Source organism: Scyliorhinus canicula, chromosome 11 (assembly GCF_902713615.1).
Source record: "Scyliorhinus canicula chromosome 11, sScyCan1.1, whole genome shotgun sequence".
Lineage (NCBI taxonomy): Eukaryota > Metazoa > Chordata > Chondrichthyes > Carcharhiniformes > Scyliorhinidae > Scyliorhinus > Scyliorhinus canicula.
Window position 1 is genome coordinate 150,497,086 of NC_052156.1, and position 71,813 is coordinate 150,568,898.

A 71,813-nucleotide genomic window follows, 5' to 3' on the forward strand; every position below is an offset into this window, starting at 1 on the left:
TTTTAATGATTCTAACTCAAAGTGAAGCACCAAATCCAGGTGACTTTGAATTTGACATCCCTCAAATTAAATTGGAAAATGAGGATGTTCTTACAAATTGGGATACATTGTTGAGTTACCTTCCAGAGGAAAGTCAATCTGATCTGAAAGAGTTATTGATATCACATGGGCAAGTTTGTGGAGATACGTTGGAAAGCACTAAAATGGTTATACATGATGTCGATGTGGGAGATGCTGTTCCAATTAAACAACATCCATATAGACTTAACCCTTTAAAATTGGCACAGGTTAACAAGGAAATTGAAAGCATCCTTAAAAATTGTATAATTGAAGTGGGTTGCAGTCAATGGAGCTCACCCATAGTGATGGTACCATAACCAGATGGTACCCAACGGTTGTGTTTGTGCACTATAGAAAGGTTAATACAGTTACAAGAACGGACTGTTATCCTATCCCACGTTTGGAGGATTGCATTGAGAAAGTGGGACAATCAGCTTTTATTTCCAAACTGGATTTGCTTAAAGGTTACTGGCAGGTACCTTTATCCGGAATGGCGAAGGGAATTTCAGCTTTTGTGACTCCAGATGGTATATACCAATTCAAAGTTATGCCATTCAGCAGGAAGAACGGCACAGCCACATTTCACCGGTTAACTAATAAAGTTGTTTCTGGATTTCCCAATTGTGCAGTATACATTGACAATCTGGTAATTTTCAGTCAGACATGGAAAGAACATTTGAAGCATGTCATTTGAGAGTACCTTTAAGAAATGGATGTTTAAGCAATGTACCTTTAAGAAATGAAGTAGCTCATATTACTGAAGTGATGTCAGAGGGGGAGCTGAGCTGAGATTACTTCTGCTTTTAGTTTCAGTTTGAGAAAGCAGCTGAAAAGTGCCTGGCTGGTTTGCTGTGAGCTGTTTTGAAAGGAGAAAGCCAGTTTGGAGGAAAAGAGCTTGGGTGTGTCTATGTTTTGCAGGGAGCTGGATTTGCTGTGATCTCTGCCATGAAAGACTATCTCTGAATCATTTGAGTGATTTAAACTCATAATAGTAATATCTTTAACCTGATGTGTTTCTGTTTAAAGGTGTTAAGTCTTTTAGAGGTTTGAAGGAACATTTTGAGGGATTATTTAGTGTTGTATTATTTTCGGGGTTATCTTTGAAGTAAGGGGTGTTAAGGGATCTAATGTTTATTTAAGAACGTTAAGTTGAATTCATGGAATAAACATTGTTTTGTGTTTAAAAACCCACGTGTCCATAATTGTAATACCACACCTGGAGACCAAGCCGTGTGCTTCAAAAGCAACAATGCATTAAAGGGAGAGGTTGGTTGAACTCAATGATACATTTTGGGGTTCTGGAAACGCCACTCCCATAACTCTGATGGAGTTATTTGATCAACTTCAGGAGGCGGGTTTGGTGGTAAACCTAGCCAAGAATGAATTTGGAAAAGCCCAAGCCACTTTCCTTGGCCATACAATCGGACAGGGTCAAATGGTCCCACGGGATGTGAAAACAAAAGTTATTGGGGAGTTTCCAATACCCTCAACACGAAGAGAAATAATGCGATTTCTTGGCATGAGTGGATCGTGCTGAGGCCTTCTTGTCCAAAGAGACTATCAATCTAGAAGGATTCCAATTGGAGGAAGAAGAACTAAAATGGACTATGTTATTATAAATGTTTGCGTGTTTTGTTTTGTTAAACAACAAAAATATATTTACTATCAATGTTGCTTAAAAGAAAGTTAAAAGGAGAAAAATGAAACCATCTTGGAAGTTGATAGTTTATTTTTTTTCTTGGGGGGAGGTGTCAGGTAGATGTACCTTTAAGAAATACACATTTATCAAATAGCTGCAGTGATGTCAGTGTGTGGATGGAGCTGGGCTGTCTGTGGGTCCTTTTTACTTTCGTTTTGAGCTGGGAGCTGCAGTGTGTCTTAGTTTCGCTTTCAGTTGGAGAGCTACATTTGAACCAAGCAGATGTACTTTGGCCTCTCTCCCTTCATGAAAAAGAATGTCTCCAGATCACTTTATGATTTCAAAGTAATACCTCTTTCCGTAGAGAATTTAAACCTGCTGGCTTTGTAAAAAGGGTTTAACTTATGGATGTTGCTAGAAAAGGTTAAGGGTTACCGATAGAGTATTGTATCTATGGGGTTACGTGTGTTGGTGGTTGATAAGATGTTTACTGTGTGTTTATAAAATATTAACTGGGTTCAAAGAATAAACATTATTTTGTTTTAAAAATATTTTTAGTTTTCTGTTGCATCACACCTGTAAAGTGGGTCCTTGTGCTCACCATAACCTAACTCTATTCAAAGTTGTGGGTCAGGTGAACTCCATGATATACTTTGGTGTTCTCTAAACCCTGGCCCATAATAATCTATACTGCACTGCCTGGAAGGATGGTGGAAGCAGCTTGAGGTGTAATTTTCAAAAGACATTTGCATTGATACTTGAAAAAAGCAAAATTTACGGACTGGAGAGGTTACTAAGGAAAGTTGGTCGATTTGCGTTCCTCTTAAAGAGATGGAAAATGCATGATCGGTTGAATTACATTTCTTTGTGCTATTCTAATAAAACTCATACTTATCTATCCTGTTGGGGTTATACTGAAGATCAGCATGGGGTAGCACGGTAGCATTGTGGATAGCACAATCGCTTCACAGCTCCAGGGTCCCAGGTTCGATTCCGGCTTGGGTCACTGTCTGTGCGGAGTCTGCACATCCTCCACGTGTGTGCGTGGGTTTCCTCCGGGTGCTCCGGTTTCCTCCCACAGTCCAAAGATGTGCAGGTTAGGTAGATTGGCCATGATAAATTGCCCTTAATGTCCAAAATTGCCCTTAGTGTTGGGTGGGGTTACTGAGTTATGGGGGTAGGGTGGAGGTGTTGACCTTGGGTAGGGAGTAGGGTGCTCTTTCCAAGAGCCGGTGCAGACTCGATGGGCCGAATGGCCTCCTTCTGCACTGTAAATTCTATGTAATTCTATGTAATCATACTGTCTGAGGTGGACTGAGAAAGTGGAACATATATAGACAATTGGATTTTAAGGAACCTCATTATCTTCCACATTGTTCATTCCTGACTAAAGTAATTCAATAGCAAAGGCTATGTGGCCTGACAACATCCTGGCTGTAGTACTGAAGAACTGGCCACTACACTAGCCAAGCAGTTCCATTGCAGCTGTAACACTGTCATCTTCTTGACAATTGGTACGACATCCTGGGCTATGGCGCGGTCAATTACAGGCCCACCTGTCCTGGAGGCACAACACAAGTGAATTAACCAATAATTCTTGAAAATCACCCAAAGTCTTTGGCCCTTGGCTGCCCAATTACTGTTTATTTAAAATAAGAATTATAACGAAATATGCAGCAAATACAGCTGGATAATTATTATCTCATTCCTAGATTCCCAATTTAACTTGCACCCCACCCTCTACAACACACACACTAGACAGACAAACAGAGGAGTAAAAACCCAAAAGTAAAAGGGAAAAAGAGTCTTTGTTTCAGCTGGTGGTTTACAGTACCTTACTCTTCAAACTTTGCTTTCACTCCATGGCTTTACTGTAGATTCATCCAGGCCCCTGTAGTTTCAGAAATACAGCACTCACAAACTTATTGTAGAGGAGTGTCCTGGTCTTTGTTTGCAGCCTATAATGGTTTTTCTGTAGATTCATTCATTCAGGGTCTCTTGAGTTGTAGAAATACAGGACTCACAGACTTTCTGGAGAAAACAATGAGGAGAGAGAGTCCTTGTCACTCTGCTTCCAGGAGTCAGGATCCAGTGATTGGATATGATCCAATCGCGGCCTGTTACCAGGCAGAGTACGACCGTTTGAACCAATTCATCGGCTACCAGCCAATCAATCAAACCGAGTACCATCCTATCTCTCTGGTGCTGAAAAGTCTGACACTCCTTTTCAAACTCGCTGTGACTAACAGAGTGTTCTCTCCTGTAAATCTGACCATGGAGGCTAATTGGTCTGTCCCCATAGGTCTTGGTAGGGTTGTTCACTCCTCACTGAGATTGGGGATAGCCCCCAAGTTAGAGCAAGCTTGTGTCGATTTGCTTTGGGATTTTGTTTTTGGTTATTTGAATTTAGGAATCCATGCCTTTCTCCTTCGATGACCAGAACAGGTTTTGTATCCTGGGGAGGGCTGTGTTCCATTTAACTCTTCCTTGAGCTTCCGTTTCTACTTTGGTGTCTCTCTTTATTCCTCCTCGAAGATTTTTAAATGAGTAGATTTAGTAATGGCATTCCCTGAGATGAGGTTGGTTCATCTGTCTTGATCCTCCTTTGTTTTTTTTTCTCCTGTTTTTCCATATCTGGGTGAGCGGGATACTGTTTCTAATTCTGGGTGAGGTTCTCCTGGTTGTATCAGTGAGGAGGCAATGGGTCCTCCCTCCCAGGATGCCCAATTGTTGGGTATCTCAGCGGTTCTGCTTCTCCTCGGGATGGGGGTCTCCCTGGTTGGAGCTGGAGTAATTCCTTTTCCTTCTTCGTATAGGTGGGGATGGTGCATTGACCTGAATGTGGTTGGAGATGTGTAGGTTCGGCTGGGGTGCAGGTTTTGGGGTGTGCTGGAGGTCCTGGGGGTGTAATTTCCTGGATGCCATGATAAGCTGGGCTGGCCCAGGACTGGTGATGTGGCTGGGTATCCTGTTCCCCCTGGGGGCTTGGAATAAGTTCCAAGTGTAACTTTCAGCGGAAGAAAGTTAGCAGCTAATTCAGGTTGTTTTCATCCTCCTCTGCGTCATTTATGTTTGTTGAAGTGGCCTTTTCTTGATGCATGGGATTCAAGTGATAATTTCTGAAAAGCCTCAGGTGGAACTTCAAGTTTGCGTTTTTAACCTTTTCTGTGCTGAGAGCAATACTTAAAGCATTGTGCTAGAGGCGTCAAGATACCCTCACAATTAAAATCTGTACGTTCACAAATAACAAGAGAAAATGCAGAATTGTCCTCTGGATGTTTGCAACACCTTGTAAATCTGTGCTGATCATACAAGAATCTATTCAGCAGAATTAAACCAATTGTATCCTGTCAATGGGATGGCTGCAATTAATTCAATCATATGGACACTTTGCTAATGTGAGTAAACATAACCGGCAATTCACACTTTACACTGAACCTTATAGAAGTTTTAAAAGAAAACTTTTACCCAATGCAACACCCACCTATTAATTTTGTCCAACAGGTTCAGAGAGGTTTTCTATGAAGAGTCCAGGAGAGGTTAAAGGGATCAAAACAGAACAAGCTAATGCTGTTTGGACCTGCAACACCTTAGTTCACCTGGGCCTTGTTATTGTCCTTCATAGTTTGGTTGGAAAATAGAACATGCCAAGGGACCCCAGGAAGTTCTGCACAGCGCTTTGATATTCCAGAGGATGCTGCCGCAGGTGCCCGGCATGACGAGATATCTTCCAGCTTTTTCCAACTGCATGGATGCCTTTCATCGCCCAATTACGCAGCAGGGCCTCCACTTCCTTGTAGTCGCTCAGTGGGTCATTCTCGCTGTAGAATGTCAGAATGGGTGTACGGTATGGCCTTTCCTTGAACATCTCTGTGCTGGTTTGGTAGTGACTGACTGTGTAACGTTTGAAAAGCCAGAAGTAGAGAAGTAAGGCCCATTTGAATAATGGCTGGAGGAATCGGTGAGCCAGCACTTGTGCAGCACCTGGAATATATTGAAAATAGATATATTAGCACATATGGAATAGCTGAGGCGAATATGGAGTAGTTGGGTGAATATGGAGTAGTTGAGGCAATTATGGAGTAGTTGGGGTGACTATGGAGTAATTGAGATGAATATGGAGTAGTTGAGGTGAATATGGAGTAATTGAGCCGAATATGGAGTAGCTGAGGTGAATATGGATTAGTTGAAATGAATATGGATTTGTTTAGGTGAATATGAAGTAGGTGAGGTGAATATGGAGTAGCTAAGGTGAATATGGAGTAATTGAGCCGAATATGGAGTAGCTGAGGTGAATATGGAGTAATTGAGGTGAATATGGAGTAGCTGAGGTGAATATGGAGTAGCTGAGGTGAATATGGATTAGTTGAGGTGAATATGAAGTAGTTAAGGTGAATATGGAGTAGTTGAGGTGAATATGGAGTAATTGAGGTGAATATGAAGTAGTTGAGGTGAATATGGAGTAGCTGAGGTGAATATGGATTAGTTGAGGTAGACATGGAGTAGTTGAGGTGAATATGGAATAGTTGAGGTGAATATGGAGTAGTTGAGGTGAATATGGAATAGTTGAGGTGAATACGGAGTAGGTGAGGTAAATATGGAGTAATTGAGGCGAATATGGAGTAGTTGAGGTGAATATGGAGCAGTTGAGGTGGATATAGAGTAGCTGAGGTGAATATGGAGCAGTTGAGGTGAATATGGAGTAGTTGAGGTGGATATGAAATAGTTTCTTATAAATTATTTTTATTGGGTTTTTTAACAAAGTATATTTACAGTTATGTACTCAGAATAAAATATATATATATAGAAGAGAAAAAAAACACAAAACAAAAAAACTGGTATGATATTGTGCACTAGCTCAACAACAGCAACTCTGTACAGTTAGCAATAAGTAGGCACCTGTTTGTTGGGGGCAGGGGGGGTGGAATCTGGGGCGATACATATACATTTGGGTACCGGAGAAACAATTACATTAGTTATGTCCGATACAAAGAGGGCAATACGAAAATGGATCTGGTGTTAATGTTGTTACTTGCTTCTCCCGGGCAGTTTTCGCTGCCGTTGTTGGTGCGCATTTACCTCCGCTTCGGCCGTTCGTCTCGTCTTTCACCCGTATTTTCCTTGCTCTGAATATGGAATAGTTGAGGTGAATACGGAGTAGGTGTGGTGAATATGGATTAGTTGAGATAGATATGGAGGAGTTGAGGTGAATATGGAGTAGCTGAGGCAAATATGGAGTAGATGAGGTGAATATTAAGTAGTTGAGGTGAATATGGATTAGTTGAGGTGGATCAGGAGGAGTTGAAGCAATATGGAGTAGTTGAGGTGAATATGGAGTAGCTGAGGTGAATATGGAATAGTTGAGGTGAAAATAGATTAGTTGAGGTGAATATGGAGTAGTTGAGGCAATATGGGGCGCGATTCTCTGCAAATGCGGCGAGTCGTAAAGACTGCCGTGAAACTGCCCGTGTTTCACGGCAGCCTCCGCGCCCCCTCCCAGGACCCAATTCTCCCCCCCGGGCGGGGCTAGCAGCGCGGCCCCGTGAAGCACGGCATCCGTCACCACCGGCGCATGCGCGATGTGGGTTTCCCTTCCGCTTCCGCCATGGTGGAGGCCGTGGAAGAGAAATAGTGCCCCCAGGGCACTGGCCCGGAGTCTGAGCGGGGGGCCCCGATCGCGGGCCAGGCCACCGGGGTCCGATCGCCCCCCACCCCCTCCCCCCCAGGACCCCGGGTGCCCGCTCGCACCGCTTATTCCGCCGTTACAGAGGTGGTTCAAACTTCGGCGGCGGGAGAGGCCTCCCAGCGGCGGGACTTCGGCCCATCCGGGCCGGAGAATCACCGCAGGGGCCTCGCCGGTCGGAGTGGCGAGATTCCCGCCACCGCCACTTCCCGGGTGGTGGAGAATCTCTGCCACGGCGGGGGCCGGATTTTCGGCGGCCCCAGGCGATTCTCTGACCCTTCTGGGGGTCGGAGAATTTCGCCCATGTACACAGTATTAAATATATATATATATATATATGGAAGAGTAGAGAAAAAAAGACACAAATAAAAAAAAACTGGTATGATATTGTGCACTAGTTCAACAATAGCAACTCTGAACAGTTAGCAATATTATTTTTAACAAATAAGTAGGCATCTGTTTGTTGGGGGGGGGGGGGGGGGGGGGAAACTGGGGAGATACATATACATTTGGGTACCGGATAAATAATTACATTAGTTATGTCCGATAGTTATGTTAGGGGGAAAGTTTAAGGGAGATGTGCGTGGAAAGTTTTTTACGCAGAGGGTGTTGGGTGCCTGGAACGCTTTACCAGCGGAGGTGGTAGAGGCAGGCACGGTAGCATAATTTAAGAGGCATCTAGACAGGTATATGAACGGGCGGGAACAGAGGGAAGTAGACCTTGGAAAATAGGAGACAGGTTTAGATAAAGGATCTGGATCGGCGCAGGCTGGGAGGGCCGAAGGGCCTGTTCCTGTGCTGTAACTTTCTTTGTTCTTTTCTTTGATGCAAAGAGGGCAATACGAAAATGGATCTGGTGTTAGTGTTGTTACTTGCTTCTCCCGGGCAGTTTTCGCTGCCGTTGTCGGCTAGCATTAACCTCCGCTTCGGCCGTTCGTCCCGTCTTTTTCCCGTATTTTCCTTGCTCTGAATATAGAATAGTTGAGGTGAATATGGAGTAGGTGAGATGAATATGGGGGAATTGAGGTGAATATGGAGTAACATTGCAGTGTTAATGTAAGCCTACTTGTGACAATAAAGATTATTATTACTGTGGAATATGAGTGTGAATTGCTTACATCAATTAAGTTACTGTGAAAAGCCCCTAGTCGCCACATTCCGGCACCTGTCCGGGGAGGCTGGTACAGGAATCGAACCATGCTGCTGGCCTGCTTGGTCTGCTTTAAAAGCCAGCGATTTAGCCCAGTGAGCTAAACCAGCCTCTGATATGGAGGAGTTGAGCGAATATGGGGTTTTGAGGTGAATATGGATTAGATGAATGGATATGGAGGAGTTGAGGTGAATATGGAGTAGTTGAGGTGAATATGGATTATTTGAGGTGGATATGGAGAAGTTGAGATGAATATGGAGTAGTTGAGGTGAATATGTATTAGTTGAACGAATATGGATTAGTTGAGGTGAATGTGGAGTAGGTGAGATGAATATGGGGTAGTTGATGTGAATATGGATTAGTTGAGGTGACTGTGGAGTAGTTGGGGTGGATATGGAGTAGTTGAGGTGGATATGGGGTAGTTGAGATGTATTGTTGAGTTGAGATGCTTATGTAGTACATTGTATATATTGTGTTGCCCTATTATGTATTCTCATGTATTTTCTTGAATTCTGTTTAATTCCCTTTTCTTCCCATGTACTGAATGATCTGTTGAGCTGCTTGCAGAAAAATACTTTTCACTGTACCTCGGTACACGTGACAATAAACAAATCCAATCCAATCCAATATGGAGTAGTTGAGGTGAATATAGAGTTGTTGAGGTGGATATGGGGTAGTTGGGGTGGATATGGGGTAGTTGAGGTGAATGTGGAGTAGTTGGGGTGGATACGGAGTAGTTGAGGTGGATATGGGGTAGTTGAGGTGACTGTGGAGTAGTTGGGGTGGATATGGGGTAGTTGAGGTGGATATGGGGTAGTTGAGATGTATAGCATTGATACATTTAAAGGGTTGTCTGAAACGTTATGCTGGTAGGATTAATGATGGAGGGTGGGGGAGGTTCCTGTGGGAGATAACTATGAACAGGAATGGTGGGCACTTTCTGTGCTGAATTATTATGTCAGGTAGATTCCTCAGTGTGAAATTCCCTTTAATGTTCTCCCCAGCCAATTCTTCCACTAAAGCTCCTGGTCAGTCAGATTAAGAATTCTTAGAGGCCTGGAGCACCAAAATAATTTGGGAAATCTCTCTTTGCCATCTCAGTATTTATATCAAAACTAAACAAGGACAATTAAGCATGGGATCTGTCTTGAACAAATATCTGCTGCTTCTGTCTTGTTCCCTTCTGGCAGTATTTTGAAATTCTAGGATTTTTGATTTACTGGATGTATGTAGTTTTCCCCATGTAATCGGAATATTAATATTCATAACAGTAATATGAAAGCAGCCAATTTAGCTACTCAAGACTGTTAGTTTACCCATCTTGATTCCATGACCCTTAACACTTCAGTCAAACAAAAATCTATCAATCTTAGTTTTGAAATTTTCAATTGACGTCCAGCCTCAAAAGCATTTCTGCTAAAGAATTCCTGATTTCCTGATTGCCATCCATGCTTTCCTGACATCATCCTGAACGGTTGCGGATATGGTGAGTTTTACTGGAGCTGCCACTTTTGACTGGTGTTCCTGCCAACTGGGTCCCATAAATCCATCTGTTAACCTGCACTTGGCACCGGATCGAGCTGTCCTATTGAGTTGTGGGTTGCAGCTGCCACCTCGTACCTCAGCCAAATGACACTTCCAGTGGGCAGCATTCCTGACTTTGGGTCAGGTGATTGTGGGCTTTAGCCTGACTCCAGGGACACAAGCATATAGTCCAGGCGGAGGAGGAGATGGTTACCACATTGGCCAATGTAGCTTGACTCACTTCAAGGTTAATTTACTGGGTGGGGTTCTCCGTTGCTGAGGCTGGGGCAGGATTCGCGGAGTTCTACGACACCAAAACTGGTGCTGCACCTGCACCGATTCAGTGACTGTTGAGGGGCTAGCACTGGCACCACGTGGAACACAATCGATTCCAATGAGAAATGGTGCGGGATTTTCCCAATTGGCGATTGACACTCAGGAGGCTGACAAGCTGCAGACACATAGACACACTTCACTCTCCACCCACACCATCCCAGCCAACAAGATGGCAGCGAGGAAAGCATCATCCCATTTCACGGACGGCGAGATTGTGACACAGCAGCATGCTGTGGAGGAGAGGCGGGCCACCCTCTACCCCAGTCCAGGATAGAGGGTGCCAGCCACCGCCGTTCGCTGTACCTGGGTGCAGGTGGCAGAGGCGGTCAGTGCCAAGGGCGGCACCATCCAGACCGGCCAGCGATGCCAGAAGATACTGCACAACCTCCTCAGGGCGACCAGGGTGTGTAGGCAGCATTGGCCCCTGGCACAACCCCCGTCCCACACACCCGTAACCATACCCCCCACCCCCCACCCCCACCCGGAGGGCGGCTGAACCCACTACCCTGCACCAGAAAGTGGCCATCATTTGGCACAGATGTCGCACGGTCTCTCTGGCTAGCCAAAACCTCCAGTGACACGCTTGTTCTGGTAGGTGTCTGAAAGACGTGTGCCGACGGTATACACGCAGCCTGATGTGTCGCCTCCTTCGCATCTCCTCCTTAGCCTATTGGGCAGCCACCTCCCCAGCCTCATGGCTGGGCCCTGCTCCTCTGGGACAGGCTCCTGTGGTGCAGGTCCCTCCTCGAGAGGCTCCTGTGGTGCAGGATCCTCCTCGAGAGGCTCCTGTGGTTCAGGGTCCTCCTCGAGAGGCTCCTGTGGTGTAGGGTCCTCCTCGAGAGGCTCCTGTGGTGCAGGGTCCTCCTCGAGCAGCTCCTGTGGTGCAGGATCCTCCTCGAGAGGCTCCTGTGGTGTAGGGTCCTCCTCGAGAGGCTCCTGTGGTGCAGGTCCCTCCTCGAGAGGCTCCTGTGGTGCAGGATCCTCCTCGAGAGGCTCCTGTGGTTCAGGGTCCTCCTCGAGAGGCTCCTGTGGTGTAGGGTCCTCCTCAAGAGGCTCCTGTGGTGCAGGGTCCTCCTCGAGCAGCTCCTGTGGTGCAGGATCCTCCTCGAGAGGCTCCTGTGGTGTAGGGTCCTCCTCGAGAGGCTCCTGTGGTGCAGGTCCCTCCTCGAGCAGCTCCTGTGGTGCAGGGTCCTCCTCGAGCAGCTCCTGTGGTGCAGGGTCCCTCCTCGAGAGGCTCCTGTGGTGCAGGATCCTCCTCGAGCAGCCCCTGTGGTGCAGGGTCCCTCCTCGAGAGGCTCCTGTGGTGCAGGTCCCTCCTCAAGCAGCTCCTGTGGTGCAGGTCCCTCCTCGAGAGGCTCCTGTGGTGCAGGATCCTCCTCGAGAGGCTCCGGTGTTGCAGGGTCTTCCTCGAGCAGCTCCTGTGGTGCAGGGTCCTCCTCGAGCAGCTCCTGTGGTGCAGGTCCCTCCTCGAGAGGCTCCTGTGGTGCAGGTCCCTCCTCGAGAGGCTCCTGTGGTGCAGGATCCTCTTCGAGAGGCTCCTGTGGTGCAGGTCCCTCCTCGAGAGGCTCCTGTGGTGCAGGTCCCTCCTCGAGCAGCTCCTGTGGTGCAGGGTCCCTCCTCGAGAGGCTCCTGTGGTGCAGGTCCCTCCTCGAGAGGCTCCTGTGGTGCAGGTCCCTCCTCGAGAGGCTCCTGTGGTGCAGGATCCTCCTCGAGAGGCTCCGGTTGCAGGGTCTTCCTCGAGAGGTTCCTGTGCCTGCAGCCTCAGTGCATCCGCAAGGGCTGCTGTGGCCTGGCAAAAGGCAACCATTGCTGGCTGAATACCCAAGTCCATTCTCTGCAGGTGGAAAAGGACAGACATGTTAGCATGGCGAGTACTCCCATCTATCCAGGTCTAAGAGGCTACACGGTGGCCCTGGGTTGCACTGCAGCTCAAACCTCAGCATGACCCCCTCCCCCAATCTCACCTGTTGGCCATTCCCCCCGACACTTGGCCGACCACACCACACCCCCGGCACCGGAGAGCCTCTAACTCCGCTACCATCCCTATTGGCAGGGGTGACTGGCGCTACCCATGCCAACAATACACTCTTCCCCTGCTTTCCCTGCAGTGGGGCAACACTTCCGATCAGTGAACTGAGGGGTGGCAGCACCCAGTGGGCCGCTGGGTGCGCATGGCCACCCGTCACGTTGATACGTCAGCTGGGGCCTGCGGGTCCCCACCCAGGTTAGGGGGGGGGGGTTGGGGGGCAGCCATACACCTGGTGGCACTCTACACATTTACAGGACACAGTCGGCAGAGAACGTAGCCAGGTGTCGCCGTGGCAATGATAACCTGTGCTCAGCCACCCCGGTCCTGGGGGCAACACCCAGAACCCACCGCCCATCTCCAGGTCGCCCCCCCCCCCCCCCCCCCCCCAACTACTCCCCCTGGCCCTGACTGACAACTCCCAGCCTGTGGCACAACTATCAGCCCACTATTGCGATTTAGGAATCTTTTCCTCCGTCCTCTCTCTCGCCCTCTGCAGGCCCGGCACCCGGGTCCCGTTGTTAAACACCACAAGTGAACCGCGCCAGCGCCACTTCCACCTGGCAGGAACAGAGCATCGCAGTGACCTGGACAACACTGTGCCAAACCCGGTAATGATATGCTAACACATGCAAATGCAGGTTTTGCATGTCAATGCTGAGGCATGAAGTGGTCTCGCTGCCAGCGAGGCACCAGAGCATTGGCTGTAGGTTCGTCGCCCGGCACCAAACCCGACTATCAGCTGCTCCTGATTCCTCGCGTGGTGGCAATTCACGATTCCGGCGTGGCAGGGCGGAGAATACAGCCTGAAATCTTTCATCAACCAACCCAAATCAAGAAACATAATACAATGTAAACACTTTTTATAAGTATTCCTTGATACTGGGCTTGGCTCCGTAAGCTAAATTTCTCAGGTCCGGTAGGGAAGCTGAAGGCGGATCTGGGGAGATTGAATCCCTTTGTCATTGCTTGGCCGGGTGCAGGCAGTCAAAATGAATATTTTGCGACAGATTCAGTTCCTGTTCCAGTGCCTATCGGTCTTTTTGCCAAAGCCATTTTTTCGAGGGGTGGATAGGCTGGTCTCCTTGTTTGTATGGGCAGGGAAGGTGGCGAGGGTAACGAAGGTGGTTCTCCAAAGGGGGTGGTGCTTGGGGGGCTTGGCTCGGCCGAATCTGTTGCACTATTACTGGGCAGCGAATGCGGAGTAAGTGCGGGTCTGGAGGAAGGAGTCGGAAGCTTTGTGGGTGCAGATGAAGTCGGGGTCCTGTACGGAGTCGGGGTGGCGGGCGGTGGTAACTTCGCCCCAGAGAAGTATTCCGGGAATCCGGTAGTGGTGGCCACACTGAAGTGGCACAGTCGCACAGTGGTTAGCACTACTGCCTACAGTGCTGAGGTCCCAGGTTCAAACCCGGCCCCGGGTCACTGTCCATGTGGAGTTTGCACATTCTCCCCGTGTCTGCGTGGGTCTCACCACCACAACCCAAAACATGTGCAGGGTAGGTGGATTGACCACGCTAAATTGCCCCTTAACTGGAATAATAATGAATTGGATACTTTAAATTTATTTTAAATATTAAAAGAAAAGTCGTAACCACACTGATCTGTGGGCAATTTCGACACCACTCCAAGTTGAGGGCAGTGTTGACGGTGATGCCAATAAGAGGGAATCATGGGTTTGAGCCGGGGAGGATGGATGTGAAGTGCCGGGGATGGGAGGAGAAAGGTGTGAAGGAGATGAAGGATCTGTTTCTGGGGGGAAGATTCGCAAGTCTGCAGGAGTCGGGTGTGAAGTATGGGCTGCAGCATGAGGAGAGTTTTAGGTATGTGCAGGTGCGGAATTTCGCAAGACTTTCCCGATTTTCCCGGTGGCCGCCCTCCTCATTGCTGGCGGAGGTGCTGTTGGTGGGGAGGTTGGAGAGTGGGGTGGTCTCAGTGATTTATGGTCGGATCATGGAGGAGGATAAGGAGCCTATGGAAGGGATTAAGGCCAAGTGGGAGGAAGATCTGGTGATGGGGCTGGAAGAGGGGATTATGGTGCTAAGTGCTGTGAAGGGTCAATGCCTCGACCTTGTGAGCGAGGCTGGAGTTAGAACATAGAACAGTACAGCACAGAACAGGCCCTTCGGCCCTCAATGTTGTGCCGAGCCATGATCACCCTACTCAAACCCACATATCCACCCTATACCCGTAACCAAACAACCCCCCCCTTAACCTTACATTTATTAGGACACTACGGGCAATTTAGCATGGCCAATCCACCTAACCCGCACATCTTTGGACTGTGGGAGGAAACCGGAGCACCCGGAGGAAACCCACGCACACAGGGGGAGGACGTGCAGACTCCGCACAGACAGTGACCCAGCCGGGAATCGAACCTGGGACCCTGGAGCTGTGAAGCATTTATGCTAACCACCATGCTACCCTGCTGCCCCAGTTGACTCAGTTTAACGTGATGAGGATGAGCCTGCTGTTCGAGTGGGTGGAGGATAGTTGTGAGCAGTGTGGGAGGGGCCCAGCCAACCATGTCCAAATGTTTTGGTCCTGCCCAAAGTTGGAGAGATATTGGACTCATGTCCAAGGTTCTGCAGATGGAATTGAAGCGGTGTCCCCTAAAGGGTGTCGGACATGCTGGAGTTGCAGACGGGGGCAGGGGCAGATGTCTTCGCCTCATTGATCACTCGCAGGTGGGTCCCATTGGGGTGGAGGTCTCCCCCTCGTGCCTCGCCGTGGCTGGGGGAACTGTTGGAGATTTACGCCTTGGAAAAGGTGAAATTTGCCCTGAGAGGGGCAGATATGGGGTTCCACCAGAAATGCGGGTTGTTCACTTTGAATTTTGGAGATCTAGTTTCTAGGATAGTTTGGATTTGGATTTAGAATTGGATTTTGTTTATTGTCACGTGTACCGAGTACAGTGAAAAGTATTTTTCTGCGAGCAGCTCAACAGATCACTAAATACATGAAAAGAAAAAGAAATAAAAGAAAATACATAATAGGGAAACACAAGGTACACAATGTAACTACATAACACAGGCATCGGGTGAAGCATACAGGGGTGTAGTGTTAATGAGGTCAGTCCATAAAAGACTCATTTAGGAGTCTCGTAACAGTGGGGAAGAAGCTGTTTTTGAGTCTGTTTGTGCCTGTTCTCAGATTTTTGTATCTCCTGCCCGATGGAAGAAGTGAAGGGTTAATAATTACATCTCTGTGTAAATCAAACACCAGAGGGCTTTACTACTTCTCTTTATTTAAGACAGCCTCTCAGAGAATTCTGGGAATAGCATAAGGAGAAGCATGGTGAAAGCACAAGCAGAAGCTTAGAATAGATAGAGCTAGCACGAGGTTAGATCATAGTGTAGTTAGTGACCAGATAGATTATTGAGTACTGCAATACAGATTCAATATCATTTAATTATTATCTGTAGCTCAGTAGAGTGTTCGAACTTCATTCAATTAGTAGTGTAATAATAAATTAGTGTTGTTTCAATCTTTTGATTGGTATGTTCTTTTCAACACTACAACAGGTCATTTTGGAAGAAAGGACAAAGAATACAACATATTATCAATCATGGTAATATAGCAGTTTCATTTTCTCATATGAAAATATGTGCAGACGAGTGGCTGGAGGAATCTCACATTGCTGACCTGGGGCAGAGTCAGCTCTATGTGGGTGGGGCCTCATGTAGGTGCAATGAATCTTGAATGTTGAACCAGTGGAAAAATTGTGGAATTCAAACATGACAACTCATGATTTTTGGCAGTAACTCATCGAACCATAGAATCCCGACAGTGCAGAAGGAGGCCATTCAGCCAATTGAGTCTGCACTGACCCTCGGAAAGAGAACTCCACCTAGGCCCACTCCCCCCACTGTATCTTAAGACCACAAGATATAGGAGCAGAATTAGGCCATTCGGCCCATCGAGTCTGCTCCACCACTCAATCATGGCTGATATGTTTCTCATCCCCATTCTCCTGCTTCCTTCTCATAACCTTTGATCCCCTTATTAATGAAGAACCTATCTTAAAGACACTCAGTGATTTGGCCTATACAGCCTTCTGCAGCAAAGGGTTCCACAGATTCATCAAATATCTCCGTAACCCCACCTAATCTGAACACCGCTGGACTCTAAGTGGCAATTTAACATGGTCAATCCTTCCTAACCTGCACATATTTGGACTGTGAGAGGAAACCGGAGGAAACCCATGCGGACGTGGGGAGAAAGTGCAAACTCCACAGAGACAGTCACCCAAGGTCAGAATCGAACCCGGGTCCCTGGTGCTGTGCCATCATGCCACCATTTATGTTTAAAATTTAACACCATCATTGCTGTGCTGGCTTGACCGATTACTCCTGGATGATGCTGATATTTCTAGCATGAACAAGAGGAAACATGAGCCCTGTGAAAACTGATTTTTAAATGATGTGTTTGCCTCACCGTTCGCCATTAGTTCCATATTCCCTACGACAAGACTGTCAAAGATCTGACCCCGAATCCTCGCCTCGAAGCCCGCGTATCGTGGCGCATCTCTCAACGTGGCCTGAATCATCTGGGCAACGGTGAATCCTCCAATGGAGAATGCATGAATGACGAGGGGGGGGGAGGACAAGGGCTCACTCTGGAGAAGATCCAACACATTCGAGGCATAGGCCAGGCCGTACTGAGGCCACAGGAAGTGTAGAATGTTGCTTTCCACAGTCAGGATGTCAAAGCCATACGGGTAGTAAATCTGCCGGTAGCGCTCCACAACATGGGGCGTGGCTCCAAGCCAGGGAAAGAGTACGAGTAGTGGCCTAGGGGCATTGGCCACAGATTTGGTGCTGTTTCGGTAGAGTGTGATGGTGTTGGAGAACTTTTTCACCATCATGTTTCGAGGAGAAGATTGAGACAACGGGATCCAGTCAGCCATCTGATGGAGAGAGGCTTGGGTGTTGAGGAGGAGAGAACTGGAGAAAATAGAAAAAATGCATTTACTCGAGTATTTCCACAAGATACACTAATGTGACTCAAGGAGATCAACAGTCTAATTCATCAAAACAATAAAAATAGTTTTATTTCGCTCTTAAACACCATCTTAATAACAATGGGAATTAGGTAGAAGCCGCCTGAGTCAAAACAGTGACAGATTTTCCATTTTTACCAACAAATTCCCAAAGATTGGCTCAACCTTTGTGGTAAAAATGTTAGATTTATGGAGCAGAAATATTTGTGACGTCCAAGGTTTTGAGCTACACTTTGATCAAATTGTTTGTTTTCAACTTCCTTCTAATAAATGATTTTAATCGCATTGAAATTAATTTTAAATATCTTTTTTTTATTAATAGCCTCGATTCATTTCTTTCTCCAATTAAGGGGCAATTTAGCGTGGCCAATCCGCCTACCCTGCACATCTTTGGGTTGTGGGGGTGAAACCCACGCAGACACGGGGAGAATGTGCAAACTCCACACGGACAGTGACCCAGAGCCGGGATCGAACCTGGGTCCTCGTCGCTGTGAGATAGCAGTGCTAACCACTACGCTACCATGCCGCCCCATTCATTTTTAAATGTCTCATACTGGTGTCTATCTTTGATGAAAACTGGAGGGTAGTTGGATCATCACAAAGAGAATATTGCATTGATGCAATGTTATTTCAATATATATTCTATCAAATGATAAAACAATGCTAACGTCATTTACATCCAGAACAGGACAATTTTAAACTCAACCACACACACAAACACAATCACAAATACCGACAAACGCGCGCATACACATGTACGTAAACACATACCCACACACAAACATGCACACAAATGCACAGACACATACACACAAGCACAGACATACACACACATACACATGCACATTGATGCATACATAAACATACACAATCACGCACACAAACACATATGCACACACACGCATGTACACACACGCATTCACGCCTATGCACTCATAAACATGGGCACACGCACATGCACACAAATACACACATACATGCACATGCATACACACACATACACATGCACGCACACGATGTATGCACATGCACACTGACACACGCATGCACACACATGCATACACATGCTTGCAACCTGAATGTTCTGACTCACTGTAGTGTAATTCCAAAGCTTTTTAAAAAATTATTATTTTCCAATGAAGGGGTAATTTAGCATGTCCAATCCACCTACCCTGCACATCTTTGGATTGTGGGGGTGAGACCCACGCAGACACGGGGAGAATGTGCAAACTCCATACAGTGACCCGGAGCCGGGATCGAACCCGGGTCTCGGCGGCGTGAGGCAGCAGTGCTAACCACTGCGCCACCGTGCCGCCCCTAATTCCAAAGCTAACCAACTTCCCCTCTGTTCTATCATCCGAGGGGCCAATTTTTATATCTGTATCTATAAACATTGGGTGACATCTAGCAGGGTATTATTGCTTATTTGCAATTCCAAAGATTTCAGCTGCTGGATCGCAGCTATTTAAGTAATTCCCAAAGTGCCCAGTATTGAATTCACAAGTTCTTTCAAATTCTCAGTTACAATTCTTGCCCCTGCCTCTGCAACCTGTGCCAGTCTGTTCTACCCAATTCCTACTCTGGGCGCTCACTGATTCCAGAAAGAATTGCATTTATACAGCATCTTTCATGCCCATAGAACTTTACAGCCAATAAAGTACTTTTGAAGTGGAATCACTGCCCTAATGTCGGGAACGTGGAAGCTAATTTGTGCAAAGGATGATCGCAGAAATGGCGGTGTGGTAAATGACCAGAGCATCTGTTCTCGATTTTGGTCCTGGAATAAATATTACTCAGAAACCAGAGGAGAGCTCATCCACAATTTATCCAGTGCTGTGGTAGGATCTTTCCCATCTAGCAGAGGCCTCGATTTAACAGCTCTCAGAAAGCTGGCAGTTCGAGCGGCACGGTGGCGCAGTGGTTAGCACTGTTGCTTACGGCGCCGAGGACCTGGGTTCGATCCCGACCCTGAGTCACTGTGAGTGGAGTTTGCACATTCTCCCCATGTCTGTGTGTGTTTCATCCCCACAACCCAAAGATGTGCAGGGTAGGTCAAGCTAAATTGCCCCTTAATTAAAAAAAAATTGGATAATTGGGTACTGTAAAAAATTTTTAAAAGATGGCAACTCTAGCAGTGCAACACTCTTTAAGCGCCAAACTGAAGTTTCAGCCGAGATTTTCATGCTGAGGTCCTAGGAATGGGTCTTGAACCCCCCCCCCAACCTTCGAGGGCAGAGGTGAAAATATCGCTACTAAGTTAAGCTAACGCTTGAAAACGTAACTGATGTTTATTCTGTATCACTGCTCAGAAGAATTATCCATCTATTTAAATACTTGTATGGAGTGAGGAGGCCGTTACACATTGCTGTTTTACAGGGCAGAGACCTTCCATTTATCATAGAATTTACAATGCAGAAGGAGGCCATTCGGTCCATCAAGTCTGCACCAGCCCTTGGAAAGAGCACCCTACTTAAGCCCACACCTCCACCCTATCCCCATAACCCAGTAACCACACCTAACCTTTTTTGGACATTAAGGGCAATTTTGCATGACCAATCCACCTATTCTACACATCTTTGGACTGTGAGGGGAAACCGGAGCACCCAGAGGAAACCCAAGTAGATACGGGGAGAACGTGCAGACTCCACACAGAAAGGTCACCAGAATCAGGGTCCCTGGAGCTGTGAGATCATAAGATCATAAGAACTAGGAGCAGGAGTAGGCCATCTGGCCCCTCGAGCCTGCTCCGCCATTCAATTAGATCATGGCTGATCTTTTGTGGACTCAGCTCCACTTTCCGGCCCGAACACCATAACCCTTAATCCCTTTATTCTTCAAAAAACTATCCATCTTTACCTTAAAAACATGTAATGAAGGAGCCTCAACTGCTTCACTGGGCAAGGAATTCCATAGATTCACAACCCTTTGGGTGAAGAAGTTCCTCCTAAACTCAGTCCTAAATCTACTTCCCCTAATCACTGTGCCAGCGTGCCGCCCATGCCCTGCCAGTGGGTTCAATGACGGACGGGGGGTGGAACTTGACAGATCCAAAAATTGTTTTTACTTTGACGTGAATTTGTCGTGGGATCTTCTGCTGGTGCCCAACATGGTGGAGCAGAAATCCCGTTGGAGGCTGACATGAAACTGATTTGCAGCCGTGAATGGGATGCAGATAGAGGCCTGACCAGACTCTTCCTCCCATGCCCAATTCCATGCAACACCAATAGGAAAGCACGGCTGTCCAGAACATGTCTGGAACATTGTGATGTGCAAAAGTCAGGACTTACCTGCGGCGGCCTTCAGAATTTGGCTCCTAAATTTAACAACCAACTAATGATGTGACCACGGTCCCTAAATTCAGCAATATCAGTAAAGTTCTTGTTATTGATGTGTAATTTGATGATGGTCTCCTCAGAAATAAAAGAAACTATGATCACATTACACTTCAGTAAATGAAAAGATTTAATTTGGGAGATCAAAGACATACTCTACAATTTAAATATTTAACTACAGTGGGTAAGCCATTGTCCTCTTCATATTGTTCTGTTTAAATTGTCTTCCTGTTTAGAGTGTGTTTGTGTCAGCTGAAGGTGTCTGTTGGGGTATATGAAGGTCCTTCTCAATTTCGGAATACCAGCTGGGGGTAGAATCATCAGCTTTCACTAAATCCAAAGCCAGAGGAGGGTCAGAATGAGAGGGGATCAGGGATCATTGTTCAGTTGCTGATGCCGTCTCTCCTGCTGATGAAAACCACATTTATGCTTCTCTCCTTTCCTGAACAGCTTTATATAATCCACTGAAAACCCTGATTACGCACTTATTTGCAGCACAGGAGCAAACCCAACAAATCCAGTGCGTTATTGTTCCACGCCGATGGTAAGACCAGCTGTGGGTCGGTGTGGGACCCCCACGATGATCAATGACTGCAACAGGCACCGGCACTGAAAACAACACCCACTGCAGCTGTGTATGCGTGGCAGACTCTGCCCCGCACAGACTGGACTTTTCAGCAGAAGTGCACCTTAGGAATCTATTCCCTCCACAAAAGGATTTGCTGCTTGTCCGACGTGCATGTGCTATCTCACTTCCCTATCAACACATCTGTGTTATTCACCTCAACTACTCTGTTAATTGTTATATTATCACGACTGGTTATATGTTGTATTCTTTGTCTTTTCCTCCGGGATAGCCCAATGTAGTGTTGACAAAAAATATACCAATCAAAAGATTGAATCAAAACTAATTTATTATTACACTACTAGTTAAATGAAGTTCACACACTCTACTGTGTTATAGATAATAAACAAATGATATTGGATCTGTACTACAGTATTCAATATTCTATCTAACTACTTAACTACACTATGACTTGACCTCTTGCTATATATCTCTGATCAACTTTCACTCTGCTCTCTTCATGTTCTATTCAGCTTCTCCCAGAATTCCGAGAGAGTGTCGTATAAACAGAGAATTAGTAACGTCCTCTAGTGTTTGATTTACACATAGATGCAATTATTAACCCTTCACTGTCCTGACTATATACAAATCATTACATTAATGCATTTCACTCTCTAACCCCTCGCTGGGTAAAGGAGTTTCTCCTGAATTCCCGACATTAGTGACTATTTTATATTTATGGTTTCAAGAACCGGTCTCACCTGCAAGTGAAAATATCTTCTCTCTGTCCATCCTATCAAACCCTTTCCCAATCTGAAAGGCCTCTCTCAGGCCATCCTCAATCTTTCCTTATTTCCGTGGCTCTTATTCACCAAAGTATTATCCCTTTGTCTTTTTCTTTCCAGATAGGTCTGAATCCCGGTGACAGTTGTCAGGCTCTGTTCCCCAGCTCAGTTTCACATCTGGTTTTCTTTATGGAAATCTCACTTCCTGTTCCTGTAAAGTCTGCACCACTTCTCGAAGGGAAACAAAGTCAGGGTTGCCGAGAGTTGCTATAGCGACTTACTTCAAATAACTAAAAGGGGAACTGCCGATGCCAGGCAGTCCCAGATTTAATTTCTGGAGTGTTTTGAGTTGGCTCTGTCAAGATATGCAGACACACACATAATGATATACAGACAAGCAGCTAATGGACACAGAGAACAGGACATGGCCAATAAGCAGGCAGGACTCTCAGAGGTGGGATCTGACTATAAAAGACACAAGGCACTCACACTCCACCTCTTTCCACTGATGAACATCTAGAGAGTCAGTCAAGGGTGTTGTTACAATTTCACACCTCCACCACGTGGCTAAGAGCTAGTCTGGTTCAGTCAGGCAGAGTAACCACACTTAAGTTAGCAGAGAGTCGAACTCATAGAGAACTGTGCTAACTGTGCTATTAGTTCAATAAACCTGATTGAACTAACTTCAAGGTCTGGAGTATCTTTCTGATCTAAGCTGCATCCAGTTGCAGCCGGTGTTAGACCAGTGTACCTAACACAATAGGCTCAACCTCTCACTGTGTTGGCCGCAGAGCTCCTGGGCCTGGGAGTGGAGTTGTTGGGGAGGATGTGCTGGATCCCAGTGTAGTTCATGGGGATAAACACAGAGGTCAATGGGCTGCCGTCACTTACAAATGATGAGTTATCCCCCAGCAATCAAGAATCACGTGGCATTATTAATTAATTTTGAAATGGTCCCTCATGTTTACTAATATTTTGCTGTTTTACCCTGTGCTCACTGACCTACATTGCTTCCCATTTCAGCAACATCTCGATTCTGAAACTCTCATTGTTGTTTTGAACTCTGTCCATGGTCTTCACCACCACCAACCCCCCCCCCCCCCCCACCCCCCCATCCCCAGCCCCACAATCCTCTGAGATCTCAGCGTTCCTCCAATTCAGGACTCTTGTGTGTCCCTGATTTTCATTGATCCATCATTCAGCTGCCTTGGTCTTAATTTCTGTAATTCCCTGCCTCTATGTCTCCCTCTTTAAGACACTTCTCAAAATTTACATCTATGACCATGCTCTTGGTTATATATGTGTCTCGGTGCCAAATTGTGTTTGACAATTCCACTGTGAAGAGGCTTCATGGTTTTATTCTGTTAAAGATGCTATATAAATGCAAGTTGGTGTTGCTGATGTCCGCCAGAAGGTGAGCAATGTGACGTACTTGGCCAGACCTGGATTGGATTCCCCATTGAATGCCCGGGGTCGGGAGTTCGGCTGCCCGGGGTCGGAGTTCAGCTGCCCGGGTTCGGAGTTCGGCTGCCCGGGGTCGGAGTTCAGTCCGGTATCCCAGCAGACATTTATCCCCCAATCAGATATAAAAGCTCCAAAGGCCCGAGGAGGTAAATTCAAAGAAAATTTAATTCAACAACAAAAGCAAAGGTCGCAATGTGGCTTGCCATCCAAAGATCCGCACCAGGGCGACCAATCACACCATCCCAGCCTGGGCTGGCTTTCATAAGGCGATTAGCATGAACCACGATTGATGAGCCTTAGGTCACTAGCGGGGGAGAGTATATTCCATGAGTCCCACAGGGAGATCAGTTGGGCTGTCCCTGTGCGTCTCGTGAGTGTTATCACACCAGATTATTTAATAAATGATTTGGTCATGGTTCTCACTGCATGTATGGGAGCTGGCTGTGGGCAAAGGGGCTGCTTGGCCTTTCACATTATTACAGTAACTACAATTCATTGGTTGCAAAGTGCTTTAGGACAAACTGAGGTTTCGAAAGTTGCTTTTTAACTGCAAGTTTCTTCTGAGTGAGTAATTATCCACAATGGACCATTGGCATATCTCACTATTCGGCAAGATCACTGATTATGTACAGCTTGAGGGACACCACTCCACAAGCATGGAGCAAGGAGAGGAACTACCCAGCTGGTACGGTGATTAAACCCACACTGGTGACTGCATGTTGCGTCACACTCTGGCCAGATAGTGGGGCTGGGCTAACTAACTCCCAAGCTGCAAAGCAACACATTATAGATTCTATAATGTGTAGATTTTGCAGCTTGCCGGTTGGTTAATTCAGTTCGCTAGATGCCCACAATGTGACGCAGCATGCAGTTAACATTATGTTCCTGTTGTTTGTGGCTGTGTGCACGTCTAATGCAAAGGTGCTTGGCAGCATTGCATAATGGGGGACTGCGGAATAGCACCATCTCTGGTATGGGGTACAGAGTCACACGGTAATGGACTAGGAGAACTAGAAGGAAACTGCATGGGAGCAGCACCATGCATGACAGTAACTGGGATATGTACATTGTTAAGGATTACCAATAAATGATTCATGTTTAAAAGACAAGCCTCAATATCGCATCCATGAGACACATAGGAACACATAACACAACAATTCTGATTAGCATCTGCGAATCAGGTTGCTATGGGCAAATGCAGTGCTTTCCTGCAGGCTGGGGTGGGGTGGAGTTGTTAAATAAGGGGTTGTATGTCATTGCCTTAAACAAATACATGACAGTTCATGTTGGTGATCAAGGCCAGGTATCTGGATCAGGCTCCTTTTCTCAGCCAGGATAAGGAACACCGAATGGGCCACATCTAGGGCTAGTCACAGAGCAGGGAATGGGAGTGGTGGAAAATATCGGGTGCAGTGTCTAACTTGCCAGGAATAAGACTGGCCTATTCCTTAGAAGGGAGAACCCTGACCAGCATAAGCAAGGCAAGAAAGGGAAGGGAAAACTGCACCAGGAGCATTTAATCTCCAAACTTCCAACCAAACCAGGTGAAACAGTGATTAACATGTATTTTTTTCAATTTTGTATCCTCGATTCACTGCCCATAATGCAGTCACCTTAACACCAGTGAGATAAAATACAGACTGGTGTTTGCTTTCCTGAAAACTCCTATCCAATTCCCAAAGCATGACTCTGAGCTTCTGGTCACCTGTCATTTTCACTCCCTGCCTGACTGCTGTCCTCATGTCTCTGGTGTTGGCATCCTAAACTCTTCCAATGAAGCTCAAAGGAACTCGAGGAACAGCATATTGATTAAGCACTTTGAAAGCTTCCAGCTTCAACACAGAGTTCAATAATTTCAGTTTCTAACCCCTGTCCTCCTCATTTTGGACAGCAGCTTCTGCTGTTGCCATTTCCCCCTCCTCTGAGCCCGTCTTTTGTATTCTTCACTTGTCTCATTTCCATCTGCTTTTGCCTTTGAAATTACGACAACCTTTCACCCATTCCCTCTCGTTTATTGCCCCCCTCCCTGGCTTTTCCTGTTTCTCGACTCACTTAAAACCTGTTGGGGGGAATTTTCTGCTCCTGCCAGTGGAGGGAATTTACAAAAGTCAGTTTCCCTTGCTGGCGGGAAATCAGTTTGGAATTTTCATATTCCAACTTTGATGGTGGGTTAAAGGTGGGTCGACTTTCCCACTGTTCTATGCCGGGAACCACACTTGCATTCAGTTATATCTCATGAATACTCATTAAGAGGCAAATGCGCCGGAATTATGTTCTCCCTCCAAACTAATGCCCCACCAGTGGATAATTAGAACGGTCTGTTTCACGACTGTATATTAGTGACCTGCACCTGGTGAGCTTCGCTACATCAATGACTCTGAGGTACATTATCGCTGCTTTCACCTTTAACAGTGGTGCTGCGATATTTCAGTGCGTCTCTGATATTGCTCCAAGGCCGTAACGGTAATGGTCGAGAGAAGGGGGTAAAAGAAGTGGGCTAGGTGGTGGGAAGGGCGGGTGGAGGAAGACAAAGGCATTGCTAGGGGTAGGCGAGTGAATCATGGGAGTGAAGGGGAATGCAGAGGCATGACTGATGGGGGTGGGGAAAGGAACAGAGTGCAGGAATGGAAATGTGTCCTGGGGCAAGACTTATGAGACAGCCCAAGGAGAGTCAGAGGGCGCAATTCACCCAGCCCCGTGCCGGGCCGGAGAATAGTCCCAATGCGCGATGCCACCCCGACGCAGGCGTACGATTCTTCGAGGTGCGGAGAATCGGCGTCATTTGCGCCGGCGCGTTTGGCACAGTGACGGTTGCGGGCCGTTATCCACAGAGGGGCCACCAATTCTCCGGCCCGAATGGGCTGAACGGTCGCACGGAAAAGCAGAGACCCACCAGCACCGTTCACCCCGGTCGCTGCCGGTGAGAACTCTGCGCGAAGGGTCAAGGGGCGGCCAGAGGGGGTGGGGGGTGGGGGGCTCAGAACCCGGGGAGGGCCTCCGTTGGGATCTGACCCTTGATCGGGGCCCACCGATCAACGGGCTGGCCTCTCCGATCCCGGGGCTACTTTGTTGCGCAGCTGACCCCTGAACCCCCACGCCATGTTGCGTCAGGGCCGGCGCTCTGAAGAGTCCTCCACACACAAGTCCCCCCCGCGTGGGTTGGCGTGGTCCAACTGCGCAGGCGCGGGTTGGCGCAGCGCCCAGTTGGCGCCAGGAAGGGAGACTGGAGCGGCGTGAACCGCTCCAATGCCATGCAATGGCATTCACGTCGGCACGAACACTTAGTCGACATTTCAGAGAATCGTGCCCAGAGAGTTGGAGCAGACCGTCCCGGTGCTGACGCCTTGCTGCCCGGGGAGATGGAGCAGACTGTCCCGGTGCTGAGGCCTTGCTGCCCAGGGCGATGGAGCAGACTGTCCCGGTGCTGAGGCCTTGCTGCCCGGGGAGATGGAGCAGACTGTCCCGGTGCTGAGGCCTTGCTGCCCGGGGCGATGGAGCAGACTGTCCCGGTGCTGAGGCCTTGCTGCCCGGGGTGATGGAGCAGACTGTCCCGGTGCTGAGGCCTTGCTGCCCTGGGCGATGGAGCAGACTGTCCCGGTGCTGAGGCCTTGCTGCCCGGGGAGATGGAGCAGACTGTCCCGGTGCTGAGGCCTTGCTGCCCGGGGCGATGGAGCAGACTGTCCCGGTGCTGAGGCCACGCTGCCCTGGGTGATGGAGCAGACTGTCCCGGTGCTGAGGCCTTGCTGCCCGGGGCGATGGAGCAGACTGTCCCGGTGCTGAGGCCTTGCTGCCCGGGGCGATGGAGCAGACTGTCCCGGTGCTGAGGTTACGCTGCCCGGGGCGTTGGAGCAGACTGTCCCGGTGCTGAGGCCTTGCTGCCCGGGGCGATGGAGCAGACTGTCCGGGTGCTGAGGCCTTGCTGCCCGGGGCGATGGAGCAGTCTGTCCCGGTGCTGAGGCCTTGCTGCCCGGGGTGATGGAGCAGACTGTCCCGGTGCTGAGGCCTTCCTGCCCGGGGAGATGGAGCAGACTGTCCCGGTGCTGAGGCCTTGCTGCCCGGGGTGATGGAGCAGACTGTCCCGGTGCTGAGGCCTTGCTGCCCGGGGCGATGGAGCAGACTGTCCCGGTGCTGAGGCCTTGCTGCCCGGGGAGATGGAGCAGACTGTCCCGGTGCTGAGGCCTTGCTGCCCGGGGCGATGGAGCAGACTGTCCCGGTGCTGAGGCCTTGCTGCCCTGGGCGATGGAGCAGACTGTCCCGGTGCTGAGGTTACGCTGCCCGGGGTGATGGAGCAGACTGTCCCGGTGCTGAGGTTACGCTGCCCGGGGAGATGGAGCAGACTGTCCCGGTGCTGAGGCCTTGCTGCCCGGGGCGATGGAGCAGACTGTCCCGGTGCTGAGGTTACGCTGCCCGGGGCGATGGAGCAGACTGTCCCGGTGCTGTGGCCTTGCTGCCCGGGGCGATGGAGCAGACTGTCCCGGTGCTGAGGCCTTGCTGCCCGGGGAGTTGGAGCAGACTGTCCCGGTGCTGAGGCCTTGCTGCCCGGGGCGATGGAGCAGACTGTCCCGGTGCTGAGGCCTTGCTGCCCGGGGCGATGGAGCAGACTGTCCCGGTGCTGAGGTTACGCTGCCCGGGGCGTTGGAGCAGACTGTCCCGGTGCTGAGGCCTTGCTGCCCGGGGTGATGGAGCAGACTGTCCCGGTGCTGAGGCCTTGCTGCCCGGGGCGATGGAGCAGACTGTCCCGGTGCTGAGGCCTTGCTGCCCGGGGAGATGGAGCAGACTGTCCCGGTGCTGAGGTTACGCTGCCCGGGGCGATGGAGCAGACTGTCCCGGTGCTGAGGCCTTGCTGCCCGGGGAGATGGAGCAGACTGTCCCGGTGCTGAGGCTACGCTGCCCAGGGCGATGGAGCAGACTGTCCCGGTGCTGAGGCCTTGCTGCCCGGGGAGATGGAGCAGACTGTCCCGGTGCTGAGGCCTTGCTGCCGGGGGTGATGGAGCAGACTGTCCCGGTGCTGAGGCCTTGCTGCCCGGGGCGATGGAGCAGACCGTCCCGGTGCTGAGGTTACGCTGCCCGGGGCGATGGAGCAGACTGTCCCGGTGCTGAGGCCTGGCTGCCCGGGGCGATGGAGCAGACTGTCCCGGTGCTGAGGTTACGCTGCCCTGGGCGATGGAGCAGACTGTCCCGGTGCTGAGGCCTTGCTGCCCGGGGAGATGGAGCAGACTGTCCCGGAGCTGAGGCCTTGCTGCCCGGGGCGATGGAGCAGACTGTCCCGGTGCTGAGGCCTTGCTGCCCGGGGGAGATGGAGCAGACTGTCCCGGTGCTGAGGCCACGCTGCCCGGGGCGATGGAGCAGACTGTCCCGGTGCTGAGGCCTTGCTGCCCGGGGTGATGGAGCAGACTGTCCCGGTGCTGAGGCCTTGCTGCCCGGGGCGATGGAGCAGACTGTCCCGGTGCTGAGGTTACGCTGCCCGGGGAGATGGAGCAGACTGTCCCGGTGCTGAGGCCTTGCTGCCCGGGGCGATGGAGCAGACTGTCCCGGTGCTGAGGTTACGCTGCCCGGGGCAATGGAGCAGACTGTCCCGGTGCTGTGGCCTTGCTGCCCGGGGCGATGGAGCAGACTGTCCCGGTGCTGAGGCCTTGCTGCCCGGGGAGATGGAGCAGACTGTCCCGGTGCTGAGGCCTTGCTGCCCGGGGAGATGGAGCAGACTGTCCCGGTGCTGAGGCCTTGCTGCCCGGGGAGATGGAGCAGACTGTCCCGGTGCTGTGGCCTTGCTGCCCGGGGCGATGGAGCAGACTGTCCCGGTGCTGAGGTTACGCTGCCCGGGGCGATGGAGCAGACTGTCCCGGTGCTGAGGCCTTGCTGCCCGTGGCGATGGAGCAGACTGTCCCGGTGCTGAGGCCTTGCTGCCCGGGGAGATGGAGCAGACTGTCCCGGTGCTGAGGCCTTGCTGCCCGGGGTGATGGAGCAGACTGTCCCGGTGCTGAGGCCTTGCTGCCCGGGGCGATGGAGCAGACTGTCCCGGTGCTGAGGCCTTGCTGCCCGGGGCGATGGAGCAGACTGTCCCGGTGCTGAGGTTACGCTGCCCGGGGCGATGGAGCAGACTGTCCCGGTGCTGAGGTTACGCTGCCCGGGGTGATGGAGCAGACTGTCCCGGTGCTGAGGCCTTGCTGCCCGGGGCGATGGAGCAGACTGTCCCGGTGCTGAGGCCTGGCTGCCCGGGGCGATGGAGCAGACTGTCCCGGTGCTGAGGCCTTGCTGCCCGGGGCGATGGAGCAGACTGTCCCGGTGCTGAGGCCACGCTACCCGGGGCGATGGAGCAGACTGTCCCGGTGCTGAGGTTACGCTGCCCGGGGCGATGGAGCAGACTGTCCCGGTGCTGAGGTTACGCTGCCCGGGGCGATGGAGCAGACTGTCCCGGTGCTGAGGCCTTGCTGCCCTGGGCGATGGAGCAGACTGTCCCGGTGCTGAGGCCTTGCTGCCCTGGGCGATGGAGCAGACTGTCCCGGTGCTGAGGCCTTTCTGCCCGGGGCGATGGAGCAGACTGTCCCGGTGCTGAGGCCACGCTGCCCGGGGCGATTTTAGCAGACTGTCCCGGTGCTGAGGCCTTGCTGCCCGGGGCGATGGAGCAGACTGTCCGGGTGCTGAGGTTACGCTGCCCGGAGAGTTGGAGCAGACTGTCCCGGTGCTGAGGCCTTGCTGCCCGGGGAGATGGAGCAGACTGTCCCGGTGCTGAGGCCTTGCTGCCCGGGGGCGATGGAGCAGTCTGTCCCGGTGCTGAGGCCTTGCTGCCCGGGGCGATGGAGCAGACTGTCCCGGTGCTGAGGCCTTGCTGCCCGGGGAGATGGAGCAGACTGTCCAGGTGCTGAGGCCTTGCTGCCCGGGGCGATGGAGCAGACTGTCCCGGTGCTGAGGCCTTGCTGCCGGGGGTGATGGAGCAGACTGTCCCGGTGCTGAGGCCTTGCTGCCCGGGGCGATGGAGCAGACTGTCCCGGTGCTGAGGCCTTGCTGCCCGGGGCGATGGAGCAGACTGTCCCGGTGCTGAGGCTACGCTGCCCGGGGCGATGGAGCAGACTGTCCCGGTGCTGAGGCCTTGCTGCCCGTGGCGATGGAGCAGACTGTCCTGGTGCTGAGGCCTTGCTGCCTGGGGCGATGGAGCAGACTGTCCCGGTGCTGAGGTTACGCTGCCCGGGGCGATGGAGCAGACTGTCCCGGTGCTGAGGCCTTGCTGCCCGGGGCGATGGAGCAGACTGTCCCGGTGCTGAGGTTACGCTGCCTGGGGCGATGGAGCAGACTGTCCCGGTGCTGAGGCCTTGCTGCCCGGGGCGATGGAGCAGACTGTCCTGGTGCTGAGGCCTTGCTGCCCGGGGCGCTGGAGCAGACTGTCCCGGTGCTGAGGCCTTGCTGCCCGGGGCGATGGAGCAGACTGTCCCGGTGCTGAGGCCTTGCTGCCCGGGGCGATGGAGCAGACTGTCCTGGTGCTGAGGCCTTGCTGCCCGGGGCGCTGGAGCAGACTGTCCCGGTGCTGAGGCCTTGCTGCCCGGGGCGCTGGAGCAGACTGTCCCGGTGCTGAGGCCTTGCTGCCCGGGGTGATGGAGCAGACTGTCCCGGTGCTGAGGTTACGCTGCCCGGGGAGGTGGAGCAGACTGTCCCGGTGCTGAGGTTACGCTGCCCGGGGCGCTGGAGCAGACTGTCCCGGTGCTGAGGCCTTGCTGCCCGGGGTGATGGAGCAGACTGTCCCGGTGCTGAGGCCACGCTGCCCTGGGCGATGGAGCAGACTGTCCCGGTGCTGAGGCCTTGCTGCCCGTGGCGATGGAGCAGACTGTCCTGGTGCTGAGGCCTTGCTGCCTGGGGCGATGGAGCAGACTGTCCCGGTGCTGAGGCCTGGCTGCCCGGGGCGATGGAGCAGACTGTCCCGGTGCTAAGGCTACGCTGCCCGGGGCGTTGGAGCAGACTGTCCCGGTGCTGAGGTTACGCTGCCGGGGGCGATGGAGCAGACTGTCCCGGTGCTGAGGCCTTGCTGCCCGGGGCGATGGAGCAGACTGTCCCGGTGCTGAGGCCTTGCTGCCCGGGGCGATGGAGCAGACTGTCCCGGTGCTGAGGCTACGCTGCCCGGGGCGATGGAGCAGACTGTCCCGGTGCTGAGGCCTTGCTGCCCGGGGCGATGGAGCAGACTGTCCCGGTGCTGAGGCTACGCTGCCCGGGGCGATGGAGCAGACTGTCCCGGTGCTGAGGCCTTGCTGCCCGGGGAGATGGAGCAGACTGTCCCGGTGCTGAGGCCTTGCTGCCCGGGGCGATGGAGCAGACTGTCCCGGTGCTGAGGCCTTGCTGCCCGGGGCGATGGAGCAGACTGTCCCGGTGCTAAGGCTACGCTGCCCGGGGCGATGGAGCAGACTGTCCCGGTGCTGAGGTTACGCTGCCCGGGGCGATGGAGCAGACTGTCCCGGTACTGAGGATGTTGTGGCTCATATTAGCCACGCTCTGTGTGGGAATCTGACACCGCATGGCCTTGGAGAACTTGCAATGTCAGTTGCTCTTAAGGTTACTGCCGCATTGAACCTTTTTATCAGTGGATTATTCCTCTGACCTCTGTGCAATATCATAATTGGTGACACATAAACGTGTAAGAAAGGTGACCAATGCCTTCTTCAATAAAGCTCACCAGTATGTGCAGCTCTATATGGATGAAGCATGCGAGCTGCCAGAGCTGTGGGTGAATGCTGCTATCTCAGGCTGTTTGTAAGTGCAGGGCGCCATTAACGACACACATGTTACCTTGAGAGCTCCCTGGTAGCAGCCTGTGTGATTCATTAATTGAAGAGGATTTCACTCTCTCAAAGTTCAGTTAATCACAGAAAGCAGGTAATGCATGTTTGTGCCACCTACTCAGGGAGCCCTCACACCTCCCCAATAGTGTAGCCTCAGCACCAGGATAGTATGCTCCCTCACACCTCTTACAACTTGAGTTCGTCACAGATATGACAAATCTTTGAGGGCCCTCGGTGCTTCCAGCATTGACTTCTTGTTGATAAGTCTACTCCCCAAAGACGTGGCTAATAACACCTGTTTGCCATTCACAGAATGCCTCTGCGTAGAGATTCAATGCTGCACATTCAGCCACAAGGTCCTTAACAGAGCAAGGTATCGGCCAGCATCTGCAGTACTTTACATTTATGGAAGCTGCTCTTACCCCGACAGAGCAGGTGAGGTCGCCCATTCGTTTCCTGCACTGCAGGGTGGTCCTTTTCTGCTTTGAACGTGTGCAAACATCCCTGACGACCTCATCCCAGGCCAGCATGGTCAAGTGGGTGAGCCTCCTGCTCCCATCCTTTGGAAAGAGGATCTCCCATCTTTCCTGGATGTCCTGGAGGAGAATCCCCAGGGAGGCCTCGCTGAGCCATGAAGCAGATGGTTTGCTTTGTTTAGCTTCCTTGGTTTGATGCTTCAGCACACACCTGGCCTGCAGTGAGTGGATGCCTCTGTGGGTGCATTTAAATATGGCGGCAGGACCTTTGACCCTCTGAGGTAGTAGCGAGGCAGACAAATCACAAGATTCGCCAAGCTCCTTGCTGATGCCTAACTGAAAAGTGCACGGTCGGGCGAAAAAGCCTGTTTCCCGTTTCCCAGCGGAAATCATCCCGAATTTCCCACCGGCCACCACAGTCAGTCTCCGAAACGAATGATCACAGACCTGAAATGTTAGCTCTGTTTATCTCTCCACAGATGATGCCAAAGCTGCTGAATGTTCCAGCATTTTCTGTCTTTATTTTGGATGAATGTCTTGGCAGATCAAAAAGAATCTAAATCGGCCTCCTGTCACAGGGGATTATCACAATTCTGAACCCTGGAAATGGACCAGAGAGAGCACTGTGACAGAATGCCCAGCAACTTTAATCCAACAGCAGAACACTGGGATGTATCAGCTGATGTGGTAGCAGGTCACTGTCATGGGCTGATCCCGCTGCCTGACAGCAAGCTAGAGGCAGAGCAGTTTCAGCAGAGGTGGCTGTGGAATTGTCCCTCAACCTGTTCAATTTGCTGAATGTGTGAACAACAAAGGTGTGCAGGTTAGGTGGACTAGCCATACTAAATTGCCCCTTAGTGTCCAAAAGAGTTGGGTGGGGTTACTGGGTTACGGCAATGGGGTGGAGGTGTGGGCTTGGGTAGGGTGCTCTTTCTAAGGGCCGGTGCAGACTCGATGGGCCGAATAGTCTCCTTCTGCACTGTAGATTCTATGATTGGTATTATTGGCTGTTTGGAGAAAGGGGCAAAAGAAAGTGGGCTGGATTCTCCCAGCAACAGTAGTTGGAGCTCCCCATTTGTGCTGAGGGACAAGCTGGACATTAAACTGGAATCCCTACAGGAGGTGAAAATTAATATACAGCCCACCAACCTCCTAGCAATCAGACTTGAAAAAGTGCCCGGGGTTCAGCAAGTTAAGTCATAGGTTGTAGGGATTGTCACCAAGAAGTTAAAACCGATGCACGCAGATCAAGTTAACAATCAAGGAAGTTTGCATATTGACAGCCTTTGTGAAAAACAGGTTATGGATGTGGACAGCGAGGGGTTAAAACCAATGCAAACAGATCGGGCTAGCAATCAAATAAATTTCCATCTCGACTGCAGTTCAACTAAATGGGTAAGCATGTGATTAATAGAAAATAGAAAAATGCAGCACAGAACAGGCCCTTCGGCCCACGATGTTGTGCCGAACCTTTGTCCTAGATTAATCATAGATTATCATAGAATTTACAGTGCAGAAGGCGGCCATTCGGCCCATCGAGTCTGCACTGGCTCTTGGAAAGAGCACCCTAGCCAAGGTCAACACCCCCACCCAATCCCCATAACCCAGTATCCCCACCCAACACTAAGGGCAATTTTGGACACTAAGGGCAATTTATCATGGCCAATCCACCTAACCTGCACATCTTTGGACTGTGGGAGGAAACCGGAGCACCCGGAGGAAACCCACGCACACACGGGGAGGATGTGCAGACTCCGCACAGACAGCGACCCAAGCCGGAATCAAACCTGGGACCCTGGAGCTGTGAAGCAATTGTGCTATCCACAATGCTACCGTGCTGCCCTTAAGAACAAATTAATCTACACTCCATTATTCTACCATAATCCATGTACCTATCCAATAGCCGCTTGAAGGTCCCTAATGTTTCCGACTCAACTACTTCCACAGGCAGTGCATTCCATGCCCCCACAACTCTCTGGGTAAAGGACCTACCTCTGACATCCCCCCTATTTCTTCCACCATTCACCTTAAATTTATGTCCTCTTGTAATGGTTTGTTCTACCTGGGGAAAAAGTCTCTGACTGTCTATCTATTCCCCTTATCATCTTATAAACCTCTATCAAGTCGCCCCTCATCCTTCTCCGTTCTAATGAGAAAAGGCCTAGCACCCTCAACCTTTCCTCGTAAGACCTACTCTCCATTCAGGCAACATCCTGGTAAATCTCCTTTGCACCTTTACCAAAGCTTCCACATCCTTCCTAAAATGAGGCGACCAGAACTGCACACAGTACTCCAAATGTGGCCTGACCAAGGTTTTGTACAGTTGCATCACTACCTCATGGCTCTTAAATTAAATCCCTCTGCTAATGAACGCTAGCACACCATAGGCCTTCTTCACAGCTCTATCCACTTGAGTGGCAACTTTCAAAGATCTATGAACATAGACCTTAAGTTCCTCCACATTGCCAAGAACCCTACCGTTAACCTTGTATTCCGCATTCATATTTGTCCTTCCAAAATGGACAACCTCACACTTTTCAGGGTTAAATTCCATCTGCCACTTCTCAGCCCAGCTCTGCATTCTATCTATGTCTCTTTGCAGCCGACAACAGCGCTCCGCACTATCCACAACTCCACCAATCTTCGTATCATCTGCAAATTTACGGACCCACCCTTCAACTCCCTCATCCAAGTCATTAATGAAAATCACAAACAGCAGAGGACCCAGAACTGATCCCTGCGGTATGCCACTGGTAACTGGGCTCCAGGCTGAATATTTGCCATCCACCACCACTCTCTGTCTTCTATCAGTTAGCCAGTTCGTTATCCAACTGGCCAAATTTCCCACTATCCCATGCCTCCTTACTTTCTGCATAAGCCTACCATGGGGAACCTTATCAAATGCCTTACTAAAATCCATGTACACTACATCCACTGCTTTACCTTCATCCACATGCTTGGTCACCTCCTCAAAGAAGTCAATAAGACTTGTAAGGCAAGACCTACCCCTCACACATCCGTGCTGACTATCCCTAATCAAGCAGTGTCTTTCCAGATGCTCAGAAATCCTATCCCTCAGTACCCTTTCCATTACTTTGCCTACCACCGAAGTAAGACTAACCGGCCTGTAATTCCCAGGGTTATCCCTATTCCCTTTTTTGAACAGGGGCATGACATTCGCCACTCTCCAATCCCCTGGTACCACCCCTGTTGACAGTGAGGACGAAAAGATCATTGCCAACGGCTCTGCAATTTCACCTCTTGCTTCCCATAGAATCCTTGTATATATCCCGTCAGGCCCGGGGGACCTGTCTATCCTCAAGCTTTTCAAAACGGACCTTTTTCTTTAAAGACAAGAAAAGACTCTGACTACAAATGGCTGCCATGAGTCATCTGATGTCTGGAATTGTAGGTGGATCATTTCTGTGTGGATTGCACTCCTGACACGATCACTCTGAGATAGTCACACCTGGGGATGTCAAGGCCAACTTCAACCCGGAGTCACCCTAGGGAGTGGAGACAGTGACCACCAGTCCTCTGAGGTCTCCTCCAGGTGACACCTGCATGTCTCGCAGTCAGCCCCTGGAAGGATGTGCCGCCGACAAGTGGGCCAGGGTCTTTTGGCTCCAGTGCCCCCACAGGATGCCCGCCAGGGTTGAATGCCACTGAGCGCAGTAAGCAGCAGGCTTCCTCCACTTCTGATGTGCATCCTGGGCATACACCTAGATGTGGTGGGAGAGCACAGAAGGCTAACCAGGTCGAGGATAACTGAGAGGGCACGGGCGGGGGGGAGGAGGGAGGGAAAGAGGAGTGATGGGGTGAGGTGGGGACAGGAGTAGGGGGTGTGGGGAGGAAGGGGTGGGGGTAAGGGTTGGGAGGGGTGGGAATGGAGTGGTACCATCAGGGGCAGTTGGGGACACATATGTACAGCATTAAACTGAATAGGCGGGAAGGGGGGAGGGGTCAGTTGTCGGGAAAATTAGAAAACCCAAATTAAAGAAAGAGGTAAGCGTGCAGGTTAGCGATGTGGTGGATGGCTTCCAGAAAATAATGGCGAGGGGCAGAATGGATGAATGCCTTTATGCACAATGGAATTATAAAAGACTAGGGAAAGTTGATAATAGAAAACTTTAAAAGCTTCGCATCTAAATGTACGAAGGATTCAGAACAAACTTACTGAGTTAACGACTCAAATAGAGACAAAAGATTATGATTTGGTGGCGATTACTGAGACATGGTTGCAGGGAGGTCAGGTCTGGGAATTGAATGTCCGAGGGTACTCAGTATTCTGGAAAGATGGACTGAAAGAAAAAGGAGACGGTGTAGCTTTGCTGGTGAAGGGCGCCTCGTGGCGCCGAGGTCCCAGGTTCGATCCCGGCTCTGGGTCACTGTCCGTGTGGAGTTTGCGCATTCTCCCCGTGTTTGCATGGGTTTCGCCCCCAGTGATTACCATTGCGTCATCATTCCTCGAAGAGGCTGGGATGTCCGACTGCCCCAGGATGTAGCTGTCGTGCACACTCGCTGAGAAGGGTGCACACACGTGCATGATCGTCAAATGGTGGTCGCACACAAAGTTGGATGTTCAGGGAGTGGAATTCCTTCCTGTTGATGTACGGCACTCCCTGATAGCCCGCTGTGTACAAGGCGACATGCATGCCATCTATTACCCCCTGAACCTGGGGCATCCTGTTGATGGCAGAGAATCCTGCGGCCCGGGCATCTCATTGGACCTGGTCCATGTCAAAGTTTATATAGTTTGCTGTCTGGGCAAACAGGGCATCTGTGGCCTCACGGGCTGCCACTTGTGAAATGCTGCACAAGTCCTTGCTCGAACTCTGGAATGATCCTGAGGCATAGAAGTTCAGGTGGTGACGGCCACTGGGAGCGGGTATCCTCCTCCTCCACATGGTGCCAAGTCCATGATGACATGGCACAGGTACTGCACCGTGCCCTTGTTGAGGTGGAGCCCCCTGCGGCACTCGCTGTCCGTCATCTGTTCGGAAGACCAGTAATGCCTGTACACCCTTCCCCTCTGCCCCCACCCCCATCCCGGCCTGATGGACTGCTGGGTCCTCAGGATGTGAGGCTGTACCCTGCAGATGCGCCACCGCCTCGAGCCTCTGTTGGTGCTGCTGCCACTGCCTTCTCTGGCATCTGGCCTGCCAGCAGCACCTCGAGGATGGCATCTGTGAGCTCCAAGATATCATCTGGGAATTGAATGTCCGAGGGTACTCAGTGTTCTGGAAAGACAGACTGAAAGAAAAAGGAGACGGTGTAGCTTTGCTGGTGAAGGGGTCAGTGCTGTAATGAGAAATTACATAAGCACTGGAAATCAAGATGTGGAATCACGGGTGGCATGGTGGCACAGTGGGTAGAATTGCTGCCTCGTGGCGCCGAGGTCCCAGGTTCGATCCCGGCTCTGGGTCACTGTCCGTGTGGAGTTTGCGCATTCTCCCCGTGTTTGCGTGGGTTTCACCCCCAGTGATTACCATTGCGTCATCATTCCTCGAAGAGGCTGGGATGTCCGACTGCCCCAGGATGTAGCTGTCATGCACACTCGCTGAGAAGGGTGCACACACGTGCATGATCGTCAAATGGTGGTCGCACACAAAGTTGGATGTTCAGGGAGTGGATATTACAGGTAATATCTGTAAAGAATTGTAGGGGGTGTGAGACTGACGGCCAGCGGTGTCTTCCATCGCGGGACCCTCCAGTCTCCCATGACACTAACCCCCCCCATCCCCGCTCACACCCCCTGCCATCCCACTGGCTGCCATCAAACCGCCCTGCCCACGCACCCCCGGTCGCAGTGGAGGTCCTTGGTCACCGGAACCCAGACACTGTACCCCAGACACCTGCTCATAATGTTTCCTGGACTGGGCACTGGTCCCCTCCCCACAACCCCACCCTCTTGTCAAGGAAATGTCCCTCGTGCTCGGACCCATCCCCTGGGTGCTCGGATGTTGGCTGCTGGGTCTGTGGTGCTGTTTCCTGCACAGGCATAGTGTCCAGGCATCAAGGTCTGATTGGAATCTTCGGCAATTACTGCCACCTGCTAAATGGCATGCCTCCCCACGGGAATCCACTTGGGAGCTTTGAAGTGCTCACTTAACTATGATTGTCATTGTCCTGTCAGCAAATGCCTTCAGGCGAGCGGCTAGAGACCTCCATGGTCAGTGGGAGTTATTGGTGGCCGGTGGGACAAACAGGCAGGAGCTGGGGTTGCCCCCATTATGGGTAGACATGATTCAGGGGGTGGCATGGTGGACCTGCAGGCGCTGAGGCACCCATCAATCCCCCAGCCCACGGGCATTAAATGGCGTCCAATGTTTCGAATTATCTACTCTCCGGGAAACCTTTCTATAAACTAAATTCCTGTAGCCCTATTCGGTAAACAATATACATGGTTGGAGTGAATTATGATCTTACTTTTTCAAAGCTTTAATTATCCCTGCTGTAGCCAGAGTGTCTGTCTTTAAAAACCAGGGGCTGGATTCTCCGCAGCCCGACCTCCAAAATCGTGGCCGGCGCCGGGGTGGAAAATCCAGTTTGACGTTGTACTCGGGGCGGGTGCTGGTTCAGCAATTGTCCGGGCACCGAAAATCGGAGTCACCATGGAGTACGCCGCACCGCCAGGGAGCCTTGCTAGAGGCCCGCTCAGCAATCTTCCGCTCCCGACCGGTCGCTGCAGGACGCCGCCATGCGCATGTGCGGCCTCTGACCCAGATGTGCGGGGGGCCGTATATGCAGCAAAAGCTGCGAGATTCACTCTGGGTGCCTGCTAGCCCCCTGCAGGGCTTGGCACTCATTGAACTTATTTGTAGGAATTTCTGGAGTAAAACTCTACCGTTTTTACGCCGGCGTGGGGACATAGTCTCATTTTGGGAGAATCCAGCCCCGGGATTTTAAAAAACCATGACTGCAGCAGTCACACACACACATTAACCCAGGCTTTTTACATTTACTGCACCAGTTACATATAATACAATAGGCGAGATTCTCCATTTGGGAGACCATGGGCAGGATTCTCCGTTCCTCCAGCCCCGTTTTCCGACGCAATGCAACCCCGCCGGCAACGGGAATCCTCTGTTCCAGCAGCCGGCCAATGGGGTTTTCCATTGTGGCCACCCTATGCCGTCGGGAAACCCCGGGCGAGGGTGCTCTGTCGGCTAACTAGAGGGACCCCCCCCCCCCCCCCCCACAAGGAACCCTGAACTAGATGGAGCCCAGAGTTCCGAAAAATCATGAGGGCCCAGAGACTCTTATGCCGTGCCCGCTAAGTTGATGCAAATGGGTCATCAGGACAATTTGTGTCCATTAACATCGTCCCGCTGGGGAGCGAACCCTGATTCCCCCACCAGCAGGGAGGGTGCCAAGTGCCGATCCCGATTTTTCCTGGACGCCTGATTTCCTGCTGCATCGGGAACACCGCGACCAGCGGCGGCTGGCGGAGAATCCAGCCCAATATATACCTTAAATACCCATTGAAAAATACACCAGCCTGCATTCAGATAACACTTTTCACAACCAGCAGACGTTTGAAATCCCTTTGCAGCCAATAAAATATTTTTGGGGTGTTGTCACTTGTCGGAAATACTGCAGCTAATTTGCATCCAGCAAACATCTGCACACAGCAGCATGACACAGATAACCCCTGAGAGTGAAGCAAACAGAACAGAAAAGAGCAGAGACAAAGTTCATTCGTTGGCGGCCAAAATGGGACAGTAAGTTGAGATGGCGATACACGCGCTGCTGGAGGCTGAACCGAAGATAAAAGCAAATTGCTGCAGATGCTGGAATCTGAAACATGAAAAGAAAATGCTGCAACATGTCAGCAGGTCTGAGAGTTTCGGTGGAGGGGGAACAGAACAGGGCTAACGTTTCGTATCTGGATCGTCATCAGAGGATTAACAGAAAAATTCAGCTAATGAGAAGGTGACATGAAAAGCTAACCACTTACTTTCAATTCGGCAGCAGACAACTCTGGAAATAAGAGCACGCTGGGCTTGATTAGCTTAAACATAGGAGGGGTGGAGATTGTAGCAGGCTAGGGAGCGTCTATAAAATCCCTACACTTTACTTAGAGGCAGAAGCAAGCTAGGGAGCATCTGTAAAATTCTCACACTTTACTTAGAGGCACTGTTTCATCTGGGCTGGCTCTTACGTTCTATTGTTTTTTAAAAAATATTTTTATTCTCCTTTTTCACATTTTCTCCCAAATTTGCAACCACCAACAATAAGCAATAAGCAGTAACGAATATAATGTCAATCCCCATATCAACAACAACAATCCCATCCTCTCCCCAAACCCCCAAACAGCAGCCTGCATGTTAACATAAACAAATAACAAAAAGGAATCAGGAAGCACCCATAGTCACCATTAACACACACAGTCCCCCTCCCCCCAACCCTCCCAACCACCTCCCCCCACTAATTTTCGATGTTATCCAATTCTCGAAAGTGCATAATGAATAACGCCCATGAATTGTAGAACCCCTCCATCCTTCCCCTCGGTTCAAACTTAACCTTCTCAAGAGTCAAGAATTCCAACAAGTCCCCCGCCACGCCAGGGCACAGGGTGGAGAGGTTGCTCTCCATCCCAACAGGATCCGCCTTCGGGCGATCAACGAGGCGAAGGCTACAACATCTGCCTCCGCACTCGTTTCCAACCCTGGCTGGTCCGACACCCCGAATATGGCCTCCCGAGGGCCCGGGTCCAGTTTCACATGCACCACTTTAGAGATTACCCTAAACACCTCCTTCCAATAATCCTCCGCCTTTGGACAGGACCAAAACCCGTGAACGTGGTTTGCGGGGCCCCCCCACAACGCTCACACACATCTTCTACCCCCTCAAAGAACCTGCTCATCCTCGCCCCCGTGAGGTGCGCTCTATACACCACCTTCAGCTGTATCAGCCCCAACCTCGCACACGAGGTGGAGGCGTTCACTCTCCGGAGCACCTCACACCAGAACCCCTCCTCCATACCCTCTCCGAAGTCTTCCTCCCACTTTGCTTTGATCCCTTCCAGTGGTGCTTTCTCCTCTTCCAAAATAGCCTCGTAAACCGCTGACACTACTCCCTTCTCCAGTCCCCCTGTCGTCAGCACCTCCTCCAGTAATGTGGAGACCAGTTCCTCCGGGAAGCTCTGTATCTCTTTCCTGGCAAAATCTCGAACCTGCATATATCTAAACATTTCCCCCTACTCGAGGCCATACTTCGCTTCTTTAATCCTGCAAACCGACCCCCAAGAAACAAGGGTGCGTTTTACGACGGTCGGGAAGGGTCCATTTCCCGACGTATTCACTTCCGGGAAATGGGCTAGTAACGCGGCCGCGTTAATCACGTGCGCGATGATGACGGAACGCGGCGACGACACGATCACGCCCACGTGATGCCGCCCGACGCCGTAAAAAGGCGCGGGCGAGCACAGAATCTGTCGGCCATGATGTCGGAGTCCAGGAGAGCTGCACCTCGTTTTGTGGAGGCCGATGTCGAGATGCTGCTCGATGCTGTCGAGCAGAGGAGGGGCATCCTCCACCCGCGGAGAGGGCATCGCCAACCTGCCAGCGCGGTACGCCAGGCCTGGCGTGAGGTGGCCGCTGCCGTCAGTGCTGTGGGGCAGAACCCTCGCTCCGCAGAGCAGTGCCGGAAAAAGCTACACAACCTCACCAGGGCTGCCAGGGTAAGTGCCAAGAAGGTGCCCCCTGGTCACAACCATCCCTCCCCCCCCCCCCCCCCCCTTTACCTAATCACCCACCTCCCCCCCCTGGCACGAGTTATTTGAGGATGGTTCACAAAGTTGTCACAGACCCAGCGCTCTGGCCCCGTGAAGAGATGCAATCGTCTTATGACAACTTGACCCCCAAACTGTGCCAGTATCTGAACGGACTGCTGATACCTGCCGTATTGTAATGATCTACCTATGTACCCTCCCCCAACAGGCCAAGTCCGCTCACAACAACCGTGAGCGGCACAAGACTGGAGGGGGTTCGCCCAACCTGCACCCCCTCACCACCTTTGAACAGAGGGCACTGGACCTTGTTGGGGGGTCTGCCACCGGGATGTCACGCTATGCGAGGTTGGCGGATCTGCAGCAAGTGAGACAACCCTCCTTGACAAACACCCACCCCTCCCCCATCCTCTGTCCTTTCACACACCCTGCCTACTGGGACACCTCCCCCATCCTCTGTCCCTTCACACACCCTGCCCACTGGGACACCTCCCCCATCCTCTGTCCCTTCACACACCCTGCCCACTTGGACACCTCCCCCATCCTCTGTTCCTTCACACACCCTGCCCACTTGGACACCTTCCCCATCCTCTGTCCCTTCACACACCCTGCCCACTTGGACACCTCCCCCATCCTCTGTCCCTTCACACACCCTGCCCACTTGGACACCTCCCCCATCCTCTGTCCCTTCACACACCCTGCCCACTGGGACACCTCCCCCATCCTCTGTCCCTTCACACGCTGCCCACTGGGACCGTCCAGCGGCCTACCGAGCAAATCTAAATAACCCGTCTCATTCTCTTCCCTAGGACGTGATGCCGAACGACCAGGGCCGTCTGGCTGCAGACGGACACAGGCATCTGCCCCCACCTCACCCGGGGCCGCATGACAGAGGGTGCCCGATCAGCGGGGAGCCCCATCCTCCCCAACCCAATCTGCGGATCAGGACGCCCAGAGGGTGGCGAGAACACAACCCCCGGAAATGGCCTGGGATAACCCTCCGGACTCTGAGCGGCCCCACACCATTGAGGAGGGGCTAAATTGCAAAAATATCGGGCTTGCGGCACTGCTATCTCCCACAACATCCATTATCCCAGAGACACTCACCCCGACGGGCCTATTTAGTGATGAGTCTCCTGGATCACAGTCTGGTTTGCACATCACAGCTGAGCAGGTACAGCAGGTGGAGGTCGGAGCAACCGAGGGCCCGGACTCGCGGAGGCCAGACCAGGCCCAGGATGCAGCTGGCTCCCAGACGTTTTCGGAGTTCCTGGAGTTTCTCAACCCACCCACACAGCCGATGCCTCAAGAAACCCAGGGAAACAACGACGGGATGAGGGCTTCCTTCCAGACTCTGCAGACGCTGTTAGAGGAGTCGAACCGCGTCCACGAGCAGGGAGTGGTGCCGCTCTTGGCAGAGACCCAGTCCGACACCGCACGGGTGGCATCCGCGGTGGAGGCAATGGGTCAGGTGATGCAAGGCATTGGGGTTCATATGCACGCGTCATCCTCGGCCCTGGACAGGGTTGCCCTCTCACAGGCAGCAATGTGCCAGAGGCAAAACGACATTGCCGGCGCCCTGCAGGCCTTGGCCCAGTCTCACCAGGTCATTGGCCAGTCGCAGCAGTCAGTCGCCGAGAGCATCAACCGCCTGACACATGTGCTGGATGGCGTCATGCACTCACAGGTTGAGATCGCACAGTCCCTGGCGGGAATGTCTAACTCCCTGGACTCCGTCTCTGCAAACCTTCGGATCCTGGTGGATACCGTTGCAGGCCTCCAGGACTGGCAGCGCCAGGTGTCGGTGGTGCGACGGGGCACCTCCCCGCTCGCACCTCTGTCCCAAAGTGAGGCCCGGGGGCCACCGGGCTCCCCGAGGGAGGAGGAGGTTTCGGGGCCTGTCCCATTAAGTCCATCACGGGACGTCCCGGAATTCTTGGCCTCCCCCCGTCCCAACCCTGGTGCATCGGGTGGGCAGCAGGCAGAGCAGGGTGGCACAATGTCACCCAAGACGCCCGCAGAGCAGCCTGGCCCATCAAGGCCGGGTCGCCCCAGGAAACGCTTGGCCAAGGAGAAACGAGCCAAGGGGGGCGATTCGCAGCAATCCTCCTCCACTCCTGCTGTATCATCTGGGGAGTCACTTAGACGTAGTGGTAGGGCCCGTAAGGCAACTAAGATAGACACTGAGTAAGTTGGCACGGGTGAAGGGCACAGTTTAGTTGTAGGGGCTAGGGCACCTGTAAATAATTGTTAACATTAAACGCACTGTTCCACCTTACTTGTAATACCGTGTGATTGTTCCACAGCCACAGGAATCGTGATGGTGACCGAGTGTCGCTGGGGTTGACGAGTGGTGAAACTTCGGTGCCGGGTGTGCAGTCCCTGCCCCTCCCCCCCCCCCCCCAACCCCTCCCACAGCTAGCCCACGCGGGCACGTGATGGAGTGTCAGTGACGATCTCAGCGGCCACCAAGGTGGATGGTTCAGCTATTGCCATGGGTCAGACTCTTTCTAACGATTCTGAGCTCACAGCTCTTCGCAGAGCGGGCTGTCATCATTCCACATGGCACTGATCACACCCGCTGACACAGCTATCAATGTTGCGCCATACCGTCTGGACCCAGTGGTGAGGGTGATGTCGAAGTGGAGCAGGGTACACTGAGAGAGAGGGTGGGGGGGGGGGGGGGGGGGTTGTGGTGGTGGAAGTTGTGTGTTGACCCTCTGCACGACTAGCGATGCAGGTGGTGGTTTGGTGTTCAGCGGGGACGTCACATGCGATGCGCGAACTGTGCTGCCACCAAGGCGTCGCGTGCCCGACCTCCTCGCCGGGTCTGTCGTGCCGCCTCCTGGACATCACCAGCACCTGGGTCGTGTCTGCGTGCTGCGCCCGCCACTCCACCAGCCTCCTCCTCCTCCCTCTCCTCCTCCTCCTCCTCCTCTGTGCTGGCACCACTGCCACTGGCTTCTCCCTCCGCCTCCTGCAGCAGGTCATCTCCCCTCTGCATCGCGATGTTGTGCAGCGCACAGCAGACCACAACAATGCGAGCGACCCTGTCGGCCTGGTACTGTAGGGCCCCTCCGGAGCGGTCCAGGCACCTGAATCTCATCTTCAGAAGGCCAAGCCAGCGCTCCACCACACCCCTGGTTGCTGCATGGGCCTCGTTGTATCGTGTTTCCGCATTGGTCTGAGGCCTCCGTATAGGCGTCATCAGCCAAGACCTCAGCGAATAACCCCTGTCGCCTAGCAACCAGCCCCTCAGCCTGGGGGGACGTCCCTCAAACATCGCAGGGATGAACGACTGCGCCAGTATGTAGGAGTCATGCACACTCCCTGGGAACCTTGCAGAGACGTTCATGATCCTCATGTGGGGGTCGCATACCACCTGGATATTCATGGAGTATGTCCCCCTTCTGTTTGTGAACACATCCCTGTCCCCTGCAGGCGGGCGCATGGGGACGTGAACACAATCGATTGCCCCCTGCACCCTCGGTATCCCGGCCACGCTGGTAAATCCACAAGCTCGTGAGTCTTGACTTGCTTGGTCCTCGGGAAAGGTGATGTAGCGATCCGCGATAGCATAGAGGGCGTCGGTCACATCCCGGATACACCTGTGGACCGATGACTGGGAGATCCCGGAGACGTCCCCGCTCGGAGACTGGAAGGAGCCGGTAGCATAGAAGTTAAGAGCGACCGTCACCTTGATGGCAACCGGGATCGCGTGTCCTCCCCCCGTTTCACGTGGGACGAGGTGCGACAGGAGTTGGCAGATATGTATCACCGACTGCCTACTCAGCCGGAGTCTCCTCCTGCAGATGATGTCCGTCATTGTTAGGAAAGAGACCCGGACACGGTACACCCTCGGCTTTGGTCGTCGCCTCTGGCGCCGTGGCTGCACCCTCACTCTCTCCTCCTCCCCCTCCTCCTCCTCCACCCCCATGCTGCTCGACGACTGGCAACTCCTCGGCCCTTCCCCCTGCTGCTGCAGCTGGCCCTGCATCCACTGCGGGTTGTGGCTGTGGATGCTGCTCCATCTCCAAATGCAGTGCAGCGGCCCCAACCACTGCGCTGAACATAGCCGTTCTGTTCACAGACATTGTGCTAACCTACAGAAGGGTGGTGGGGGCAGAGAAACGGGACATGTCAGACGGAGGTTAGTCAACACCTCGGCAGCTGTGCCACGGGATACCAGTGTGTCCCGGTGGCCTGGTCGCGCTGCTGACACGCGGGCAGCCTAACCCCTGGTCACTTTCTGCATCCAACGGCCAGTAAACTACGTCCTCTTCACCGGTGCGTCAGTGGCCTGTGTCCTTAAGCCACAGGGCAACCAGCGGCCGTGTCCTGGTGACCGGCACGCCATGGCATGGTGGCAGACATTTTGTAACCGGGGTTGGACGGCTCACTCGCTCACTCTCTCCCTACCCCCCCCACTCCCACTTCCCCCCTCAGTCTCCCCCACTCCCCCCTCTGTCTCCCCCACTCCCCCCTCTGTCTCCCCCACTCCCCCCTCCGTCTCCCCCACTCCCCCCCCACTCCCCCCTCCGTCTCCCCCACTCCCCCCCCACTCCCCCCTCCGTCTCCCCACTGCCCCCCCACTCCCCCCTCCGTCTCCCCCACTGCCCCCTCCGTCTCCCCCACTGCCCCCCCGTCTCCCCCACTGCCCCCCCGTATCCCCCACTCCCCCCCCACTCCCCCCTCCGTCTCCCCCACTGCCCCCTCAGTCTCCCCCACTGCCCCCGCTCTGGACCCACCCTCCCGTTCTCAGGGATGCCTTCTCCGTTGTGGCCAGACTCGAGCGGTGTGCTGAGCGGTGCGCTGAGCGGTGCGCTCACCTCCTCCAAGCTGTCGTCAGCCAGCACGACTGGTTGACGAACTTAAATAGCAGGTGTGTTTCACGCCATGCAAACAGGGCGCGATGACGTCGGGACTTCGGCCCATCCGGGACGGTGAATAGCGGGGGGGGGGGGGGGGCTATTAGTGGCGAATCTGGTCGTGTCAGGGGCATGAAGGAGGCATTTGTCGGGAATGGCGACTCCGAGATTTTGCGGGGTTCGGAGAATAGCGGGAGGGCGTCGGAACAGCGTCGCCGTAAAAATTTACGACCCCCGCTATTCTCCGCACCGTCGTGAGCGCGGAGAATCGCGCCCCAAATCTTTTAGTGTCTTAATCCTCTTCACGTTCTATTGTTGAGTTTCAAATATCCCAACATTGAATGACAATGAGGAAGAAGAATGGAAAACACCAGTCCAGGGGCAGAAACAGCAGACACAGCCTCATTCCATCCTGGATAAGGTGTGATGACATCAATTGCTTGGTTAAAAGAAGACTTGCATTTATACAGTGCCTTCTTTACCTTCAAAATTTCCCAGTCAGTGCAGTACTTTCAAAGTGCAGTCACTCAGGAGTCTCGGTTTAATATCCCATCAGGAAGATGGCACGTGTGACAATGCAGCACTCACTCAGTGCTGAACCGAGTGTGTCAGCCTGGATTATGTCCTCACGTTATTGGAGTGGATCTTGACCTCAGTGCAGAATTTTTCTAGAGTCATACTCTCACCCCTCGACATACTCTTATCCTCCCACAAACTGTCACCTCTCTCCCGAAAATGTCAACACTCTCTAATACTCCCAATACTCTCATAATCTCTCTAATACTCTCACCCTCTCTCTAATACAAGGCAGCACGGTAGCACAGTGGTTAGCACTGTTGTTTCACAGCTCCAGGGCCCCGGGTTCGATTCCCGGCGTGGGTCACTGTCTGTGTGGAGTCTGCACGTTCTCCCCGTGTGTGAGTGGGTTTCCTCCGGGTGGTCTGGTTTCCTCCACAAGTCCCGAAAGACGTGCTGTTTGGTGAATTGGACAATCTAAATTCTCCCTCCGTGTATCTGAACAGGCGCCGGAATGTGACGACTAGCGGCTTTTCACAGTAACTGCATTGCAGTGTTAATGTAAGCCTACTTGTGGCAATAAAGATCTGCACTTGCACCCTCTCTCTATTAGGGGCTGGTTTAGCACAGTGGGCTAAACAGCTGGCTTTTAATGCAGAACAAGGCCAGCAGCGCGGGTTCAATTCCCGTACCAGCCTCCCCAAACAGGTGCCGGAAAGTGGCGACCAGGGGATCTTCACAGTAACTTCATTGAAGTCTACTTGAGGCAAGAAGTGACTATTATTATTATACTCTCACCTTCTCCTGAATGTTGTCACCCTCTCTCTAATACTTGCACCATCTCTCTAATACTCTCACCCTCTCTAACACCCGCACCCTCTCTTTAATTCTCTCACCCCTCTCGAATACTCTCATCCTTTCGCTAACACTCACCCCTCTCTAACTGGCTCCTACTGTCTCCAAATAACGCTGTTGTGTGTACAGTAGAAAATGAAGAGCATATTAACCCATTACACTTGATATGTCTCACTGTTTGTAGTACAAAATGAAGAGTATATTGACGCTTTCATCTTGGATCACCAGGGAGACAAGACCGCGATTTAACATCTCTCAGTACTGCATCTACATCATGTGCCCTAGTGCTGGTTTAGAATTTAAACCACAACTTCCTCCCTGAGCTAAACTTACAAATGGGGAGGGGGTGGGGAGTTGAATTACAATTGTAGCACGGTAGCACAGTGGGTAGCACTATTGTATAAAAGCCAATTACAGCGGATGCTGGAATCTGAAACCAAAGAGAAAATGCTGGAAAAGGTTTTGACAAAGCTTTGAGAAAGGGTCATCTGGACTCGAAACGTTAGCTTGTTTCTCTCCCTATAGATGTCTTTGGTTAGCACTATTGCTTCACTTGTGGTTTCCTCCCTCTAACTCCGAAAGACGTGCAGTTAGGTAATTTGGACGTTCTGAATTCTCCCTGTGTACCCGAGCAGGCGGGGGAATGTGGCGGGGAGGTGCTTTTCACAGTAATTCCATTACAGTGTGAATGTAAGCCTACTCATGACAATAATAAAGATTATTATTATTATTATTATTATTAATAACAAATACAGCAATGTGTCTTGTGCCAACAGACTGAAGCAGAGTTTGGAGGAACTTTCTGAGGGTGTTTTAACATGTTTGATATTACTGCATCACAGGCTTTCCACTCACAGATCTCACAACTGAGGGGGAATGAATCAACGTGCTGCATATTGCCAAGCCCAAAAACAACATCATGTAGGAACGGGTTACCTTTGCAGCTTGGAATCTGCTCACCTGACTTTCAGATCAAATTTAAACAGCTGAGAACTCAATTGTTTCAGGCTGAACCTGCTCACCCTTGTCAGTCTGAACGTGTGGAAAGAATAGACCTTGTCATCAGAACCAGAAACAGCAACAGACTACATTCAGGCAGCACCTTTGACATAATAAAAGGTCCTCGGACACTTTGCAGGTGTAATGTCGATAGGAAAATGACACTGCGCCACATAAAGAGTTATTGGGACAGATGGCTGACACCTTGGTCAATGAGGTAGGTTTTGAGAGGTGTCCAAAAGGAGGTGGAGATGGAAGCAAAGAGATTGAGGGAGGAGATTCCGGATTTTGACCTTGGGTTCAAAATTGGGCTGGGGATTGAAGCTGACATTGGGGTTTATTATTTGTTAATTACCTCTTTCAGTAATTTTTTTTTTTTCTTTTTAAAAAAAATTTAGATTACCCAATTATTTTTTCCAATTAAGGGGCAATTTAGCGTGGCCAATCCACCTACTCTGCACATTTTTGGGTTGTGGGGGCGAAACCCACGCAAACACGGGGAGAATGTGCAAACTCCACACAGACAGTGACCCAGAGCCAGGATCGAACCTGGGACCTCAGCGCTGTGAGGCGGTTTTGCTAACCACTAGGCCACCGTGTTGCCTGACCTCTTTCAGTAATGGAGGAGCTGCCTGGACACTTTGGCTCTCCAGCACTTAGCACCTACACGGGAAAAGCAGACGAGCTCTTCAAGCACAGTTATTTCCAGAGATGTTGAGCTGTCCTGTAAAATGTTTTGATTTGTCAGGGGTGTGTGGGGGTGGGAAGGGGAGGGTAAAATGCCATCAGCAATTCCTCCTTCTGAACGGAGTCCAGGAACCCACAGGTTGGGCGGCATTGTGGCACAGTGGTTAGCACTGCAGCCTCACAGCTCCTGAGTCCCGGGTTTAATTCCGGCCTTGGTTAACTGTCTTTCTGGAGTTTGCACTTTCTCCCCGTGTCTGTGTGGGTTTCCTCTGGGTGCTCCGGTTTCCTCCCACAGTCCAACGGTGCGCAGGTTAGGTGGATTGCCCATGCTAAATTGTCCCATAGCGTCAAAAAGGTTAGGTGGGATTACTGGGTTATGGGGGTGTGGGCTTAAGTAGGGTGCTCTTTCCAAGGGCCGGTGCAGGCTCGATGGGCTGAATGACCTCCTTCTGCACTGTAGGAATTCTATGATTCTATCACTATGTATTGAGGGATACAATAAATCTTGGTGTAGCTGCCATGAAGGCTCAACAGGGAAGGACCACAGTCTCCTGTCCTGCCACTGTACATCCAGTGCTGAAACCCATGTGGAACCTCTCGAGCATCACTGGGGAGTGTTTGACATGAAATATAACTCTGATTGTAAGTGTAGTGAGACAGTTCAGAGTGCCACATACTGTACTGAAAGAAACCTGAGCGTTATGTAATGTCACATTTGAACTGTTATGTAATGTGCTTTTATAAATTTTATAAATAAAAGTATATTTTTGAAAATAAATACTTCTGGGCACAGTTCAGGATTCTGGATTGGGAAGCCTGCCGGCTTTGCATGGATACATTATTGGGCCTTCCAATCTCCAGGGAGGCCATCAGTTTAATGGGGATGGGACATTTCGGCGTGGCCAGTTCGGCGTGGCCAGTTCGGCGTGGCCGATTCGGCGTGGCCAGTTCGGCGTGGCCAGTTCGGCGTGGCCAGTTCGGCGTGGCCAGTTCGGCGTGGCCGATTCGGCGTGGCCAATTCGGCGTGGCCAATTCGGCGTGGCCAGTTCGGCGTGGCCAGTTCGGCGTGGCCAGTTCGGCGTGGCCGATTCGGCGTGGCCGATTCGGCGTGGCCAGTTCGGCGTGGCCAATTCGGCGTGGCCAGTTCGGCGTGGCCAGTTCGGCGTGGCCAGTTCGGCGTGGCCAGTTCGGCGTGGCCAGTTCGGCGTGGCCAGTTCGGCGTATCCGATTCGGCGGAGGAATTTTTCGGCGGAGGGACGTTTCGGCGTCAAATTACGGAATACGATTGATGTGAAGGGTTTGCTTCGTGTCTATAATCGTTCAAATGAGCTATTCTAATTGGCAAATTATAAGCAGTGATTTCCTTCAGTGCAGCTTCTCTATTGCCAAATAGTCCAATTAGCTCTCTCTGAGGTATTCCAATTGCCAAATAGTCCAAATGAGGTATTCCAATTGCCAAATAGTCCAAATGAGGTATTCCAATTGCCAAATAGTCCAATTATAAGCTTCAGTGCAGCTTCCTTCAGTGATTTCCTTCACTGCACCCTTTTATTCCAAATGGAAGCGAATATTTTATCAAAACGTGGAAGAAACAAAGTCATACACGGTGGATACCTTTTTATTTTTGACGCAACGAGCAAAGGTGATCCTGAATTAAAGTTTTGGCGATGTGAACAGAAAGATCGATGTAAAGTGAGATTGCATATGAAGGATGGAAAAGTTATTCGCCAGTTGAATGAACACACCCATGAAGCTTCTGCCGCAAAAGTAGAGGTTGAAAAGATAAAAACAATTGTTAAACAAAGAAGTGTTGAAACTCTCGAGCCACCAACCATTGTGGTAAATGAATGTTTGGCTGGCGCTTCTCAAGCTAGTTTAGCCTTAGCTCCAGACTTGCCTGCAATGCGAAAACTTATAGCTAGGAATCGAAAATTATTAAACAAGGCACCAGCTAATCCAACTGATTTGGAGCATTTAGTTATACCTGAGTCCTATAAAGTATATGTTCCCCAACTGGGTGTGGAAGAGAAATTCTTATTGGGAGACACTGGAGAAAGCAATAATAGGATATTAGTATTTGGAAGAATAAGCTGGTTGCAACATTTAGTCTACTCAGAAATTTGGTTTGCTGACGGGACTTTCACTATTGCGCCTAGTCTTTTTCATCAGGTTTATGTTATATCGGCTAAGAAGCGTGATGGAGTTAATCCTATAGTTTATGCTCTGCTTTCTAACAAACAAAGAGTAAGTTATTCTCGTTTATTTGAGTTACTTAAAACCATCGAACCTAATTTGAGACCGACTTCTATAATTTGTGACTTTGAACAAGCTGCCATTCTTGCTCTGCAAGATGCATTTCCCACTGTTCGCATTAAGGGATGCTTTTTCCATCTAGCCTAAAACATGCACAGACATCTTATTTCATGGGGTTTATCTAATCGCTATAAAACCGATTCTGACTTCACGTTATGGGCTAAAATGATTATAGCACTCGCCTTCGTTCCATTAGAAAAGATGGATGAATACATGGATACATTAGCAGCAGTTCTTCCTGATGAACTAATAGTCTTGTTCCATTGGTTTGAGGATACTTATATTGGACGAATGAATAGGCGGCGAAATGCAAGGATGACCCCTCTTTTCGCTCCCGAGATATGGAACCTTTATGAGCGAACTCTAAATAATGAAGATCGCACCAACAATCACGCCGAAGCTGCCAATCGCCGTTTGAAATATGAGCTAGGAATGCATCATCCTTCAATCTGGAAATTTATTGATGCCTTACGGAAAGTTCAGAAAGGACGTGATGCATTTCTCGAAAATCCGCCCCCCATAAAGCTAAAAAAATATCGAGATGCTGATGCACGAATCAAAAAAGTAATCTTGGAAGTTGAATCATTAGACCCTATTGAATTCCTGAGGGGTATTGCTCATAATTACGAAATGAAGAAGTAAAGAATAAATAGCTTTACTAGGTTTTTTAATTAATTGGTTTTTATAATACAGTTTTAGCAAAATTTTAAAATTTTAAAGACAGTTTACATATTTTAAATATAGAGATGCTGATGACGTCGAAATGTCCTGTTGCCTAAACGGCTGCGCCGAATAGTCCAATTATTTCCCGGACGCCGAATCGGCCACGCCGAATCAGCTATGCCAAATGGGCTACGCCGCAACGTACCAAACCCCAGTTTAATATGGGCTGTTCTCCAGCTTCCCTAGACAGTGAACGTTAGTTGACTATTGAATCCTGATGGTCTGGCAGCCTGATCCTGACCTTGCCTGATTCACACCGATATGCCATTGTGCCTAATGTCGCAATGGGAGAACAGCCACTGAGTGAGGTAGCAAAGAGTTAATCAGCACCTATGTGGCCCACACACCTCATCAGTCTCGGCCAATATCTCAACCTGTGTACTGCAGAAAAAAAGAGACACCCCATGAAAGTTTTTCATCTTGCACTCATCATGATAGCTCGCAAGAATTTTCCAACCGCAACATGGGATCAACAATTTATACTGCGCGAGAAGATGGCGTTGCCCCAATTAGTGTCCAATTGCAACCAATCAGGACTCTTCTTTCATGCAGCTTTGATAGCACGTCTCTATTTTCATCTGTACTCGCGTTCTGTGCTACCAACAACTATCTCAGGCCGTGTGGCATAATTGAGCCAGATTTGATGGCCTTAATGCAGTTAGTCAGCGCACAGTTTCAGGATCTCCCAGATTCTGGAACTAATTGAGCACTGGTATGAAAGTGGTTTAAGGAGCAGATGGGAGTTCGGAGTGTTATTCTGGAAGGATGAGATCAAATGAGACAAGGAGCCTATTTATCATCTGAACTGATCTTGTGATGGTTGTGATCTTGTGATGAGGTATAATCAGAGACGAGGAAAGAAAGAAGTACAGAGATAAGAAAGAGCTATTTGTGCAAGAAAGAAAACAACTTCAGGGAGTGTGAAGAGGCCTAGAACTTTGTAGAACATTAACCCCCTCCAGTGTGATGGGAGCTAGTCACCAACATCCAACCATTCAGCCAAATAAGAAGCATCTCCATGCTATTACAGAGATGTAACTTTGCAGGGGGGAGAGTTAAAAACGTGCCAAAGAATCTGTACCTGATAGAGAATTTACACCTTAGAATTTTAAGGAGAAATAAGTTCAGCGACCATTTCATTGATAACAGACTGAGGAAGCTGTTCACCGGCTGGCAGCACATGTCAGGTGTGTTTTAAAAGATCTCTGTTAACATTTTTCTTGCCCTACGGGCTTTTTATAAACCAGATTTATTTTTATTTTCTCTCTTTGAAGACTCTGTGCTCAGTGATAGAACTTGTCGCCCTGAATCACATTTAAGAGACACTCCAGAAACACCACGGACACGATTTAACCACCGCGTTACGCCTGGCGCGGATCTGGGCATGCTGGGTAAATAGCCAGAAAGACCAAAATCGAGATTCGGCTGGGCGTGAACTAGTTTGCAATTTACTCAGCCCGCTCCTAATGGTGAAGTCGAATGTAGCGGCCTCCTGGGAATTTTTCCGACTCCCCAGCAAGAAAACACACGGGCATTGGTTTTGTACTCCTTTTTAAAACCGTGAAGTGGGGGGGGGGGGGGGGGGGGGTAGGGGTGCGTGCCGACTCATCAGGGAGGTTGGGCTTTTATCAGGGGCCTGAAGCATTCTAGCTTGGATGTCGCCCCCTGGGCCAGGGGGATAAGGGCCTTTGCATCTGTGAGGCCTTCAAGCCATCTTTAAATATTGTGGAGGCCTGTAACAGGGACAACCACAGCTGCAGCCTGTCTGTCCTTCCAGAACAGAACCCTGCAGCTGCTTCTATCCCGAAATTCAATTTCACCCCCTTTGACTGTGAGCAGCCTCTAGCTTCACAGCCAAAGGCTATTTCAAATGAGGAATTAACTTTGTTAGTTGTGTTAGCACTTCACACTCTTCAACTTTCAAGTGTCGCCTCGAGGGCAGACATGCCATGTCTCAGAGGATGATTAGTGCATAGCATGCTAAGCAAACTTTGATGCCTGAACAGTGAGCCTGAACTCTAGGACCATCAGCACCATAGAGGCACCTGCCAACAATCAAACACTAAACAGCAAGGCTTCAGCACTGGGAGTCCTCTCGGGAGCAATGGGTAAGTGCGTGGATCAGGAGAAGGCACCTGAGCACCGAATCCCTAATGTTCCCGGTAGAGGCCTGGGGTCCAGGGGCTCCTGATGTGGCCAGGAGTGAGTGTGTAGAGTAAGGTTTGCCAGCACAACTGGCTCACTGGTTGGAACTCTGAGAAAAGGCGGGACATGTAAGGGTGGAGGAGGCTTGGGGGATTTGAGGGCCCTAGGAAGGAAGCCCTCACTGATTGTCAGTCTCTCTCCTCCAACTCTTTCCAGATACAACAATGTTTGCTGGTGTCGATGCCGCAGCAGCTGCCATTGCGTTGCCGTGGCAGCCGAAGTGGCCAGACACCGGAGAAGGCAACCGCGACCACGCAGGCTGGCGGTGGCAACCCATGTACAGGGGTCCACCACACACCCTGAGGACGTGGCTGCCCATCAGGCTGTGGAGGGAGCCAGAAGGGGAGGCCAGCGACGGCACAAGGTGTACAGGCATCATTGGTCATTCAATGAGCTGATGGACAGCATGTGCCGCAGAAGACTCCGCCTCAGGAGCGAGACAGTGTGGCACATATGCTACATCCTCGCGGCACCCTGTGGAGGAGGGGGACACCCGCTCCCGGTGATCGTGAAGGTCACCGCAGGCCTCAACTTTTTTGCCACCGGTTCATTCCAGGGCCCAGCGGGGACCTGTGCACATTTCATAATCTACAACCCACATATGCATCTGGCAAGTGATGGATGGTGTGAATGCCCCGGCATCCGATTTTATCACCTTTGAGCTGGATCAGGCCCATTAAGATGCCCGCGCTGCAGGATTTGCTGCTACCTCCGGGATATCCCAGGTCCAGGTGGCCATCGATGGCACGCATGTCGCCCTGCGAGCATCAGAGCATCAGGGAGTGCCGTTTATTAACAGGAAGAGGTTCCACTCCCTGAATGTTCAGATTGTGTGTGACCACTGCCTGAGGATCATGTATGTGTGTGCCCGCTACCCGGGCAGTGTATATGACAGATACATCCTGGGGCACTCAGAGATTCCTGTGCCTTGAGAACCACCCCAGGATAACGGGTTGGCTCTTGGGGGACAAGGGATACCTGCTGAGGTCATGGCTGATGACGCCAATGCGGGGGGCTCCGACTGATGCAGAGGCCCGTCGTAATGAGGCTCAGGCTGCTACCCATGCTGTCCTTGAGCGGTGCATCGGACTGCTCAGAATGTGGCTCTGATGCCTGGACAACTCTGGTGGTGACCTGCAGTACACCCCTCAGAGGGTCTCCCGCTTGGTGGTGGCCTGCTGTGCCCTCCACAAACCGGCATAGCAGCAGGGCGACATGATGGAGGAGGAGTGACATATGGCCTCGTCTGAGCAAGCCAGGAGGGGTTGGAGTACGGGCCCAAGGAGGAGCCGGAGAATGGAGGACAAGTGACAGCAAGAGTCCAACATGCCTGGAGGTCCAGGGAGGCCATCTTCATCACCAGATTCTCATAGAATCATAGAATTTAAAATGCAGAAAGAGGTCATTCGGCCCATCGAGTCTGCACCGGCCCTTGGAAAGTACCCTACTTAAGCCCATGCCTTCATCCTATCCCCGTAACCCAGTAACCCCACAACCCTTTTTGGACACTAAGGGGCAATTTGGCATGGTCAATCCAACTACCCTGCTCATCTTTGGACTGTGGAGGGAAACCGGAGCACCCGGAGGAAACCCACGCAGACATGGGGAGAACGTACAAATTCCACAGACAGTCACCTGAGGCCGGAATTGAACCCGGGTCCTGGAGCTGTGAGGCAGCAGTGGTAACTACAATGCCACCAACGAGGCTGTGTGCGTAGGTGAAATGAAAATCGCTTATTATCACGAGTAGGCTTCAAATGAAGTTACTGTGAAAAGCCCCTAGTCGCCACATTCCAGCACCTGTTCGGGAAGGCTGTTACGGGAATCGAACCGTGCTGCTGGCCTGCTTGGTCTGCTTTAAAAGCCAGCGATTTAGCCCTGTGCTAAACAGCCAGACAGCCAACCACACCTCTATTTCCCTCCCCCCCCGTATTCCCTCCCTCCCCCAATCCACCCTCCCCTCCTTTCCCGCCTTCCCCTCAAACCACCCTCCCCCCATTTCCCTCCTTCCCCCATCCACCCTCTCCCCATTTCTCTCCTTCCCCCCATCCACTCTCCCACCATTTCCTACCTTCCCCTCAATCCCCCCTCCCCCATTTCCCTCCTTCCCCCCAATCCCCCTCCCTCTCAATTCCCCCTTCTATCCAATCCCCCTTACTGACGTCCCTCCAAGGTTGTGTGTAACATCACTCCAGGGTGATGGGCTGGTGTCGGTCCTGTAAGCGGGTCAATATACATGGAAGGAGAGTGATGATAACTTGCTGTGAGGAAAGCTCTACAACTCTGCAGCTTCGGCAAAAGTCTGACTCCTGTGAGGTGTGCCCCAGGATGCACATCAGAGGTGGAGGCAGCCTGCTGCTTTCCACACCCCGTGGCCTTTGGTGCCCTTGGCGGACATCCTCTGGAGGGCCTGGAGCCGGAGAGCCCGCTGACATGTCACAGATACCACCTTGCCACCCTATTCTGCCCGCTGCCCTCGAGAGGTGTCAGGAGGGAGAACTTGGAAGAACTGGAGATGACCGTCATCTCCTTGGAGTAAGATCCCGGTTTGGCCTCCAGTACTTCATCCTCCATGAAGGTGCACCGGATCTCCTGCATCCGAAGCCTCTGGGACTCCTCCAATCGGCTATGCAGTCACTGGAATGTCGCTGACATCCCCTCATAATGTCACAGCTGTGCCCTGTCACCTTCATCAGCTCTAGGAGAATCTTGGCTTGAGGCTCGACATCTGACTGGAACCCAGCTGGTTCCTGGGATCCAGCAAACCTCCGACTGCTGTCTCCCTTGGATGTCTCTGCCTCCACCTGAGGTGCATCAACAACTGTGTGGTGCTCATCAGAATGTGGCCCAGAGGCCTGCCTACTAATGTTGCCCACTGAGATGTGTGTCTCTGCGCTGGTGGAAGGTGGAGGTGACAGCTGCGACGCCTTGATGGTGGTGTCTCCTCGGAGCTCTCCTCCGAGGTGGTCTCTTGGGTGGCGGGGGGGGGGGGGGGGTAAATGACTCCGGATGGCTTAGCCTCATCAGGTGGAGATTCTACAAGACACAAGACATGTGGTCAGTGAGAGGGAAGACTTGTCTGTCTTGAACAATTCACTTGAGACACTTCATCTGGGTGAAGGGGCAGCGGATCCAGGGGAACAGGGTGGCCCCACTCTCATCCACGGCGTCGCGAAGCCTGCCCAATTCGGCATTCCCAAAGCGAGGAGCAGGTCTGCGAGCTGCCATAGAATTTACAGTGCAGAAGGAGGCCATTCGGCCCACCGAGTCTGCACCGGCTCTGTGAAAGAGCACCCTACCCAAGCCCATACCTCCACCCTATCCCCATAACCCAGTAACCCCACCTAACACTAAGGGCAATTTGGACCCTAAGGGCAATTTATCATGGCCAATCCACCTAACCTGCACATCTTTGGACTGTGGGAGGAAACCGGAGCACCCGGAGGAAACCCACGCACACACAGGGAGAATGTGCAGAATCCACACAGACAGTGGCCCAAGCCGGGAATCAAACCTGGGACCCTGGAACTGTGAAGCATTTGTGCTATCCACAATGCTACCGTGCTGCCCCTTGCCCCCTGCCATGCTTGGGTGTTGACTGGGAGTGATGGTCAGGGAGAGTTTAAAAGCAGTCCCCTCTTGTTAGCAGCAAAAAGCTGAGGCATGAATCCGGGAAACCAAATGGCCAGGGAGCCAGTAATAGTGAAAATCTCGTTGGAGCTCATTTTGGGTACGAAGTGCCATTGAATATGGGCCTCGATCTCGTCAACGTGGCCGTCTAGAAACACCCCGCCAAATACACCCAAAATGACACTTGGAAAAGTCTCCATTGAACCGCGTCCATCAATTCATCTCGGCTGTACTCCTGTGCAGTAGTTAAGAGAGAGTTGCACTACCAGAAGGGCCATCTTTCAGATGAGATGTTAAACTGAGGCCGTCTCTCCCCTCTCAAGTGAACATTAAAACATCCCATGGTACTTTCTGATGAAGAGAAGTGGAGTTCTCCTGCCCAATAATTATCCTTCGACCAGCACCTAAATAGATGATCACACCGCTAATGTTGAGATGTTTCTGAGTGCAAATTGGCTGTTGAGTTTTATATATTTAAAGAATGACAATACTTCATTGGCTGAAACGAGCATTGAGACATTCTTAGGATGTGAAAGGTGCCATATAAATGAAAATTTTATTCTTTCTTCTTGTTTTTTTATATCTATACCCTGTCTTCTTTATTTGTCCCAGTTTTATTCCGTTCACTCCTCAGGAGCTGATCTATATTGGCCTACAGTTCAATAAGGCTGTGCTCCCCTTGGTTTTAAGATTCTGGGTATTGTATGGCAGGTCTCATTAAGATGTTCTGAGTCTTGTATAGTTTATCAGTAAGTGTTTATTAACTACTGGTAATAACATACATACATTATAAAACAAAATCTAAACTAGGAGCTATCCCGATGCTTTTCATGGACCCATTTCACCAGATATTTCATAGAATTTACAGTGCAGAAGGAGGCCATTTGGCCCATTTGCACTGGATCTTGGAAAGAGCGCCCTATCCAAGCCCACATCTCCAACCTATCCCCATAACCCCACCTAACCTTTTGGACACTAAGGGGCAATTTAGAATGGCCAATTCACCTAACCTGCGCATCTTTGGGTTGTGGAGGAAACTGGAGTACCTGGAGGAAACCCACGCAGACACGGAAAGTCACCCGGAGGCTGGAATTGAACCCAGGTCCCTGGGGGCTGTGATGCAGAAGAGCTAATCGCTGTGCCACCATGCTGCCTCTCTACAAGCGTCCGTGACCAGTACAAGACTGCCCTCTAGACACGGTTCAATTTACATCACACTGTGAACAGTACTCTATCCAGTCCACATTAACATTTCAAAGTTTGTATTCATAATCGGCGATCAGGCGGAGAATGCCTTCCAACGGCCAAATCGGGGGCGGTGCCAGTTTGCCGCTGGTTTTTGAGTCTCCGCCCCCTCTGAAATGGCATTGAAACGGTGTTGCCGCATCACCGGAAGGCCCTCCCGTGATGCTCTGGCCCCTATGGCCCGTGTTCCCATCTGCACGGTTGACGTGTGGTCTGAGCAGTCGGGAACCCAGCTTGACGGCTGTGGACTGTGTCCAGCACTGCCACACTCGGCCGGGATCCGTGCTGCTGGCTGGGGGGGGGGGGGGGGCTGCTACACCCTCACTGGTCCTGGAATTGGTGTCGCAAAATGCTCGCAAATTCTCCGTTTCAACCGGCACTTAGCCGCTGAAATGGAGAATCCATCCCGCCGTCTTTGAAATGAGACATTAAACCAAAGCTCCTTCTGCTTTGCCTGGGTCGCTGTAAAAGAGCCCATGGCATGAGTTTGACAAAGAGGAGGGAAGTTATCCCCAGCATCCTGGTAAATACTCCTCAGTCAATAAAACAAAAAAAAAAGACACTCTGCTCATTATCATAATGCTGTTTGGGGTAGATTTGCTGGGCACATTTTGGCTGCTGCTTTTCCAACATTATAACAATGACTATGCTTCAAAATGCCTTTAAGACATCCCGTAATCGTGAAAAATGCCATGTAAATGCATTTTCTGTACTTCACACTGAAGAGCAATGAGCCAGAATTGAGAGGACAAACTTATCAGGAAAGACTGAGCAGTCTGGGATCTCTTCTCCAGTTAAAAAGGAGGCTAAGCTGTGATAGAGGTCTTTAAGATCACGTAAAGATTTAATAGTGTAAAACTAGAGATGTTTCAACTGGTGGGGGTGTCCAAAACAAGGAACCATGGGTATAAAAGAGTCTTGAATAAATCCAACAATTAATTCAGGAGAAACCTCTTTACCAAGAGAATGGCGAGAATGTGGAAATCGCTACTGAAACGAGTAGTTGAGTTGAATGACATCGATACATTTAAGGGCAAACCAGATAAACGCAAGAGGGAGAAGAGGGTAGGAGGTGGTATTGATAGGATGTGATAAAATCAGATGGGAGGAGGCTTGCGTGGAGCAAACACCTTCATGAATCCATTGGACTGAATGGTTTATCCGGTGCTATAAATTCTATATAATGCAATGATTATTTTCCCCCCCAAGTAAAGCTTTACTGATATCCTGTATGTGATTCCACAGATTAGGAATACACCTATGCTTTTATTGATGTGCATATTTGTTGGATAAAATCATTGAACTCTGATGCGAGGAGTTAATAATATGGCACATTTTTACATTGCAAAACTGCTTCAAGCCTTCCAGTATCTTCTCGAGTAGGGCTGTTGAGTGATTTGAAAAGAGGCTCTGCTGGGGTGTTTGAAATGTAAAATTGACACTATAATATCTGGGGCTCTCTAAAAGTAGCAATCAATCTCTCCTGTTTACCAGATACTTCAGTTCAATTAAGCTTCATCAGCTGTAAAGCAAACTTTGGAACTCAACATTTTACCCTTTCTCACACCACAAGAAAGATCTTGGGTGGGATTCTCTGCCAGCATAATGCTCCATTTTGCCAGCAGCCCGGGGCTTTCCCCACGGCGTGGGACTGGCCTGTTATATTACCTTGTGTAATATAGTATATTACTCTTTGAACCAGCCGAGTTGACGAAATAAATAATTGTCTTCTTGTAAAGATGAACTAATTTATTGAGTAATATAAATAATATTTGTGAATCCTTTTTACTTAATACTCAACTAGTAAAATAAATAAAATATAGTAAAGATAACTAACTAACTAGACAATGTAATAATGAAATAACTTATAACTTCTCTCTAGCTATTCTATGTCTTGCCTGTTCACTCTCCTGAAACACACTCTCAGAAAGAGCAGGAAAGTCTTTTTTATACCATCTGATAGTGAGACATCTAGTGTTGAATTGACTGTACTAGCTTTACATACATTGATCATGTATATTGATATACAGTGATCGCTACATGCCCCACAATGAGAAAGCCCATTGACCAGCCGGCGTAACAGAGCATCCCGCCGACAGGGTGAGGCAGAAATGTGGCGTGGTGGGACGGAGAATCCCGCCCCTCGTTTGCTAATTCATTCTGGGGATGTGGGCATTATCAGTAAGGTCAGCATTGATTGCCCATTCCTCGTCACCCTTGATAGAAAAAAAGAGTTGCACTTATATAGCGCCTTTCGCAACCTCAAGACATTTCCAAAACCATTTACAACCAATGAAGTAGTTGCAAAATGTTATTGTTGTGATGTAGGAAAGGTGGTGGGCTGTTTGTGCACAGCAAGCTCCAACTAACAGCAATGCGATAATGATTAGTTAATCTGTTGAGGGATGAATATTGTGCAGGACACTGGGGAGAACTCCCCTGCTCTCATTTAATTAGTAAGAAGTCTTACAACACCAGGTTAAAGTCCAACAGGTTTGTTTGGAATCACTAGCTTTCGGAGCGCAGCTCCTTTACCGGGTGAGTAATTTAAATGGTGCTGTGAGAGCTGGGCTATAGGTCTGCCCTTTTCACCCAGTAGGGTAGATGGGACCTCAGTTTAATGTCTCATTCAAAAAAGAGCACCACTGACAGTGCAGCATTTCCTTGGTACTGTGTTGATTCTAGTCAATGACTGGGAAGGTCAACCTCAATCTGTACACTGATTCCAATCATCGTATTCACTCTGTGCCGCACTGGAGTGTCAGAGATTGTCATATTTGTACGCAAGCCCTGGAATGGGAGACTCAGAGGCAGGCATGCTACTAAATGAGTCTCTGCTGGTACCTGTTATTCAGTTCATGCTGTTTGTTTGGGAACACATTTAGTAATGTGGTTGACTGTTAACAGTCCGATGACATAGTCTAGCAGGCTCCTGAGTTCAGGATTTCGATGTTGCCAGGGATGCCCGCACCCAGTGAAAGAATGAAAGAAACATTTTTGTGAAAAAACATGGGCTATTTTACGAAGCTAACAGTCCGATCAAGAAATCCAGGCTCAGTGGTTGCTGTAATTGGGGAAAATGTGCTTGATTTCTAACTACAAGGTGAAGCAGTATTTTCGGGTGAGATAGAGAGAGAGTTAGATCTGGAGAATGGCATGTTCAAATACCATGTCCACTTTCACACAGAGCTGCCTCTTTGTAACCAAAGGTGAATTCAATACTTTCACGATTATCATTGAGGTTGTTAATTAACTTTATGCCCCTGGGACACTTACAGCAATACGTTAATCACACAACTCATTGCGTCTCATTAAAGGTCCATATTTTAGCTTGTTTGGGGCAAATCCTGGAAACCTTCTATCTGACGAGGAGGGTGCGGCTGCCAATCTCGGGTTTAAATTGCCAGGGCCTCTGATGAACATAGGGAGAACAGAGGACTATTCTGGGGAAAGTGAATCCTCACACATCCGTCTTGATCCGTCACAAGTGTGTGCGTTTGCCTTTGACAGTCCACACTTTGCTCCTAATCACAAACTTGTAGAGGTCATTCCTCAGTCACCGGCAAGCTGGGCTAATGGCAGAAGTGGACTGGTTGCTCAATATTCTGATGCAATAGCACATACTTTCAGCATGCAGAGACACATACTTCCTGCACATTTCCCACTGTGATCCCATAAGTGTAAACACATGGGATCATTAGTTTGGGCAACTCTATGCCCCAGAGTGAGTCAGAGATACATACTTTCCTTACAGTATTCAAAGCTTATTCAATTACATATTTAAAATCCAATTCCTATGCCTCATTACCGATGCCACATTTAATCATCTTTTGTCTTTTGTCCATCCTTTAACATATCATTGTAAAAGCTTGCTAGATGGTAATGAGAACAGTAGCAATAATAACAAAATGCAACATGATCTGTATCCAAGGGTGTATTTCCACTTTAATCCCCAATTCCAAATATTGTCCCACCAAGTTATTTCCTTTAAAGTTTTGACTCCCATTCCCTAACCCCAGGTGATGAAGTGATGGACGAATCCCACCATCTGTTGCAGCTTCATTGATGCTCCCCAAATTTAACATTATCACCCCGCCTGTAGATCACCTCACTCATGAACACAGATCCCTTATCATTGTACAGAAAGTCATTAATTTCTAAACTATTTGTAATTAAATACCCAGGATTAAAACAAACGATTTTACATGTTCACGTACTCATTACCTGAGTTAGCATTTCCTCGGTATTGATACACACAAAAACGAATATTACTTATATAAAACATCCTAATTTCAAATGGTGACATTATAAACTGAGAATGTTTAATTTATCTCCTTTCAAACAGTGAAAGGGTTCTAAGCTCAGCAACCCATACAGACTAACTCCTATTGCTCTTTATTTGTCAAAATTAGAATTTATTTATTATCCTTTCCATACGAGTTGCTATTTTCATTTAATTGCTATTTAATCAATCAGATCTCAAGAGCACGTACATCCGGGTATGGGAGTTTTAAGAGAAGTCAAATCATCAGACATTGCAATTGGTAGAGAAGGTAAGTGTAACACTTCACAAACCTTAATTCAAAGGGCAACAGTGAAGTCTGAATGAGTTAACCATTTCAACAAAAGGGAAAGTCTTTATATTCCCATCGTTATTGTGTTGTGACAGAGCAATCTTGGAATTCTTGAAACAGCTAGAATCGTTGGCTGTGATTTGTGAGTCATCTGTATTTAAAACAAAAGCACAAAGATACACTTTGCCCGGAACCAAATTAGTTAATTTGCTTTAGATGTATTTGTCGATTTAAAAGAAAATTAAAATCCAGATTACAACTCCCAATTGATTTAAAACTCAGCTTTGCAGAATATAACATGTCAAAAACTAGAAGCACCAAAGGAAATTCATAAATTCTTCAGTAAACATACACACCCTCATTCATCCACGGAGGCCTCCATTCAAACAAAAGGACTTCAAAGCATTATACTTTCATTCAATCTCAACAAACTGAAAAATAATTAGAGTTTTCAAAGAAAACATATGAAGCGGATTAAGACAGTATTCTTCATTGTTCTTTCTTCAAAACTCAAAGACAAGGTAAATTCTCTATCAAATATATATATAGTAAGTTTAAACTCTTTTGCAGCCACAGTGGCTTTTCCATTGCTCCAGAATCACCACTCTCCTGCTCAAATGATTGCTTTACAGCTTGTCCTGCTCCTCAACCTAATTCAAAATACAACTACATACATACATTAAACAAGCAACTTTGAAATGACTAACAAAACAGAGGGTTACCTCAATGACACAAGCCCTAGACAGATTCACAGACAAGGAAAAATCAAACAGACCAACACACAATCAGTTCTCTTTTTTTTTCCAGCTGCCAGCATGTCTGAATGAGTTGATTAAAGTCTGCAGACTAACTTTTAACCTTATATTGAATAAAACCAACCACTTCCCAATTTCTTTCAGATAGAACATAGAACATAGAACAGTACAGCACAGAACAGGCCCTTCGGCCCTCAATGTTGTGCCGAGCCATGATCACCCTACTCAAACCCACGTATCCACCCTATACCCGTAACCCAACAACCCCCCCATTAACCTTACTTTTAAGGACACTACGGGCAATTTATCATGGCTAATCCACCTAACCCGCACATCTTTGGACTGTGGGAGGAAACCGGAGCACCCGGAGGAAACCCACGCACACAGCGGGAGGACGTGCAGACTCCACACAGACAGTGACCCAGCCGGGAATCGAACCTGGGACCCTGGAGCTGTGAAGCATTTATGCTAACCACCATGCTACCCTGCTGCCCCTAATATGCATTCAGAATATCATTCAAACCCTTTCCAAATTGTTAATTTTGCTTTTTTTGTTGAGATGCAAAAGACATATCTCCCCAATTTATATCTCTGGCATCTTTATCTATTGCTTGCTCCCCAAAAGCACACATCATACCCCTTTGGACAGAGACTGGGAACTCTCCAGATTGGAGACACTAACCTCTTTTTCCTAGTGTCTAACATTAAGGTGCTCCCAGAGCACTGATTTCCACACTGACTTCTACAACTTCACATATCAAGACTCACTAGTCTCATATTTTTTCCTCAGGATAATCCCAGACTATCCGGAGCACAAATGTTCACACTGACCTCTTTTAAAACTTAAATTTCCACGTTGACTTTTTCTAAAACTCACGTTTCCATACTAACTTCTTTGAAAACTCACATTTCACTGACTTTTCGAAAACTCACATTTCACTGACTTTTCGAAAACTCACATTTCACTGACTTTTCGAAAACTCACATTTCACTGACTTTTCGAAAACTCACATTTCACTGACTTTTCGAAAACTCACATTTCACTGACTTTTCGAAAACTCACATTTCACTGACTTCTTCGAAAACTCACATTTCACTGACTTTTCGAAAACTCACATTTCACTGACTTTTCGAACTCATATTTCACTTACTTCTTCTAAAACTCATATTTCCACAATGACTTCTTCAAAAACTCATATTTCCAAACTAACTTCTAAAACTTCATGTACCAAGACTTGTTAGACTCTTATTTTTTTTCTAAGGATAATCCCAGACTATCCAGAGCACAAATGTTCACACTGACCTCTTTCAAAACTAAAATTTCCACACAGACGTTTTCTACAACTCATATCCCCCTCCCCCTTTGACACAAGGAGGAGCCTTTTGTCACTGGCCACTGGCCACAAGGTGGTTTGAATATCCTTTCCTTCTTCCATGACCTTAAGGGATCCCGGTTCAATTTGCTAATTTTTTCACTCAGTACTCATCAGTACAGATACGGAAAGCACACCGGATTTACGTCAATACTAACGAACTTACCGACTACAGGATGGTTAACGCTACCAAACAGCACAGGAGGGGGTGGGTAAACCAGCCACCACCCGGGAGAGGGGTGCTGATGCAACTGTGCTGCACTTTTTAACCTGAGGGTCCTGTGTTGTTACTCGTGTCTTAATAAAGCTCGTAGTCTCAAATGTGGAGAAGATGCTTTATTGTGAGTTCGTTCTCTCTTCAGAGCTGTTTCCTAAGGTTACCTTCAGTGCTTCTAGCTGGTGTGGGTGTGTGTGTGTCCTGCTCCAAGTTCTGCCCTCCGTGAAGTGTGTCCTCACTTCCTGTCCCCGTCTATTTATATGGCTCTCCCGTGCCCCCTCTAGTGTTTGCTCAGTTGTTTTGTATCTAGTAAATCTACGATCACCACATCCCCCTTTTTCTCTTTACATATTTGCTGTACATCGTTAAAGAAAATTATAGAAAACAGTTACTTATGATATGCGTATCTATACAGGTGATGGTGCTATTGCATATTGTACAAAGCCAATGTAGTTATATGTCCAATCTTAATAAAAACATTTATGAGTCCAAACTTGATGAATTTGTTCAGAGCTTTTTTTTTCTTTTTGTTGTTGATGACGTGGTGATATTGATATTGCAAGTCCGCTGTGAATGTTGTTGGTGTTCCTTGTTATTTTAAGTACCCAATGCATCATCCCGAGGTGTTTGCATGGTCACCTCACTGATGTTGACTGGCATGGACTTTTTTCTGTGCTTGTGGTGTTGATTTATTGTCTCATCCGCCTTGGATGCTGGTGTGCTTGCTCGTTCTGGAGCAGACGTGAGTTTGTGCGATTCGCGTCATCCCATGACATGTTTGTAGTCTTGTCATCGTTTTGCAGTGTGCTGTGGCATAGTCCTTCATGTGCCAAGTAGTACCATTGTGTACAAGTCGTTGTTTCATTGCTGTTGTTTCTGTCATTCCTGTTTTTGTTGTTTTCGTTGCCGTACTTGTTGCTGTTTTTGCCGTTTCTGTCTTTGGTGTTGTCGCTGTCTTTGTTCCTGACTTTGTTGTTTTCGTTGCCGTTCTTGTTGTTTCTGTCTCTGTCGTTGTCGCTATCTTTGTGCCTGACTTTGTTGTTTGTCTTGTCGCGCTTCATGTTGCTTTTGTTCTTTCTGTTGTCGTTCTCGTTTCTGCTGTGCTTCTTGCTATTGTTGTTGGTCTTGTCGCGCTTCATGTTGCTTTTGTTCTTGCTGTTGTTTGTCCCGTTTCTGCTGTGCTTCTTTTGACTTTTGTTTTTCTTGTTATACTCTATTCGTGTCCCGAGTGGATAATTTGAGTCATTGAGCATTTCGTCTCGAGAGTGGTGCGAATGATCTGATGTTGCATCGGTGCAGGTGACCTCAATCATTTGTGGAGAATTGGATTCCTCATCTTTGCTTTCTTGGTGCTCCTCTTCCGGAGTCAAATTCTTCTCGATTTCATTTGACGCGGTGTCTCTGGATTCTTGGCGCTCCTCTTCTGGAGTCAAAATCTGCATGTTTTCTTTCGGCATCGTCTCTCTGGACTGTTGGGTGGCCCGACTCTGTGCTTCTGTACAGACAAGCTGAGAACTGTCAGTCTCGCTGTGATCCTGTACGTCGAGTGCGATCACCTTGTTACTGTTTTCGCTCTGTGCTTCGGTACAGACAAGCTGAGAACTGTCAGTCTCACTGTGATCCTGTACGTCGAGTGTGATCACCTTGTCACTGTCTTCGCATGCAGTGGGTAGAGGTGCATTGTCTTCTTCTTGTTCATGTGAGCTTGTTAGACTTTCATAGTCTGCTTGTGGTTGCTCAGATACGGCAGGTTGACCTTCATGGTCTTGTGCATGCATGGTGTCAGTGGTTAGATGTACGTTGTCTTCTTCTTGTTCCTGTGAGCTTGGTAGACTTTCATAGTCTGCTTGCGGTTGCTCAGATACAGCGGGTTTACCTGCATGGTCTTGTTCATGCATGGTGTTCGCCAGGGAGTGTTTGCTTGCATCCCTTTTGAAGTCTTTCATTACTCGCACTGTGGAGCCTGTCATCGCTCGCTCTGTGGAGTCTTCCTGTGCTCTCTGTGTGGCGTCGTCTTCGTCTAGGGTATTGCTGTCATCCAATGTATCGACGAGCTGCCATGGCATCATGGTGTTGAATTCATCTACCATGAGTAGAGTCGTGTTGAGCGTTGCAACGGTGTCGCTGATGCTGTGATCAGCATGTCCAAATAACTCCTCCATGTCTGAGTAGTATTCTTTGAAACCCATTTCATCTTCGTTGGCTTCTTCTACCACGAGTTGATTCGTGTTGAACTTTGCGACCGTGTCGCTGATGCTGTGATAAGCATATCCGACTGACTCAGCTGTGTCTGAGTAGTATTCTTCGAAAACCAAATCATCCTGGTCGGATTCTTCTACCACGAGTTGATTCGTGTTGAACTTTGCGACCGTGTCGCTGATGCTGTGATAAGCATATCCGACTGTCTCAGCCATGTCTGAGAGGTAATCTTCGAAAAACAAATCATCTTTTGTTGTTTCGGAATTCTTTTTGTTCTCTTCACTTTGGGTGGTGCAGACTGCTTTTTTCAGGGTGTTGTGCAAGTTGTTTTTAACTGTTGGTTTAAGTTCAGGCGTTTTTCTGTGTTCTGAGGCAAGAAAATTTGTGTTTACCACTTTAAGTGTCTTATTTTCAATTTTCGGGCATTTCCCTTTTAAGTGGGCGTGGTCGGGATGCTCAGACGTCATGACGTCACGCGTAGGAATGAATTGCGCATGCGCAAATCGTCATTGCGCATGACGATCCGCGACCAAGACTTTTTTTGACTGCGCATGCGCGGCTTGCACATGCGCATCACGATCGGCACCGCGATCTTTTTTAAACTGCGCATGCGCGGCTTCCGGTTCCGGCGCATGCGCAGACGCCATTTGTAGTTCTTTGCTTACCGGAGACTGCAAAATGTGCTCCAACGCCATTTTTTGGCGTTTTTCGCGGATTTCAGGGATTTTTCTTTCCCACCAGGACTCGATCTCCAAAATTCGTAAGTAATCTTCTCTTCCCGATTTGGACAGGGTTTCAGCGTTTTGGCTTTGTGAGAAATTCTTGTCATTTCTTCTTTTTGATCTGTACTTTTCATTCGCGATTTCTTGTTCTTTTCGTAATTTTTTAAGTTTTGCATCACTCAGTCTCTGTGCAGTTTGGACTCTGAGCATGCCTTGCTGTTCAAATTTCTCACAGTATTCTTCAAATTTGTTTAGTAACGTTTGTAAGCTGTTTCTGTCTTCATCTTTTGAGTATTTAAATCCATTATACACTTTCCTATTTACAGGCCCTGCGGTGAGAATTGCTATTTTAATGTTGTCTGAGGCTTCTTGTACATCATTAGCTACGAGATTAATATCAAACATTTGTTTAAAACCTTTTCCAGACATTTCTTACATTGCCAGTCAGGTCTAGCTGATCTGGGTATCCAATCCACATCCTCGAATTAGCGATGTCTTCCCAAGTCAAATGTCCAGTAGGAGATTTCCATGCCATTTTTAGCTTTCTGTATCTGCCACTGAGTTGTCCTGTAGTAAGCGTCTGAAGCCACTCCTGGGTACCATGTGTTGTTACTCGTGTCTTAATAAAGCTCGTAGTCTCAAATGTGGAGAAGATGCTTTATTGTGAGTTCGTTCTCTCTTCAGAGCTGTTTCCTAAGGTTACCTTCAGTGCTCCTAGCTGGTGTGGGTGTGTGTGTGTCCTGCTCCAAGTTCTGCCCTCCGTGAAGTGTGTCCTCACTTCCTGTCCCCGTCTATTTATATGGCTCTCCCGTGCCCCCTCTAGTGTTTGCTCAGTTGTATTGCATCTAGTTAACTTGTGATCACCACAGGTCCGTACTCTACTTATTGACCTGTGGGTCCCAGACTTTTCTAATTTACTGTAGTACTCACGTGAGTCACTTCTCACTCTGGGCACTCTGACATTTGGCTAGGTCATAGAAGGCAGAGAGTAGCAATGGAAGGGTGCTTTTCTGATTGTAGGGCTGTGACCAGTGGTGTTCCGCAGGGATCAATGCTGGGACCTTTGCTGTTCGTAGTCCATATAAATGATTTGGAGGAAAATGTAACTGGTTTGATTAGTAAGTTTGCAGACGACACAAAGGTTCGTGGAATTGCGGATAGCGATGAGGACTGTCAGAGGATACAGCAGGATTTAGATCGTTTTGAGACTTGGGCGGAGAAATGGCAGATGGAGTTTAATCCTGACAAATGTGAGGTAATGCATTTTGGAAGGTCTAATGCAGGTAGGGAATATACAGTGAATGGTAGAACCCTCAAGAGTATTGACAGTCAGAGAGATCTTGGTATTCAGGTCCACAGGTCACTGAAAGGGGAAACACAGGTGGAGAAGGTAGTCAA

General features: G+C 49.8%; 1 protein-coding gene across 4 annotated transcripts; it reads right to left on the minus strand.

Moving 5' to 3' along the window:
* Positions 1 to 2,960: 2,960 nt before the first annotated feature.
* Positions 2,961 to 40,797, minus strand: si:dkey-5i3.5 (uncharacterized protein LOC565091 homolog). 4 transcript variants are annotated; one of them, XR_005462330.1, is made up of 4 exons: positions 22,076 to 22,255; positions 16,853 to 17,361; positions 5,184 to 5,683; positions 2,961 to 3,255 (listed from the first exon to the last, which is right to left on the minus strand). XR_005462330.1 is itself a non-coding variant. In XM_038811726.1 (3 exons), exons 2-3 carry the CDS (start codon positions 17,322 to 17,324, stop codon positions 5,319 to 5,321), a joined length of 837 nt encoding a protein of 278 aa, XP_038667654.1. In that variant the 5' UTR covers positions 17,325 to 17,361; positions 40,762 to 40,797; the 3' UTR covers positions 3,314 to 5,318. The 4 variants fall into 4 exon arrangements, 2 of the variants coding, with proteins under 2 accessions (XP_038667654.1, XP_038667653.1); XR_005462329.1 differs by having other exon boundaries at positions 2,961 to 3,260; XM_038811726.1 differs by lacking the exons at positions 2,961 to 3,255; positions 22,076 to 22,255 and adding an exon at positions 40,762 to 40,797 and having other exon boundaries at positions 3,314 to 5,683.
* Positions 40,798 to 71,813: the final 31,016 nt, after the last annotated feature.

Bases quoted from the DNA above. Each gene is read 5' to 3' on its own strand.
- si:dkey-5i3.5 (XM_038811726.1), bottom strand. From the start codon at position 17,324: ATGGCTGACTGGATCCCGTTGTCTCAATCTTCTCCTCGAAACATGATG. The intron at 5,684-16,852 runs GTGAGGCAAACA...AATATATTCCAG, and splicing joins TATGGAACTAATGGCGAACG to GTGCTGCACAAGTGCTGGCT.